The sequence below is a fragment of the Hippopotamus amphibius genome, chromosome 16 (assembly GCF_030028045.1).
Source record: "Hippopotamus amphibius kiboko isolate mHipAmp2 chromosome 16, mHipAmp2.hap2, whole genome shotgun sequence".
In the NCBI taxonomy this organism is placed as follows: Eukaryota; Metazoa; Chordata; class Mammalia; order Artiodactyla; family Hippopotamidae; genus Hippopotamus; species Hippopotamus amphibius.
The window spans coordinates 50,588,712-50,660,800 of record NC_080201.1 but is presented as its reverse complement, the minus strand read 5'-3'; the positions used below and the strand labels follow the sequence as shown (position 1 = coordinate 50,660,800).

The 72,089-nt window shown below is 42.9% G+C and overlaps 1 protein-coding gene and 2 pseudogenes across 1 annotated transcript; all 3 read left to right on the top strand.

The window, feature by feature from the left end:
- The first annotated feature begins 20,570 nt into the window (after positions 1 to 20,570).
- Positions 20,571 to 21,240, top strand: LOC130838540 (tropomyosin alpha-3 chain-like; annotated as a pseudogene).
- Positions 21,241 to 21,870: 630 nt separating this feature from the next.
- Positions 21,871 to 22,686, top strand: LOC130838093 (melanoma-associated antigen 9-like; annotated as a pseudogene).
- Positions 22,687 to 49,427: 26,741 nt separating this feature from the next.
- Positions 49,428 to 51,300, top strand: LOC130838092 (galactoside-binding soluble lectin 13-like). Its single transcript, XM_057710863.1, has 4 exons — positions 49,428 to 49,439; positions 49,817 to 49,896; positions 50,232 to 50,442; positions 51,187 to 51,300. Exons 1-4 carry the CDS (start codon positions 49,428 to 49,430, stop codon positions 51,298 to 51,300), a joined length of 417 nt encoding a protein of 138 aa, XP_057566846.1.
- Positions 51,301 to 72,089: the final 20,789 nt, after the last annotated feature.

Genomic DNA, 72,089 nt, shown 5'->3' with positions numbered 1-72,089 from the left:
GTTGTGGCAGTTTCCGCTGTATAACAAAGCGAATCAGCTGTATTTATACATATAACCCCCTATCCCCTCCCTCTTGAGCCTCCCTCCCACCCTCCCTATCCGACAACTCTAGGTCATCAGCAGTCATTGAGTTGATCTCCTAATTATTCTTAAAATGTTCACCCAAAAGCTTTTGTCCCATTTATCTCTATTTAATTACTTATGAAAATATGAACATACCAACTTAATTTTCCTGTTGATAAGTTTTATAACAGAAATACAGTAAACCAAGGTACAACTGATGTTGGGGGACCTTGGCCTGCAGTGGCTTGAAATCAGGATTTTGGTTCCTGGCCGGAGATTGAAGTCAGGCCGAGGCAGTGAGTGCTGAATTCTAGCCACTAGACCAGTGGCCAGTGACAAGGCCCTGGCCCATACAGCTTTGAAGAAAATGAATCTCCACACAGAAATGGAAAGTTGTAAAACAAGTAAAGTATTTATTAGGAGGAAAAAGAGTAGGTGTGGGTAGACACATGGGTGGGCTCAGAGACAGAGTCCCGCCCTCATGGTAGTTTGAATCACTTATATTGGGCATTTTTTCTGGGTTCCCTGGGCCAATCATCTTGCTTTGCCTGGTTCTGAGCCCATATTTGATTTGTCTTAGGATCCCCTCATGTGTGCATGCACATCTCTTAGCCAAGATGAATTCTAGCAAAGAGGCCAATGGGTAGGCTGACCTCACTTCCTGTGAGGTGACACCCTCTCTCTTTTGATGTCCAAGGGCATGTATAGTGGTGTGTGCATGCATAGTTGGGAAGGTCTCCCTAACCTTGAGAATGAGAAATATGTGGTCTCTATCTTTTATCTGGGCAGGGCCCATCTCCTCCTCCTCTTCATCTTGGAGTATCTATCCACAGGGGACAAATTCCAGCTGCTCAGCCCAGGGCCCATCTATCTCCTGCCTCACAATGAAAGGAGTATACTTAATGTTGATGACTCTAAAGACATGTCTGTATTAATTAAATCATCAATTTAAACTTGTTTTCATCATTAAAGAACATTAAAAACTTGGGATAATTTAACTTACATTTAGGAATTTTTTTTGTAAGGGCTTATGTTTAAGTCAAATAAAGCTCTTTTACAAATTAATTTTAACCACACCATCTGGAGGTAAGGACATGTCATATTTACAGTGTACAGAAAGACAGACATCCAGAAAGAAAAAGACACAGATCTTATTATTTTCCTGCCTCAGTTCAAACGTCTCATTTTCCCTTTTTTTCCTTTCAGTTTTAGGTTCTACTAATTCAGCCAAGCTGTAGTCCACGTGATGTGAGCTGTGTTTACATTTCAAGAACATGTAGAATTATAACTTCAAGTTTTCTCCTAGGAATACTTTTGTTCTCTCAGGCTCAAAATGTGAAAAAATGTTTTATCAAGCTGAGTTTCTGTACAGTTTTGGAATGTGAAAAGAGCTTCATCCTGGCCATTTAGGAGTTAAGTGCTTGCAAATATTGGCTTCTTTCCAATTGCACATGAAGGCAGCCAGACTTCCGCTGAATGACTGTCCATCAGGGAGCACTTTGGCCTTTGACGCAGAGTTTGCCAGTATTAATTTGGTAGCCTAATTCAGATATGATCAGAACAACTTTCTGAGGGCAATGTGATGCATCTAATGTGTGCTCTTTCTGAGTCTAGCTCCCCAAGGACTTACCCTTGGGTTAGTTGAAATTTCTGGCAGGTCTCAGTTTCTCCCTCTGACAGACTACAAATGCTGCGGTGCTTGGAGCAGTAGGTGATCAGCCCATTGTGCATCCCTGGCAAGTATAATATACTTAATGTTTGTAGTGGGATCCTTTGTAAGATGGCTGCATGTCATGAGGATTTATCCTCAGCCACTTCTGCTAAGTTCTCACTTGCCTGAGAACACCTTGTGGCTGGAAGGAGCAAATGTTGCTTTTCTTAGGAGCTGTGCAGACTCAGTCTCTAATTTTACTAGCAAGCTGTTTGATACAGACACACACACACACACACACACACACACACACACACACACAAATGTTTATAATTTGAGCCAAATTTTTAAACAGGCCAGCTAACCCAGTTCACTCCAAAGATCTCCCTGTGTCTCTACCTGGGAATTTCCACCTAAGCTCCTGCCTAGGACATGTACCAGTACCCATCAGGACTTAAGTCCCAAGAGAAATCGCTCAAATGAAATTCAGGAAATTACAGAACAGTGCTGTCCAGATATGAAGAAAACTTACAAAATCACCTGAGAAATTCCAAGTAGTGGTGGGGCTCAAAGGGTGCCATGCTGGTACCAAGCACAAATTTATGGTAGACTCTAGGTGTCCTGTAGTGGGAGGCTCTGATATCTTGCTGACTACACCAAAAGATGTCACCGAAAATTCAATTAGCACTTCAGTTAAGAAAAAAGAAGAAATTTCATTCAAGCCATACTGAGGCTTACAACCCAGGAGACTGCCGCTCAGAGAGCTCTGAGAAGTGTTCTGCCTGTTAGAAGCTGAAGTCACAGTCTTATACATTTTTGAGGCAAAGGATTGTGCATAAAAATGACATACTGCTCATTAGGAAAAAAAGAAGACGCAAATCAACACAATTAGAAGTGAAAAAGGAGAAGTAACAACTGACACCACAGAAATACAAAAGATCATGAGAGACTACTACAAACAACTATATGCCAGGAAATTGGATAACCTGCAAGAAATGGATAAATTCTTAGAAAAGTACACTCTTCCAAGACTGAACCCGGAAGAAATAGAAAATATGAATAGACCAATCACAAGGACGGAAATTGAGACTGTGATTAAAAATCTCCCAACAAACAAAAGCCCAGGGCCAGATGCCTTCACAGGAGAATTCTATCAAACATTTAGAGAAGAGCTAACACCTATCCTTCTCAAACTCTTCCAAAATATAGCAGAAGGAGGAACACTCCCAAACTCATTCCACGAGGCCACCATCACCCTGATACCAAAACCAGGCAAAGGTGTGACAGAAAAAAAGAACATTACAGGCCAATATCACTGATGAATATAAACGCAAAAATCCTCAACAAAATACTAGCAAACAGAATCCAGCAGCACATTAAAAATATCATACACCATGATCAAGTGGGGTTTATCCCTGGAATGCAAGGATTCTTCAATACATCCAAATCAATCAATGTGATACATCATATTAACAAATTGAAGGATAAAAACCATATGATCATTTCAATAGATGCAGAAAAAGCTTTTGACAAAATTTAACATGCATTTATGATAAAAACTCTTCAGAAAGTGGGCACAGAAGGAAGTTACCTCATCATAAGACAAGCCACATATGACAAACCAACAGTCAATATCATTCTTAATGGTGAAAAACTGAAAGCATTCCCTTTTAGTACAGGAACAAGACAAGGGTGCCCACTCTCACCATTATTCTTCAACATAGTTTTGGAAGTTTTAGCCGCAGCAATCAGAGAAGAAAATGAAATGAAAAGAATTCAAATTGGAAAAGAAGTAAAATTGTCACTCTGCAGATGACATGATGTTATACATCAAAAACTCTAAAGATTCTACAAGAAAACTGCTAGCACTAATCGATGAATTTAGTAAAGCAGCAGGATAAAAAAATGAATGTGCAGAAAACTCCTCCATTGCTATACACTAACAACGAAAAAGCAGAAAGAGAAATTAAGAAAACACTCCCATTTACCATCACAACAAAAAGAATAAAATACCTAGGAATAAATAAATCTGCCTAAGGAGGCAAAATACCTCTATGCAGAAAACTGTAAGTCACTGATGAAAGAAATCAAAGATGATACAACAGATGGAGGGACATGTGAAAATGACTATCCTACCCAAAGTAATTTACAAATTCAATGCAATCCTTATCAAATTACCAATGGCATTTTTCACAGAACTAGAACAAGAAATCTTATGATTTGTATGGAAAGGCAAAAGACCCCGAATAGCCAAAGCAACCTAGAGAAGGAAAGACGGAGTTGGTGGAATCAGGCTTCCTGACTTCAAAGTATACTACAAGGCTACAGTGAACAAGACACTATGGTACTGGCACAAAAACAGGAATATAGATCAATGGGACAGAACAGAAAACCCAGAGATAAACCAACACACACATGGGCACCTTATCTTTGACAAAGGAGGCACAAATATACAACGGGAAAAAGACAGCCTCTTCAATAAGTGGTGCTGGGAAAATTGGACAGCTACATGTAAAAGAATGAAATTTGAACCCTTCCTAACACCATACACAAAAATAAACTCCAAATGGATTAAAGACATAAATGTAAGCCAGACACTATAAAAGTGTTTGAGGAAAACACAGGCAGAACACTCTATGACATACACCAAAGCAAGATCCTTTTTGACCCACCTTCTAGAATAATGGAAATAAAATCAAGAATAAATACATGGGACCTGCAGAAACTTAAAAGCTTGTGCACAGCAAAAGAATCCACAAACCAGACAAGAAGACAACCCTCAGAATGGGAGAAAATATTTGCCAGCGAAGCAACTGACAAAGGATTAATCTCCAAAGTATACAAGCAGCTCATGCAGCTTAGTACCAAAAAAGCAAATAACCTAATCCACAAATGGGCAGAAGACCTAAATAGACATTTCTCCAAAGAAGACATGCAGATGGTTAAGAAACACATGAAAAGCTGCTCAACATCACTAATCATTAGAGAAATGCAAGTCAAAGCCTCACACTGGTCAGAATGGCCATCATTCAAAAATCTAGAAACAGTAAATGCTGGAGAGGGTAAGGAGAAATGGGGACCCTGCTGCACTGTTGATGGGAATGCAAGTTGGTACAGCCACTATGGAAAACAGTTTGGAGGTTCCTTAAAAAACTAAAAATGGAAGTACCATATGATGCAGCAATCCCACTGCTGGGCACATACGCAGACAAAACTATAACCAAAAAGAAATATGTACCACAATGTTCATTGCAGCACTATTTACAATAGCCAGGACATGGAAGCAAACTAAATGCCCATTGACAGATGAATGGATAAAGAAGATGTGGCACATATATACAATGGAATATTACTCAGCCATACAAAGGAATGAAATTGAGTTATTTGTCATGAGGTGGATGGACCTAGAGTCTGTCATACAGAGTGAAGTAAATCAGAAGGAGAAAAACAAATACAGTATGCTAACTCACATGTATGGAATCTTAAAAAAATGGCACTGATGAACCCAGTCACAGGCCAAGAATAAAGATGCAGATGTAGAGACGGGATGTGAGGACACAGGATGGGGGTGGCAACAGGGAAGCTGGGCCGAAGTGAGAGAGTAGAATTGACATATATACACTACCAAATGTACAATAGATAGCTGGTGGGAAGTTCCTGCATAACAGAGCAAGATCAACTCAATGTGTGATGACCTAGAGGGTTGGATTAGTGAGGGTGGGAGGGAGTCGCAGGAGGGAGGGGATATGGGGATATGTGCATAAATACTTTAGTGTATCTCAAAAACTGGCACAACAGTGCAAAGCAATTATATTCCAATAAAGAGCTTAAAAAACCCCTAACATCAAAGATAGCAGTAATATAAATAAAATGAATTAAAAATGTTAATAAATAAGTAATAGTTTAAGGCTGCTTTTGTAATTGGTTTGGCTTTCAATTTTTTGAAATTGGTTTAACGTAAAACTTTTTGGAAGTGTTTCAACTTTTCTTTTGTATGTGTGGGGTGTATATTTGTCTTAAATAAGGTGCACTGTCTTAATTGGCAGACATGGGAAACAACAGTTCAGTTCCTAAAAATAGTCCTTTAAAATACGTGCTACAAAATTGGACCACCCTTAGTTATGGCACCTTGGCTAAAGTCAAAATGATATTTTTTGTGTTGCATGGCCACAATACTCTTTAGACTCTGGAGAAAAATGCCCGAGATAAGGCCCATTTGACAATCCAAAACTGGTTTTGCGGACTCCATAAGACATCTTTTCAGAGCTCTGACCCCAAGGGAACGAGTCTCTGTAGGAGGAACTTGCTTTTCTCTCCCTGTGCCTTGAGATGTTAACATCTGACCAGGGTCCTCAGGAACTCCTGTCTTAACTCATCTCAACCATCTCCAATTCCTGAGACTGAAGGGGAAAAATGGGTAAAAGAGGTCTTTCTAAACCTAAATTATTTCAACTCTTATTTGTAAATGGGTGAATTTTATATAGTAATACCTGATTCATGACTACATTTTAAAATGAAGTTATGAGATCTCTGGATGTGTCTCTATACCTGTGTGTACATTATGCATATGATATGTCTTTACCTAGAGGCAGCATTAACAAAACTAATTTATAAATGAGTTCTATTTAACTGGCTTAAAGGAAAGTAAATGCTTATATAAATTCTTAGAAATATAAAAGAAACTAAGCAGAAGAATTTCAGAATCACATGACCTGGAAAGTACTCAGGATGAAATTAATATCTGATATTAAAGTTAGCTGATGCTAATTAGCATAATTAATTTAGGCAACTCTTCATAGTCATCACCATTAAGTATAATGCTGTGAATGTAACTAGGTTTACTAGAAGTCAAATAAGATCTTATTTTATTTGTTGCAAATGTGCCAGCAAGAAAAATAACTTGATATGATGGACAGTTAAATGTAAATAAGTTTGGGGGTGAACTCTTTAGGAATAATTATGTTTTATGGCTGTCTACTTAACAGTAGTCTCTCCAGATTTTGGTAACTTGAAACTTTAGAGTTTTGCTAACTTATGTTAAATGGTGGAAGTTTATTAAATGTCTAGATCATTCCCAAGTAAAATAAGATAATGGAACATTGATTATTGAGCATAGGCTTCCTTTTACAGAAAAACTAAAACTACTTGGGATTATTAATACATATATTTGGTGCCACATTGACACATTTTCTATTAAGAAACACACGGTTTTTGAAAGTACTTATAAGTTTGCCAATCTACAGAGTGCTAACGTAAGAAAATTTATATGTTCTTACTTGTTAGTTTTCAGTAGGATTTAAGGTTTTTAAGAGTTGAGAATGCAAATGTTAAGAAAAACATCTTTGTATACAAGGAAAAAGAAGGTATAAGGAATGGAAATGTGTTTTGTTAGGGAAAGAAAGTAGTTTGGTCCAAAACTGGTTATTTCTAAATGGGAAAGAAAGTAATATCGATAGAGAAAGTTGTAGAAGACTTGTGAGGGGAAAAAAACTTTAAAAAGGAATTCTATGTGTGGTCAGGATGAACTAGGATTAGAATTAATTTCATTGAACAAGTGAATTTTAATATTAAAGGTAAAGTAGTGTAAAACTTGAATTAGGTTTTCTCTCTCTATTGAGGGAACAAAGTTTTCTTGCAATATTCATCTGCCCTTGTTAACGGATTGTAAAATTTCTTGATCTCTAAAGTAATTTGTAAGTCTCTGTATTTGCTTTTTAAATCTTTTATTGTCACTTTGGTTAAGGGACTGAGTGTTGTTTCAGAATGATCTATGATCCTATTTGACCCAGTGTTTTGAAGTTTTTTGATATTTTTTACAAATTCCCCAATGCCAAATTCTAGTTGAATTCTTTTGACCTCCAGCTACCTCTGAGATTCTTCAGAGGGGGAATTCCCTGGCAGTCCAGTGGTTAGAACTCTGAGCTTCCACTGCAGGGGACACAGGTTCCATCCCTGGTTGGGGAACTAAGATCCTGCACACTGCAAAACACGGCCAGAAAAGGGGGGGGGGGGGGGGGGAAATGCTTCAGAGGAACCCTGAAGCATCTCAGAGAGATCTATCAAGCTAATTAGGATTATTTGGTATGTTAAATTACTTGGGAAACATTGGCAAGTGATTGGAGATAAACACTCTTGAGTTGTACTAAATGCCATTAGTACAGATACTCTGATTTGTCCTGATATGATGTTATCAGTTATATTTCAAGTTATTATTGTTTTTCCAAATTTATTTATTTATTTATTGGCTGCTTTGGGTCTTTGCTTTTTTGTTTGCTTGTTTTTTGGGGCTGCTTTGGGTCTTCATTGCTGTGCTCAGGCTTTCTCTAGTTGTGGCAAGCAGGGGCTACTCTTTGTTGCAAAGCACTGGCTTCTCTTTACAGTGGCCTCTCCTATTGCAGAGCACGGGCTCTAGTTGCTCCATGGCACGTGGGATCTTACTGGACCAGGGATCAAACCCGTGTTTCCTGCATTGGCAGGCAGATTCTTAACCACTACGCCACCATGGAAGTTATTATTATCTTTCAAATTAATTAATTAATTTATTGGCTGCGTTGGGTCCTCTTTGCTGTGCACGGGCTTTCTCTAGTTGCGGTGAGCAAGGGGCTACTGTTCCTTGTGGTGAGTGGGCTTCTCATTGCAGTGGCTTCTCTTGTTGTGGAGCATGGCTCTAAGCACTCCGGCATCAGTAGTTGTGGCACATGGGCTCAACAGTGGCTCTCGGGCTCTAGAGCACAGGCTCGGTAGTTGTGGTGCATGGGCTTAGTTGCTCCATGGCATGTGGGATCTTCCTGGCCCAGGGCTTGAACATGTGTCCCCTGCATTGGCAGGTGGATTCTTAACCACTGAGCCACCTGGGAAGCCCTCAAGTTATTATCTTAAAGTGTTTTGTGTCACTAGAGTAATCATTTCTGTATGTTAGTTGCACTGCAATCAGATCTTTAACCATACATTTTTAAGTTTGTGCTTCATAGACAGTTATTATTGTACTTATGCTTTTGCAAAAATACTTTATCTTAAAGAAGATTCATAGAAAGGATTTTTTCACAAGTACAGGTTTTTATAAACTTTGGTTCATACCATTGAACTGGGTAAGAAATTAAATAATTCTAATGGCAACCGTAATGGTTTCATAAAACCATTAACAAAAAGGAATTAGTTATATAGGACTGAGAGAACTGGCGAACATGGGCAAAAATTTTATGTTTTGTCTGCAATATTACTGGCTTTTAATCTGTGTTTTCCAGATATAAGGAAACACTTCCTCTCAAGTAAACTATCAATTACAGCAACTTGGCAAATTATGCCTTTGCAAGCAGAATTGAAACAGTTATCTTTTCTCTCTCTACTGATCCCTCCAAAAGTGGAAACTCTTAAGTTCTAAGCAGCCTTGTCAGGTGAGTAAGGAAGGTCACCTCCTGACAAGTGCAGAATTCTTAAGATACTTTGGGGACTTCGAGAAGACAGAAATTCACCTAAGTCTACAGATAGCATAGTTCAAATCTATGGCAAGCCCTGGGCATGGCAATGTGGCCTTAAGAGGCCTTTTCGAAGTTAATTGAGGGACTTCTCTTGTGGTGCAGTGGTTAAGAATCTGCCTGCCAATGCGGGGGACACGAGCTCGATCCCTGGTCTGGGAAAGATCTCACATGCTGTGAAGCAACCTAGCCGGTGCACCACAACTACTGAACCTGCGCTCTACAGCCTGTGAGCCACAACACGGAGGCCCGCATACTTTAGAGCCACATGCCACAACTACTGAGCCCACATGCCACAACTACTGAAGCCTGTGTGCCAAAACTAGTGAGCCTGTGTGCTGCAACGAGTGAAGCCTGAGCACCTAGAGCCCGTGCTCCACAACAAGAGAAGCCACTGCACTGAGAAGCCTCTGCACTGCAACAGAGTAGCCCCCACTCGCCACAACTAGAGAAATCCCAAGCACAGCAACAAAGACCCAACGCAGCTAAAAAAAAAAAAACAGTTAATTGAGATTCCTTATAAAAAGCTCCAGCACAGCTAACTTTAAAGAGCCTATGTGAACAATTAAACTTATGTAAAAAGCAGAACAAGTTTATTGAAGCCGAATTTATTTTGCAGTCTCAATTTGGCTATATTTGGTAGAAATGAGGGTAATTTTAGAGGGAAAAAGATTATGTTTCCGTGGGTATTCAGTTCTAGTTTTGTTGATTGAGGTCTGTATTTACTGTCTAAGACTCACCTCCCAGATAGCTCCTTCTTGTTATATTACATTATTGTAAAATTTAATTGAATTATTGAAGGGCACTTTAAGTTTACTTCCGAAGCTGATCACAGCAATCTATCTTTGGACAAAGATCGGATGCCCCAAGAACTGCAGCCAGCAGATTGTGCATACTAGAAAAGGCATCCTTTAAAGGACTGTCTCCAACCTAGATAAAAGGGTCTTCATTAGGCACCCTTAAATGGCTCACATGCAACAAAACTGAAGGGAAGTGACTCTTGAATTTATATTTCCCCCTTAAGAATGGCCTGCTGGCACCCACCTCAGGATGAGAAGAAGACCACAGCACTGGTAGGCAGCTGATCCAAGAATCTGGACCAGGCTTGTTAGACCCATCCAACTAATTTAATTGAACTCTTCACATGATGTGTGTCTTCCTACAACACTGAAAATTATTGTTATACTTCTAACCATACTGTTACCCCCAATATTTAAGATGGAAAGAAAATTCCCTAGTGAAGTTCTCCCAGAGTATAGCTACTCATGACAGGTCACTGCTTGAAGTCTATGCTAAACACACATGTACAGTGTTTATATGACAAATTGGCAGAATTGATAAAATGTATAACCTATGAAATACTTCCCCATTTTAGGACCTCTAGCTTGTTCACAATGTCTAATTAGTTTTCTCCCAATGTGGATAACTAGGCAAATATATATATATAAACAAAAAGTAGGCTTAGCACCAAAGGACATGATAGTCCCAGGACAGGTAGCAACCAACCACCCTGGCATCAAAGGACAAATATTTTGATACAGCAAAAGATTTGCAATCAAAAACAACAGAAGAAATTTTCATATATTGGGGAAGTCATTCTGGTTTATACATTATTTAACTAAAACTTTATGCTGACCAGAGTGGTCTGTTTTTTTGGACTATCAAACATGCATTGTAGGGACTTCCCTGGTGGTACAGTGGTTAAGAATCCACCTACCAATGCACGGGACCCGAGTTCGAGCCCTGGTCCAGGAAGATCCCACATGCCGTGGAGCAACTAAGCCCATGTGCCACAACTGCTGAGCCTGTGCTTTAGAGCTCATGAGCCACAGCTTCTGAGCCCGTGGGCCGGAAATACTGAAGCCCGCGTACCTAGAGCCTATGCTCTGCAACAAGAGAAGCCACCACACTGAGAAGCCCAGGCACTGCAACAAAGAGCAGCCCTGGCTCGCCACAACTAGAGAAAGCCTGCCCACAGCAACGAAGACCCAATGCAGCCAGAAATAAATAAATAAATAAAATAAAAAACAAATCTTTCTAAAAAAAACATGCATTGTACAATTTGCTTCAACCATTAAGGAAAGAATACATTTAGAAATCAAAATAGAGCTGGATGGCCATTGTGGACATGGTTTCAGGCACACGCCTATATTGCTGCGAACCTGAATTTTCTGAACTGTATCAGAATCAAGCCAACCATTCTCAAAACAACATCTGCCAGCAGCTGCCAAGTACAACATCAGTCTCAAGGTAATAATGAAATCCTTCTCTTACTTAAGAATAGGAAGAACAAATGAGGGAGCTCAAGCTACAGCCCCTCAGAGTAAAACACTAGATTCTTTATCCTGAATAGTAGTGGACAATAAAATTACTTTAGATTAGATTTTAGCAGAAAAAGAAGACATATGTATAGTGGCCAATAGCTCCTGTTTTGTATATGTTAATACCACATTACCAAATAAAACCTACGTAGATAAAATTAGGCAACTGGCTACGAGGCTAAAACAAGTCTCCCCAGAAGTGCCAGGTCCAGACTGATTTTCAGGATTATTCTCCTGAATTCCTTGGGGAACAAGATCTGTTTCCCAAGTGCTGTTAAATTTCTGGTTGGCGCTCCTCCACTTACTTTTAATTGGGTCTGTTGCACCAAAAGGGTGGACCCAGGGACTAAGGTCTTAATCATAAAAGACTCAGATCCAATACTCGGAACTCAGTATATTTCCAACTCAGTGTTGATTCCCCCAAATTGAGGCAGGACTCTGCCCTGTTACAGCAGGAATTAGCTAGAGCAACCCTTGCCTTGTTTCCTTAAAGATTTAGAGAAAGTTAAAACAGGAGTGGGGATTGAAACCGAATCCCCCTACAACCAAGTCTTCTTACCAAGTTTTTGACTAATCTCTCTATCCAAAAATTCTTTTTTGTCCCCTCATACCTCAATCCTGAACACTACTCAGCCACAGTCAGATGACTAAAACTGTTGTTTCTGATAACATCATTAATGTACTAAAATTGCTATTATAGATATAATTAATATACAAACTCAGGTTGTTTCTTCAGGGCAAAAATGAGCTAAGAAACCCTAGAGCCATGGACTACATGGCCGGAGAATCATAACCAGAGACATCCTGACTCCCGAAACTACATTAAGAAATGTCACAGAAATGTCACAAGATGATGATGAATCCCAGCCTCTTTGTTCTCCCCCTTTATAAAAACCCCTATAACTCAGAGACTAGGTTGGAGTGAATCTGAGGGCTTGTGCCCCACTCCCTTCCTGGATGCCCTGCATAAACCCTTACTTTGCTGCAAACACTCACTGACAGAGTTTGTTCTTCTTGGCCATGGGCACACGAATCCTTGCAGGTTACATAAGTGTCCTGGAAACTGACAAAAGTGGTATAACAAAGCAGAAGAATGTTCTAGATTAAAAGAGACTAAAGAGACATAACAACCCTATGGAATGCATGGCACTTGATTAGATTCTGGACTTAAAATCTGCTATAAAGGCCCCGTTTTGGGAAATTTAAATATGGACTCTATGTCAGTTTCCAATTCTTAAGCAGTAGCAGAGAACAACATCTATCACTCTTGTGGAAGGTACAAAAACTGGAGCTTAGTGCTTGCCAAGGGGGGAGGGGATCTGATAAGCACCTTAGGCTAAAGTTAAAGTTCTGAGAGGGATGCACCCTAGGGGAATAAGTGTATCAATCATCCCTCACAGCAAATAACGCTGAATCGAATCAGCTCTGTTCTTATTTGGATGAAAGAATGTGTCCCTACTCTCACTGCCTGAAAAGTTAATCCACTTAGAGAAAGACAACACAATTTAAATCCTTAAGAATGCCTGCATCTAAAAACGACACAAACACTCCCTTCATTAAAAATTTAGCAGGCATACCAGGAGATCTATTTGTACAAGTCTACTTGCACGAATTACATTTGTAAAATCTAATTGCACTGGATGACTCCAAGCTCTGAGACCAGCAACTGATGATTAATTTATCCACTTGAGAAGACAGCACTCTCCCAGTTCTATAATGAGAGTTAACATCAATTGGGTACTTTCTTTGTGCCACACACAGTTCTAAGGTGATTTCATCTATTTCCTTAATCTTCACAGAAACCGTGTGATGCAACAAGCCTATCTTGTTTAGGCTTTATAGATGAGGATCTTAAAGGACAGAGAACTTAAGTACCTTGTTACAATTCACAGGCTAACAAGTGGCAAAACTAGGTTTGTATCCAGTCAGTCTGAATCCAAAGTTTCCTGTCCTAATTGCAATGGTATTATTGTTATTAACCTCTCCTCTGAGCTTGAGACTTGTATAGCTTTACTTCTGAGTTCATCTTGAATGTCTCAAAGGATCTCTATATTTCCTAAGTCAAATCTCTGATTTTATTCTCCCAGGCTAACTTCCCGCACCCATCTTAGTAGCAACATCCATCCATGTTCAACAAGCCAGAAGATCAATCCCCTCCCATCAGTCCAAGTCAAGTTTTCCTCCCAAACATCTCTCCTATATGTCCTCTTTCCCATCTCTATCAAACCCTAGTCCCAGTTATCATTATCTCTCAGTTGGACAACTAGAAATTGGTTCAATTCCCTGCCCTTTGCACTCCACTCTCCGGGATGAAGTAAGAGGTATATTTTCAAATTCACATCCTATCATGCCACACTCCCTTATCACACATGCATGGTTTCTCCTGCTTTCAGGTGAAGTCCAAACCCCTCACAATAGCACTCAGCTTGTCATGAAACCCTGGCATACTTGAATGTCCTCATGTTTTTCTCTTACCCTTTTTACTCCTACCATGCTCTGTTCTTTAGGTCTGTCATGCCAATTACATCTTTGCACAAACTGTTTTTCCACCTGGAAATTCTTCTCTCCTCTTTTATCCTAGTTAACTCCTACTCCGTTCTCAGATTCTAGATATTCTTCATCAGCAAAATCTTTCCTGACCTCCCTGGCCAGGTCAAGTCATCCTAGCATTAGCCCTCAAAGCCTTGTACGCGCCCTTTGTAAAACTCATCACATTTGAAATTTTTTGGGGGGGATTGTTAGGCAAATATTTTCATCTGTAGAATAGGAGAACAATCATCAAATCTGCTTTCCCCAACTTTTTCTTTCTTTTTTTTTTTTGGCTCATCGGGTCTTAGTTGCAGTGTGCAGAGGCTTCTGTCTAGTTGTGGCATACAGGTGTTTTTGTCATCTCTAGTTGTGACTTGCAGGTTTTCTCTTCTCTAGTTGCGGTGCACGGGCTCCAGAGCACATGGGCTCTGTTGTTTGCGGCACATGCGCTCTCCAGTTGAGGCATGTGAGCTCAGTAGTTGTGCCATGTGATATTTTGGTTCCCTTGACAAGGGATCAAACTCGTGTCCCCTGCATTGCTGGACGGATTCCTAACCACTGGACCACCAGGGAAATCTTTTCCCCCACTTTTTAATGAAAAATTTCGTATATGCACCAAAGAAGAAGATTGTTAACCTAAAAACAATAAAACAGTTACTTATTTTACCTGCAAAACAGATTTATTCAGGAGCACCAAAGAAGTGCAGCTGATGAGGAGAAATTTGGACTTCATAGCTTTATGCCTGCTTGCCTTTGTTTGAAAACCCTTTGCATGTAACCTCTAGCAACTCCCATATGTAATCACCTGTAACCTATGAACACTAAGTAGCCAATCAATGAATCCAATCAATAAATGCCAACTGTAGCCAACCAATTACTACCAATTGTAGCTATGTGTTTTAACCTACATGAGGAGAGAATTTACCTAGAACGGGGCCCAGAATTTTGGAGCATTAGTTCATCTGGGTCTGCTGGCTCAATAAACCTGAGTTCTCCAACCCTCCAAGTGTGGTGCTTGGTTTCTCATGGGATCAATTTCTGCAACATTTTTGGAGGCCCCAAAGAGGTTCCAACCATGCCGGCCCCTTGAGCTGTGGACTGGTGGCTTGGCCGGGTCAGGGAGAAGGAGCTCCAAGACCAAAGAGGAGGCTCACCACCTGATGGTTTTCCAGGTTCTGTTTCAGACCTGGTGCTCTGACTCTCCGGATGGCTGGGCCCCAACCAGACTCATTGGAGGGACGGACCAACTCACCAGGCAGGACCAGGTAAGGCCCCAGGGCACTGAACCCAGTCAGGTCCTGTCTCTGGACAGAAGAGGAGCCTGATAACCTCCTAAGGTCTTCGGTAAGGAGACCACCAGTTAGGGACCTTCCCAGAGGCGGGAGCCACCCACCAGTTAGGGACTTACCCGGAGGGGAAAAGCACTGTGATAAGCTCTGGCCTGAATATGTTTGTGAGTGAGTGCCCTGGTTCATCCTCGTTCCAGGATGATTGTGTGGCTCCATGGCCTTCATGGCCACGGAGCCTGAGTGGGCCCAAACCTACGGTTCCGTGGTGGCCTCATACAGCTCAGGGCAGTATCTGCCTCTGGGGGACCCAGTCCCTCCCTGCGAGTCAGATTCAAGTCAGAATTCTATACCACCCACCAAAGCTAAGAGGTACCTAAGTTCCCCACGGGGATGCGGCCAGGTGGGCACCTGAGTGGTCTCCTCTTCAGAGGGGGCACCCACCCTTGTTTGTCTCTGCATCATCAACACAGGGTGGGATACACAGAGAGGAAAAGAATAATTGCCCTTTGCTTTAGAGCCCCTACAACTTTGGATTATCCTCCCCTTTCCTCAGCTAACCTTCTGAGCCAGTATATTCGGTTTTCCCTCCTCCATCCTGTTTCAGGAAGCAGACTGCACTTGTTAAGATGGGAGGAAATTCCTCTAAGCCAACTGTTTTGGATTGTATGATGAAAAACTTTGAGAAAGGTTTTTCCATAGATTATGGGGTTAAGATGGCCATGGGAAAGCTTCACATGCTGTGCAAGCTGGAGTGGTCCACCTTCAGGGTAGGATGGCCTATGGAGGGAAACCTGGATCTCCCTACTGTTAGAGCAGTGTACAGAGTGGTGAGAGGGACCCCTGATAACCGAGACCAGTTTCCATACATAGATTCCTGGTTACAAATTGCTGTTCAGCTGCCTCCCTGGGTTCGGTTCAGGGTGAATAAGCAGGGATGGTGTAGGATGTTTGTAGCCCAACCAGCTCCAAGAAAAAGTAAAGAAAAACTGGCCAAGGTTATCCACCAAGAGGACCCTGAAGAAGAGCTCCCTCTGCCTCGGCCCTATATACCAACAGCTCCACCAGCTCCCATTCAGCCTCCTTATCCTCTATCAGACAGCCCTCCACCCTCTGTGTCTCCACCACCTCCAAATCCAGAGCCCCCTCCAAGCCCATGGTGGCTTTGCTTGGCCAGCCAACCAGCATAGCAACCCATAGCCCTGCAGATGCCCTTGCAAGAGTCCTGAGGCCCTCCTCAGGTCAATGAGGATGGCTCCATCCAGCCAGGACACCCAGTCCTTTATTTTCAGCCCTTCAGTACTACCAACCTCCTCAACTGGAAACACCATACCCTGTCCTATTCAGAGAAGCCACAAGCAATGATTGACCTCCTTGAGTCCATTTTTCACACCCACCAACCTACCTGGGATGACTGTCAACATCTCCTCCTGACTCTCTTCAACACCGAGGAACACTGCCGGATTCTATCAGAGGCTCGGAGATGGCTCCAAGAGCAGCCACCAGCTGGTACAATAGATCCAGCAGCCTGGGCCCTGGGGGCCGCACCAGATGTCCGACTCAACTGGGACTTCAACACCACGGATGGGAAGGGCTCTCTTGACAAGTACCGACAAGCCCTGCTGCAGGGGCTGAGAGCAGGGGCTAGGAAACCAACCAACATGTCCAAGAAGATGAAGTGCACCAAAGGCCAGATGAATCACCTCTGGAGTTCTACGAGAGATTATGTGAAGTGTTCTGGGTGTATACCCCTTTTGATCCTGAGGCGTGAGACAATCAATGCATGATTAATGTGGCATTTGTGGCCCAGTCTGATGCTGACATCCACCATAAGCTTCAGAAACTTGAGGGCTTCGCTGCGATGAATGCCACCCAACTACTGGAAGTTGCAAACAAGGTGTTTGTGAATTGCGACTGAGAAGCCCAAAAGGTGGCTGATAAGCGCATGAAGCAAAAGGTGTCCCTGTTGTCCGTCACACTGGGGAACTCACATCCAGTGAAGCAGGCTGCTCCTCTGCGGAAAGGGGAAGCCAAGAGGAGACCACCGCTGTGTCATGACCAGTGCGCCTATTGCAAAGAAACCGGGCACTGGAAAAATGAATGCCCCCACCACAGAGGGGCAACTGAAGGGTCAAAGAAGTTCAACCCTACAATCAGAGGAAAGTACCAGCTTGAGCTAGTCGTCCAAGATCTTATTGGCCTGGCTGGAACAGAGTCAGAATAGGGGAGACCAGGCTCCCTGACCCTGGGCCCCTGGGAGCCAACTGTTGTGATGAAAATTGGTGGCCAATCAATGGCTTTCATGGTAGACACCAGAGCTGAACACTCTGTGGTGACCACACCTGTGGCTCCTTGTACAGGTCAGACAGCAACTATCATTGGGGTCACAGGAGATAAGACTGCTCGCTCATTCTGTAAAGCCCACTTGTGTCAACCTGGGGGCCACTTGGTAACTCACGGATTCTTGTATTTAAGCAGTTTCATCCAGGAAGGACAGCACAAAGCAGGCTGTGCCATAACAACAGGTGAAATAATAAAGGCAGAGCCCTTGCCCCCAGGGTGATCAGCACAACAGGCTGAACTACGGGCACTCATCCAGGTGCTAAGGCACGCCGAAGGGAAGCAAGCCAGCATCTACACAGACTCAAGACATGCCTTTGCTACTTTACATGTGCATGGAGCCATCTACAAAGAAAGGGGACTACTAACAGCAGAGGGAATTGGTTGGCTGACCAGGCGGCCAAGGAGGCAGCAACCCAACCGAATCCTACAGTGAGCCTTGAACAAACTTCCAAAATCCTCTTGGCACCAGAATTGCCTTCATCTCCGAGGTATACCATAGAAGAAGACCAATGGGCTTTAAATGAGGGAGGAACTAAGGGGCAGGAAGGCTGGTGGAAGCTTCCAGACCAAAGACTCTTTGTTCCTAGTACTATAGCTGTTCAGCTAGTAAAGTAACACCACGAGACAACTCACTTAGGGAAAACTGCGTTAGAAAGTCTACTGAGCCGCTACTATTTCGTTCATAAGCTCCCAACCCTGTGTGCCCAGATCAGTGCTAGCTGCATGACTTGTGCACAAAACAATGCCAGCCAAAGACCAAGACCCAGCCCAGGGGTACAGACAGTTGGAACTTTATGCTTTGAAGATTTAGAGGTGGACTTTACTGAAATTAAGCCTTGCCGGGGCTATAGGTATTCGCTAGTGATAGTCTGCACCTGCTCGGGATGGGCTGAGGCCTACCCCACGCACACTGAATAGGCACGAGAGGTAGCCAAGGCCCTAATAAGAGACATAATCCCCAGATATGGGCTACCTCTCTCCATAGGGTCTGACAACAGGCCAGCCTTTGTGTCTGAGATAGTCCAGACCTTGTCCAAGCCACTGGGAATCAAATGGAAGTTTCACGCCACTTACAGGCCACAAAGCTCAGGGAAAGTGGAGCGCATGAATCAGACCCTTAAGACTATGTTAGCTAAACTGTCAGGAGGCCCAATTACCCTGGATTGACATGCTGCCCCTAGCCTTGCTCTGCGCCCAGTGCACCACGAGGTCCTCAGCCTATTCTCCCTTTGAAATCTTATACGGGAGACCCCCCCCCCAGTGGTAGGGAGACTCAAGGGAGCCCCCCAACAAAGAGCTGACCTAGAGATGTCTCGACACCTCCAGGCCCTGGGAAAGTTCTTTCGCCATATTACCCAAGAAGCCCTAGAAAGGACTCCCATTCCTTTGGGCAATTAGGTTCATCCCTATCAGCCAGGAGATGAGGTATGGATAAAAGACTGGAGAAAGGAACCACTTCAGTTTGGATGGGCCCTCACACGGTCGTCCTGGTGACACCTACTACTGCTAAAGTTACAGGATCCACCACACCCGGGCGAAGAAAGAAGCACCTCTAGCAGAGCAAGAGACTGGGATTGCAAAAGTTCATCCGAACCAGCCACTTTGGGTCTTCCTATGGAGACAACCAAGTCCAGACTAAGGGCTTCAGCCCTGCTCCTGTCACTCCAGGGCGGACTGGTCTACACACGGCAGAAGCTTGAGGAATTCGACAAGGTATATCTGAAAATCAGGATTACGATAACATCCTGCCTTGTAGAGACTAGTTACACCTTCTGGTCCTGAGAGGTTATCAACCCATGGGTCTAGATGATCAAGAAGTTGACACCTTATAAAGACTTTTAGGGGCATCAAGAGGGGGGAATGATGAGGAGAAATTTGGAGTTCATAGCTTTATGCCTGCTCACCTTTGTTTGAAAACCCTTTGCAGGTAACCCCTAGCAACTCCCATGCTCTGTAATCACCTGTAACCTATGAAAACTGAGTAGCCAATCAATTAATGCCAACTGTAGCCAATCAATTAATGTCAATTGTAGCCAATCAATTAATGCCAAATGTAGCTATGTGTTTTAACCTATATAAGGAGAGAATTCACCTAGAATGGTGCCCAGAATTTTGGAGCGTTAGCTAGTCTGAGTCTGCTGGCTCAATAAACCTGAGTTCTCCAAACCTCCAAGTGTGGTGCTTGGTTTCTCATGGGATTGATTCCTGCAACACAGCCAGGAAATGCAACTATGGTGAACCACATGCAAGTCCAATAAAGAGAAGGAGAGGAAACTCTTTTATAGAGGAGAAGGGAAAGCTTTGAGAGACTGTTTGTTGTAAACAAAAAGTTCATTGGAGAAAACAGAATTTAAAGTATAGTGGATGTTCATTGGCTGAGCTGTTTCCAGGCAAAGAGAAGATCTTTCTTCCTCCTGCTGGCGGTCATAAAATAAGCTCACTGTTTGCCAGGGATGCAAGGTACATCTCTTCCTGTTGGGGTCTATAACAACCGCCAGTGGTTACATGCATGAGAGCTCCCTCTTCTGCCCCCCCCCCACTTCATTTTTGTGAAGTTTCTCTTTACTAATTTTCTCAAGGAAGAATAATATAAAGTACCCCTATGTACCTACTAGCCCACTTTAATTATGAATATTCTAACATTCTTGTTTCACTTCTCCTCCTACTTATTCTTTTGGAGGATTTTAAATGAAAACTCAGGCGTACTGTCATTTTTCTTATAAATACTTCAGGATGTGTCTCTAACAGGACTTTAAAAATATAATTACGGTGAGAAGTGGCTGCAGTGCCGAGTGGAGGAGGCAGGAACCCGCAGGCAAGCAGGAGCTGGGCAGGGACCATGGCCAGATCACCCCCATCCAGGCAGTGAAGCGCAAGATCCAGGTTCTGCAGCAGCAGGTGGATGATGCAGGGGAGACGGCTGGGTGCCTCCAGTGGGAAGGGCGGGGAGAAAGGTGGGCAGGGAGCAGGCGGAGGCTGAGGTGGCCTCCTTGAACCCCAGGATCCAGCTGGTTGAAAAGGAGCCGGACTGCGCTCAAGAGCACCTGGCCACTGCCCTGCAAAAGCTGGGGGAAGCCGAGAAAGCTGCTGATGAGAGTGAGAGAGGTATGAAGGGTATTGAAAACCGAGCCTTAAAAGATGAAGAAAAAAAAAGGAACTCCAGGAATCTACCCGGAGGAAGCTAACCACACTGCAGAAGAGGCAGAGAGCAAATATGCAGAGGTGGCTCGAAAGTTGGAGGTTGAGGGAGACGTGGAACGCACAGAGGATCGACTGAGCTGGCAGAGTCCCATTGCTGAGAGATGGGTGAGCAGATCAGACTGATGCACCAGAACCGGAAGTGCCTGAGTGCTGCTGAAGAAAAGCACTCTCAAAAAGAAGACAAATGTGAGGAAGAGATAAAGATTCTTACTGGTAAACTCAAGGAAGCAGAGACCCGTGCTGAGAGATTGGTAGCCGAGCTGGAACAGACAATTGACGATTTGGAAGATAAGCTGAAACGCACCAAAGAGGAGCACCTCTGTACACAAAGGACGCTGGACCAGACCATGCTTGACCTGAATGCGATGTAGAGCACCCCAGTCCCACCCTGCCACTGCTCCTCCCTCTGACCCCGACTCCGCTGAGGCCAGCCTGCCCGAAGCTGACCTTTAAACTGAGGGCTGATCTTTACCTGGAAGGCTGCTTTCTCCTTTCGCTACCTCTCCCACCCCCCACTCATCTGTCCTTTTCGCCAAACTGTCTCTGCCTCTCCCCAGAGATTCCAGTTGGGCTAGAGGCTGAGCACCTTCGGGAACAATGTTTCAGGGAATGCAAGCACAATGCAAAGTGTCTTTAAAAAGCATGTTGTGGTGTACACCTTTTGTTGTGGTTGTTGATGTAGCAACCATTTGTAAAATATTCCAGGTAATTCCATAGTTCTGAAGCAGCAGTGTAAGCCCTTTCTCACTTTTGGAAGGTAACGTTTCAGCTTAATGCATATTGTCCTCTCCATAGAGCAGGGAAAAAGATATAGGCCCACCTTATTGAAAGCTAAACAGCCCAGAGAAAGATTCCATTTTGGGAAACCCCATTGCTCTGTAAAAAGTACCCGCCAAGCCAGAAAGGTGACTCCAAGAGGAGTTAGCCCTCGTGCACCCCACCCACTCGAGAGCACCCCTCAAGAGGAGACCCGGAAGCCCGTGGTCCCCATCACTGTCATCATGCCCCTGTTCCAGGTGGGTGAGCTCCGTGAGACTGAGGCTGACCTTCAGGACCAGGTCCAGGCCCAGAGCCTGGGGGAGGAGCAGCTGCTTGGGTCTGAGGGGGAGGGGGCCGCAACCCCCTCAACCTCCTCCCCCCCAGCAGCCCCCTCCTCTGCTGTCCACGCCGAGTCCTTGCTGCAGGAGGCACTTAATGCGATGATGGCTGACCTGGTGGGGTTCCCGCTCCTCAAGTATCGTGCCAAGGAGCTGACCTCCAAGGCGGAAATCCTGAACATGGTCCTCAAAGACCAGTGGGACCACTTCCTCATGGTCTTTGGCCAAGCTTCCGAGTGCATGCAGCTGGTCTTTGGCAGGAACGTGAAAGAGGTGGACCCCAGAGAGCACACCTACATGCTGGTCGCAACCCTGGGCCTCATCCGTGATGCTATGCTGATTGATGGGCAGATCCTCCCCAAGGCTGGCCTCCTGGTGATGCTCCTGTGCGTGATCCTCCTGGAGGGCGAATGAGCCCCTGAGGAGGAGGTCTGGGGATCACTTAGCAACATGGCAGTATGTGCTGCGAAGGAGCATTGCATCCATGGGGAGCCCAGGGAGATGCTCACCACAGTGTGGGTGCAGGCGAGCTACCTGGAGTACCAGCAGCTGCCCCACAGCAACCCTGCCTGCTACGAGTTCCTGTGGGGGCCTCGGGCCCACACGGAGACCAGCAGGTGGCAAGTCCTAGAGTACCTGCTCATGGTCAATCGATGGGATCCCAGGTCCTTCCCATCCCTGTCTGCAGAGGCTGTGAGCGATGAGGAAGAGGGGGCCTGAGCCAGAGCAGCAGCCAGGCTCCTTCCAGCCCCACGTCCAGCAGCTTCTCCTGTGGGACAGGAAGGGAGGCTGTTCCTTCACCTGAGTTTGAAGAGGGAGCCGTCAGCCTTCTAAGTAGTGAGAGCTCAGTTGAGTTGGGGGAACATGCTGTGTAGCATCTTTGGGTTCCTGTTGTGTATGATCACATGGAGTTTCATTTCTATTTCCCTTAGGAATTTTTCTAATATTTTTCATTTTAGAAGACGGCTTAGTGTGCTTCAGAGTCTATGTTTGTGAATGATATTGATCACACATGTATTTGTACCAATTCAGTTCAAGAACAAGAGTTCTGCTGTTTTGTAAAACAAATTGGAAGGGTCCCATACGCTTTTGAGATCCTGAGGAAGATCACATGGCAGTGGAATAGGAATTTCTCGGAAATGAGAAAGAACTTTAGAATAAAATTGATGGGGTCAAGAAAAAGAGAAATAAAAGTTAATTCTTAAAAAAAAAAAAAAGCAAGACCCAACTACGTGCTACCTATAAGAAATACACTTTAAATATAGAGGTATTGGGAATTCCCTGGTGGTCTAGTGGTTGAGACTTCACTTTCCAATGCAGGGGATGAGGGTTCAATCCCTGGTTGGGGAGCTGGGATCCCACATGCCTCATGGCCAAGCAGCCAAGGCATAAAGCAGAAGCAATGTAACAAAATTCAATAAAGATTTTAAAAATGGTCCACACAGAAAAAAAATTAAAATAAATAAATACATATAAATCTGAAGTCTCACCCATGGAGTGGATGCACTGCCCAGGACCCTTCCCAACTGGGACTCCAGATTGCTGTTTCAGGGACTTCCCAGCGCTGCTTGGATCTGGATGTAGGTGCTTCCGCAGTTTGGTGATGTATCTAATTTTATTTCTTGCTGTGTTGCTTGTTCATATGCTGTAACATTGGGACTCCAGATTGTTGCTACTTGGCTCTGGATGTAGGTGCTTCTCTGATTCAGTGATGTATGAAGCTCTATCTTTACTATTCTTTCTTACCTAGTTATTCTCTTAATTAGCATACTGTGATCTTTGTTAGTTTAATAAATTCTCTCTAAACTCTTGTTTAACTGAGTGCAGGGTAGTTATTTTGCCGGTGAATCCTACGAACCTTCAAACCAAAAGTAAGGCTTTTGGCAAAACAGCCATTCCAGGAGATGTTTTGCAAGACTGATAACCCTTTTTACTTTACTTCCCTGCCTCTCCGTCTCTGATTCTATAAAAGTAACTGGCATCCAGACTCCAATAAGATGGTTTTTAGGAATCAGTAGTGTGCCATCTTCTCGGTCTCCTGGCTTTCCAAATAAAGTCTTATTCCTTGCCTCAACACCTCGTCTCTGATTCATTGGCCTGTCATGCGGTGAGCAGAGTGAGTTTGGACTTGGTAACAAATTTGGCAAGCCAGCTAGGAGCCTTGCTGCTCATGGCTAGCTGGCCCTGGTCAGGGAATATTGGGGCAAGGCCCTAGCAGCTGCCAGGACAATTTTTCCTGAAGATCTTCCCTTCAGAGTTCCCTGAAGCAGGAATGGCTATCCCAGTGCTTGGCAGTTGAAGCAAGGAACTGACATCTGCGAGTTCTTGGACTCTATTTTGTAGGGTAAGTCTACCCAACTCGGTAATCAGTTTGTCTTGGTCTTGTCTTGGTTTGGTTTTGTGTATCCTTTTGTGTTATGACTCAACACACTCGATTCAATTCTGGAACTTCAGTTCCATTGGGGGAATTCTGGTTCCATTTGGGGAACTTCGGTTCCATCTGGGGAACTTTGGTTCCATCTGGGGACTTCTGTTCCATTTGGAGAACTTTGGTTCCATTTGAGGCTACAAGTCGATGGACTCAATTCAGTTCTGGGTAAGTCACTCCAGTGTGCACGCCAGGAATGTATTCCCCCTCAATCTGGGCTTTTCCTTTATGGGATAAGCCAATCTGGTTGGGTACCCTACTGGAGGGGTGAATCGTTGTTGAACTCTACCTGATTTGGTGAACCAGTTTGTTGGGCGTTGTAGGGTAACTCTACCCGAGTTGGGAACTAGTTTGTTGGTTTTCGTCTTAGTTTTGTCTTGTTTTTGTGGGCATCAATGCTAGAGTTTGTGCCTTTTGTATTGGAATTAGTCTGCATCTTTTGTGTTCTGGTGTTATCAAACTTATAAAAATGGGAAATACTCCATCAATCCTGAAAGAGAGCCATTTGGGACATATATTAGACAAATGGGCAAAACATAGCCATGAGCCTATGACTAAAAAAGGCATGATATACTATTGTAATCAGGTGTGGACCCAATATATGTTAGGATCAGAAGAACAATGGCCCCTGAATGGCTCACTCAATTGTTATACCATCTTGCAGTTAGAAGTGTTTTGCAAAAGCGCAGGGAAAAAAGATGAGATTCCATAGGTAGGAGCATTTATGCTATTGCATCAGGAGGAAAAGGAATCAGAGGGCTGCCACCTTATAGTGCAGTGGTCTGAAAGGAATCCCAAGGAGAAGCCTGTTCTACAAGGGAAGGGGGAAAAATGACAGTGGGGACATGTTATTTCAAAACTTAACCCCTCTCCCCTTCAGCCTACCCAGCTCCCCCAGTGGCCAAGTAGGCTGCAATGGCACTTCCAACTGCCCCCTCCATGCCACCATCATGTTCCCCACCTCTTGTTTCCCCTACTCGTGGGGAACAAATAGAAGTTTCTATGTTAACCCCTGGAGCACAGGGACCTGGTTTAGTTTCACCAACTAAGACCTGACAGGGCACCCAATTTGGACCAGGAGCCACTTCTGCAGCAGAGCCATTTCCCTTGCCCCAATATCCTGGAAAAGGCCAGGAGACTCCCTTGGACTTGAGGTGTCCGATTCTGATTTCCCCACAGGAGCCCTGGGTGACACTGACAGTGGGGAACAAGTTGACTGACTTTCTAATAGATACAGGTGCCACAGAGTCTGTGGTAAACACCAAGGTGGCACAGAAAACATCTCAGTCTATCCTGGTCATGGGAGTTTCTGGAGAATTAGAAAACCATTCATTCTTACAACCTCTAGAAGGCCAACTAGGGGACCTCACCCTACAGGGCCATGGATCACGGACGAATGTGGGTCCCTCCTCCTCCAAGGTACAGGCCCTTTCAGCTAGGCATTTCATGGCCCAGTCTGCCCCAGACATCAGGCGCAAAATTCAGAAAGCAACTGCTGGTCCTCAGACTCCAATGTCCAATTGGCTTGTTTGGTTTTCAATAATAGGGATATGGCCAAAAAGGCTGAACACACTCAGAGAAATATGCAAAAGGCCCACGATTGCAATGGCTTTGTCTGCTCAGAAACCAACAAAGGGGAAACAAAGTCATCCTAGGAAAAACTTGCCTGTATCTTTGAGATGCAAATGTCCTACCTGGGCTTCTCAAAAACCCTTACCTCTGCCACCTTTTTAAAATACAAACTTTGAAAAAAGAGGGTACAGTTATTTAGAATTGGACTTGTTTTCCATAAATATTAGTTAAATAGGGTTTAGCCAGCTAGACAAGTGAGCTTGATTTGTTCCATCTGCCAGAAATCCAATCTTAATCCAACCTTTTGTAAACGGATGGGTTTTGACATTGCTGTACCTGACTCAGGGCTGAAATTCTGAAATGAGAACTATGATGCCTCTCTGTTTATCTGTGTGTTTGTATGTGTCTTATCTTTGGATAACATTGCTGAGAGTAATCTATAAATGAACTCTATTCAATTGGCTTAAAGAAAAGGAAGTGCTTACCAACCAAACAATTCTAAATACAGGGACATTAAGCTAAATGAGTTTCAGATTAATGTGAACTGGGAAATATTTACTATTAAATTAATACCTGGTATTAATGTTTAAGTTTGTTGATCTAAGTAATATAGATATATATTAGAGCCATCAACATTAAGTATACTATTTTCACTGCACCTAGGTTTAACAGAAGTTAAAGGAAATCTTGTTCTATCTTTTGCAAAGTTGTCGACAAGAAAAATAACTTGATATGATGAAACTTTAAACTAAAAATGTAAATGAGATAAGAGCTTTTAGGTAAATGATAAGAATTATTATGTTCTAAAAAATTCACCAAAATAGTTTCCTCAGATTTTGGTAACTATTACTTGTCTCTTGGCTTTCACTAGAAATTAAGGTTTTTAAGAAGGGATTCTAACTTAAATACATAATTAAAGCTACTGAAAAGAATAAAATGTTTCACTATGGCAGAATATGTGTTTTCAGTGAAGAAGGTATGAGAAATGGAATTACACTTTACTGAGAAAGTTTTGTACATGGTTAGGATTAACTAAATTCAGATGGAAGGTAACTAAGTAAATGGATTTTGTTAAGCAAGCTAATACAAGATTGGAAATTGATCTGTTAGAAGTGCCCCTTTTTTGATAACAGATTCTATGAGTTTCTGTGCCCTTAGGTGATCCGTGTTTGTTTTCTTTCAGTCATGTTGTGACTTTGGTTAAATGAATAAGTATTGTTTCACAGTGACCTATGATCCTGTTGTGTTTTAAAACCTTTTTGACATTTTTAACAAACTTCCCAAATATCAAAATCTCACTGAAGCTTTTTAGCCTCCAGCTGACTCTGGGATACTTCGAAAGAGCATCTCTGAATCATCTCAGAGAGAAATGTCAAACTAGTTTCTTTGGTATGTTGAATTACTTCAGAAACATTGTCAAGTGATTGGAGATGAAGCTTGGGCTAGTGTATGGATAAATGTCATTTATAGAGAGATCCCAAAATTTCTATGGAATCCCTAACATATGATATATCCTGATATATTCTCAATCATACTACTACTTATTCTAAAATGTTATATCCAAGTTTCTTGCTAACTGCATTGTACTCACATCTTTAACCATGCTATTTTGTTTTGTCCTGATGCTTTTACAAAGTGAAGACTTTCACGAAGACTGACAGGAACTTTTGAACAAATATGTTTCTGATAGCCTTTAGATAATATCACTGGACTGGGTAACAAATGACAGAACTAATAGAAAACGTGATTATTTCATCTAGATCAATGGGACTTAATGGGACTCAATAAACTGGTAAATATGATTCATAACTTTATGACTTTGGGAAATATACTGGCTCTGATCCTCGTTTTTCGGGGGAAAAAACCCAAAACACCTTTTTCTTATGCTATGACCTACAACAAGTTGATAAACTATGCCTCTGTAAATAAAGATGAAACATTTTTGCTCTCTACTTGATCCAGCCAGAATTTGGTGTTTCCAGCTGCCTCTCCTGTGGACTTGATATTATGCTACTCATGGTTTCAATTTGTTCTTTGTTTCCAAAATGTTTGTGCTTTGTGTCTCCTTGCTGCACTATGCCCTTGTCAATGTCACTAGCTGTATTACTTATATCCCATCTCTTTTATAGGATTGTTGTCTCTTACAGCACCCAGTATGTAACCAGGCCTCCAACAAAACTCCTATGGCTAAACATCTTCGGCAAATAGATCAAAATAATTGTAGTGATGTAATTCTAGGTATGGGAAGAAGCAACAAGGGACAATGTCTCCTGGATCATAATGGGAAAGAGGATCCAGAGAATCTTTAATTACCAACAGAGCCTACTCCACAAACTAGCACCTAGAGTGGCATATCAGGGATTTTCACCTGACCTGGGATGAGCCTCCCAGAACCGTGGCACAAAATCTGATCATGAAAATGTCTTCCAAATATTGGTCAAATTCCTGACCAAGAGAAGAGGATCAGTCAGCAGCATCTGCAGCCCTCCAACGTGAGCCGGTGAACCCTGAGGAAACTCAGGATATAAAAACACAGGATATAGGCCCCAGAGAGCTGTGGTACATAACAAACAAACAATGATTTCAGTGAGCCCAGACCCTTGCATCTTCCCTTATATGGAAAAATGCTAAATTCCTTACCTTGAGATGCAGCCTCCTGGGCTGAAAGCCCTCAAAATTCCTGACAACCCTGAACTTTTAGGTTGTGAATATTTTTAAATCTGCAGATGATGAGGAAAATCTGGAGTTCATACACAGCTAGAAAATAGCTTCAAGCCTGCTCTGCTTCTGTAAAACCTGCTTGCTGCACTAGAGTGAGGACAAAATACTTTAACAATCAACTGGAACCTAAAAGATGATCAGATAAGTATGGAATGTTCTCTTCCTGCCCCTGCTCGCCTTTGTTTGAAAACCCTTTGCATGTAACCCCTAGCAACTCCTACGCTCTGTAATCACCTGTAACCTATGGAAACTGAGTAGCCAATCAATTAATGCCAACTGTAGCCAATCAATTAATGCCAACTATAGCCAATGAATTAATGCCAACTGTAGCTGTGTGTCTTAACCTATATAAGGAGACAATTCACCTGGAATGGGGCCCAGAATTTTGGGGCATTAGCTTGTCTGGGTCTGCCAGCTCAATAAACCTGAGCTCTCCAACCCTCCAAGTGTGGTGCTTGGTTTCTCATGGGATCAATTTCTGCAACATTTTTGGAGGCTCCAGTGAGATTCCAACCATGCCAGCCCCTTAAGCCGCCAAACTGGTGGCTCGGCTGCATCAGGGCGAAGGAGCTCCAAGACGAAAGAGGAGGTGCGCCACCTGAAGGTTTTCCAGGTTCTTTTTCAGACCAGTGCTACGACTCTCCAGATGGCTGGGTCCAACCGGACTCATTGGAGGGACAGACCAACACACCAGGAGCAGTCACAGGATAAGGTAAGGCCCAGGGGCACTGAACCCAGTAGGTTCCCGTCTCTGGACAGAAGACGAGCTTGATCACCTCCTAAGGTCTTCGGGAAGAAGACCACTAGTTAGGGACCTTCCCAGAGGGGGGAGGCACTGTGATAAACTCTGGTCTGAATATGTGTGTGAGTGAGTGCCCTGGTTCATCCTCGTTCCAGGACGATTGTGTGGCTCCACGGCCTTCGTGGCCATGGAGTCTGAGTGGGCCCAAACCTGCAGTTCCGTGGTGAACTCATACGGCTCAAGGTGATGTCTGTCGCTGGGGGACCCAGTCCCTCACTGTGAGTCAGATCTAGGCCAGGAGTCTACACTGGCCCGCCAAAGCTGAGGCACCTAAGCTGCCCACAGGGATGCGGCCAGGTGGGCACCTGAGTGGTCTCCTCTTCGGAGGGGGCACCCACCCTTGTTTGTCTCTGCACCATCAACACGGTGGGATACACAAGGAGGAAGAGCCTAATTGCAAATTGTGCCCTTTGCTTTAGAGCCCTTCATCAAAACCAAATACTCCCCTTTCCTCAGCTAACCTTCAGAGCCAGTATATTGGGTTTAAAGAAGCAGGTTGCACTTGTTAAGATGGGAGGAAATTCCTCTAAGCCAACTGTTTTGGATTGTATGATGAAAAACTTTAAGAAAGGTTTCTCTGGAGACTGTGGGGTTAAGATGACCATGGGAAAGCTCTGCACACTGTGCGAGCTGGAGTGGCCCACCTTCGGGGTTGGACGGCCTACGGAGGGTACCCTGGATCTTCCTATGGTTAGAGCAGTGTACTGAGTACTGACAGGGACCCCCGGGCACCGAGACCAGTTTCCATACATAGATTCTTGGTTACAAATTGCTGTTCAGCTGCCTCCCTGGGTTCGGTTCTGCACGAATAAGCAGGGAGAGTGTAGGATCTTTGTAGCCCAACCAGCTTCGAGAAAAAGTAAAGAAAAAACAGCCAAGGTTATCCACCAAGGGGACCCCGAAGAAGAGCACCCTCCAAATCCGTGGCAGCTTCCCTTGGCCAGCCAACCAGAGCAGCAGCCCACAACCCTGCAGATGCCTTTGCGAGAGGCCCAAGGCCCCCTCAGGTCAATGAGGACAGCTCCTTCCAGCCAGGATGCTCAATCCTTTATTATCAGCCCTTCAGCACCACCGATCTCAACTGGAAACACCATACCCTGTCCTATTCAGAGAAGTCACAAGCAATGATTGACCTCCTTGAGTCCATTTTTCACACCCACCAACCTACCTGGGATGACTGTCAACATCTCCTCCTGACTCTCTTCAACACCGAGGAACACTGCCGGATTCTATCAGAGGCTCGGAGATGGCTCCAAGAGCAGCCACCAGCTGGTACAATAGATCCAGCAGCCTGGGCCCTGGGGGCCGCACCAGATGTCCGACTCAACTGGGACTTCAACACCCTGGATGGGAAGGGCTCTCTTGACAAGTACTGACAAGCCCTGCTGCAGGGGCTGAGAGCAGGGGCTAGGAAACCAACCAACATGTCCAAGACGATGGAAGTGCACAAAAAGACAGATGAATCACCTCTGGAGTTCTACGAGAGATTATGTGAAGTGTTCCGGGTGTATACCCACTTTGACCCGAAGGCGCGAGACAATCAACACATGGTTAATGTGGCATTCATGGCCCAGTCTCAAGCTGACATTTGCCGTAAGCTTCAGAAACTTGAGGGCTTCTCTGGGATGAATGCCACCCAACTGCTGGAAGTCACAAACAAGGTGTTTGTGAATTGCGACCATGAAGCCCAAAAGATGGCTGACAAGTGCACGAAGCAAAAGGTGTCCCTGTTGGCCGCTGCACTGGGAACCCAGGTCTGGTGGAAAGGGGACACCAAGAAGAGACCACTGCTCCATTGCAACCAGTGTGCCTATTGCAAAGAAACCAGGCACTGGAAAAATGAATGCCCCCACCGCAGAGGGGCAACTGAAGGGTCAAAGAAGTTCAATCAACCCAGCAGAGGAAGGTACCAGCTTGAGCCAGTCATCCAAGACCTCACTGGCCTGGCTGGAACAGAGTCAGAATAGGGGAGACCGGGCTCCCTGACCCCAGGCCCCCAGGAGCCAACAGTTGTGATGAAAATTGGGAGCCAATCAAGGACTTTCACAGTGGACACCAGAGCTGAACGCTCTGTGGTGACCACATCTGTGGCTCCCCTTACAGGTCAGACAGCAACTATCATTGGGCCCACAGGAGACAAGACTGCTCGCTCATTCCATAAAGCCCTCTCGTGTCCACTTGGTGACTCACGAATTCTTGTACTTACCAGTGTGCCCCATTCCTTTGCTGGGTAGAGATTTGCTAACAAAGCTGGGGGCACAAATCACTTTTGCCCCTGGGAAACCTGCATGTCTCACCCTAGGGAGCCAACCAACTCTGATAATGGCTGTCACTGAGCCCAGGGAAGATGAATAGCGTCTCTATTCTTCAAAAAGAGAACAAAAACATCCAACTAGCCTGCTAAGAGAATTCCCAGCTGTCTGGGCAGAAAAGGGGCCCCCAGGTTTGGCCAAAACCCATGCACCCACTGTGGTGGACCTAAGGCCAGGGTCCACTCCTGTCAGGCAGAGGCAGTATCCAGTACTGTGAAAAGCATGCCTGGGAATCCAGGACCACATTCAACGCCTGCGTGACGCCAGAATTCTGATCGAATGTCAGTCTCCTTGGAACACGCTGCTCTTACCAGTCAAGAAGCCTGGAGGAAATGACTACCATCCTGTCCAGGACCTCTGCGCCATCAATAACATAGCAGTCACCATCCATCCAGTGGTCTTGAACACTTACACCCTCCTGAGCTTCTTGCCCGCCCAAGCAACCTGGTGCACTTGCCTTGATCTCAAGGATGCCTTCCTTTGCCTCCAGCTATCACCAGCAAGCCAGCCCTTATTCGCCTTTGAGTGGGAAGACCCACACAATGGGAGGCAGACACACCTGACTTGGACCTGACTGCCACAAGGCTTCAAAAACTCACCTACCTTGTTTGGTGAAGCACTGGCCGCACGTCTTGCTGGCTTCTCCAGAGAGGATCTGAACTGCACCCTACTCCATGACCTGTTGCTAGCCAGTCTCATCCAAGAAAACTGCTGGAAAGGCACCAAAGCCCTATTGGCCCTACTCTCCAACACAGGGTACATGGTGTCATGGAGAAAGGCTCAGATCTGCAGACAGGAGGTCAGATACCTTGGGTTCGTCATCTCAAGGGGACATCGGGCGCTCGGACATGAAAGGAAGCAAACCATCTGCTCAATACCCCGACCAAGCACTAAGAAAGAGGTCCAAGAATTCCTTGGGGCTGCCAGATTCTGCCGGATCGGGATACCGTGTTTTTATACGAGGCCACAGCAGGATCTTGTAGGGACCCCCTAGAGTGGGGACCTAAACAAGAAAAAGCTTTCAAAGAAATAGAAAGACATTTAACCAGCACTCCAGCGTTAGAGCTGCCAGATGTGACATGGGACTTTAACCTCTTCATGCATGAGAAAAATCATACTGCATTGGGGGTCCTCACGCAAACAGTTGGGCCATGGCAGCACCCGGTCACATATTTATCCAAACGACTGGGTTCTGTGGCCGTGCGATGGCCACCATGTCTCTGGGCGTTGGCTGCTACAGTAGCCCTGGTCAGGGGAGCAGTCAAGCTTACACTGGGGCAACATATAAAGGTAAAGGCTCCCCACGCTGTTACTATGCTGATGAATAGCCAGGGGCATAAATGGCTGACCAACGCCAATGCACTATCAAGGACTGCTCTGCGAAAACCCACGGGTCCACCTTGAGACTGTGCAGACACTGAATCCTGCCACCTTCTTACCTAAGGTGGCAGGGACCCCCAATCACAACTGTGAAGAGGTTTTAGATGAAATCTATTCGAGCAGGCCAGACCTAATGGACACTCCCCTTCAGAACTCAGAATTGGAACTGTTTACTGATGGAAGCAGTTTCGTCCAGGAAGGACGACGCAAAGCAGGCTATGCCATAAGAACAACAGATGAAATAATAAAAGTTGAGCCCTTACCCCAGGGATGGTCAGCACAACGAGCTGAGCTGTGGGCGCTCATCCAGGCGCTAAAGCATGCCAAAGGGAAGCGAGCCAACATCTACACAGACTCAAGATATGCCTTTGCTACTCTACATGTACATGGAGCCATCTACAAAGAAAGGGGACTACTAACAGCAGGGGGAAAAGAGATCAAAAACAAAGAAGAAATCCTTCAGGTGTTAGAGGCAATTTGGAAGCCCTCCCAGGTGGCAGTCATCCATTGCAAAGGCCAACAGAAAGGAACTGATCCAGTCAGCAAAGGAAATCGGTTGGCTGACCAGGCAGCCAAGGAGACGGCGACCCAACCGAGTTCCACATTGGGCCCTGAGTCAATCTCTAAGGTCCTCTTGGCACCAGAATTGTCCCTGTCCCCAACATATACCAAAGATCAATGCGCTTTAGGTGAGGTAGAAACTAAAGGAAAAGAGGGCTGGTGGAAGCTTCCAGACCAAAGACTCTTCATCTCCAGTGCTATAGCAGTCCAGCAGTCCATCCTAGGATGTCATCTTGGGAAAGCCAACCGGAAGCGACCTTGTGCGACTTGGCTTGGACACATTCAACTGGTGGAAATGCAACACACGGCTCGGCTCCGCCCTCAGAGAATCTGGGGAAAGTTTCAGGTGTGCCAGCACTTCCCGCCGCTAGGTGGCACCTGGAAGCTCGCAGGCGCGCGGGGAGGACGCATGCGCCGTGCTCTTACGTTGAGCCGCGGCCCCTTTGGTCCTGCACGTGGGTTTCCACACGCAGCGTGGACCCGCGGGCACAGCGCTGACGCACGCGCATTTCCGTGCACACCACTAATCGCGCCGTACCGGTTTGCCAGGTTTTGTGAGGGCGGCCGAGCTGACCCTGCGGTCCGAGATGTCCGAGCTGCCCGCAGACAGCAGTGTCCCACCGGCGGGCGCGGCGAATGACCACGGCGACGTCCCGCAGGCGGAGGTAGGCGGCGGGCGGCGGGCGGCGGCCCCGGCGCAGCCTGTGGAGGCCAGCGACCGTGCGACGGCGGCGGCCAGGGAAGGTCCGATGGCGGCACCTCGGGAAGGTCCAGTGGCGGCGGCCAGGGAAGCCCGCGTGGCAGCGGTCGCCAGAGTGTTGGTGGAGCCCGCGGAGGGAGAGGGTGCTGAGGCCAGACCCCGGCCCAGGCCCGGCAACGGCCCAGGCCTGGCTTTCGTGCCGAATCTCCTCCTCCCTCAGCATTTTGAGGCCATGAGAGTTTACCAGCAGGGCGTGCGCCGCTTCCTGGAGCACTTCGCGCTTGCTCCTGGCCGAATTCCGGAGCTGGAAGGACGCCGCAGGGGGTTTGTGGAACCCTGGGGAGCAAGGGAGGCGGCGTTTGATGCGGAATATTGGCGGGATCCTCAGAGGATGGATGCTGATATGTTAACATTGAGTATAACTCTGACTGCGTCTGCAGTTATCAACCCTCTGATACGAGAACTTGGTTGTGATAAGTGTATCAGTAGAGAATAGTTTCGTGAAGAAAGTACTTCAAGAAGAACCTCTGCGTTGGAGACAGCCTTGTCGCAATCCTGTAACCTGATTTGAAGAAGTCCGAGTATGTGAGAATAAGTGAAGGCACAGTTCGGGGGAAAAAAGAAGAAGACTGTGGGGCTTGGGGGTCCAGGTCACCCCCACCTTTAAATGCTTTATTTTTCTTCCTTGTTCATACAACGGAATAAACTCCTGTGTATCCAGCATGCAGTTAAAACAATACCTTTGTGTTTTGTTTTCTTCTCTGTCTTAAAAGTTTTGCGATAACTGACATATTGGTTTAGGTGTTCAATATAATACTTTGGAAATTGCATATGTTACAAAATGACCACTGTACCAGGTCTAGTTCATATCCATCACCATACCCAGGTATACATTTTTTTCTTGGGATGAGAATTTTAAAGATGTTCTCATAGCAACTGTCAAATATACAATATATTCTTATCAACTATAGTCTCCATGCTGTACGTTCTATCCCCCAGGGCTTATTTTATACCTGGAAGTTTGGACCTTTTGACCACCTTCAGCCATTGCGCCTCCTACCCCACTCACCACCTCTGGCAACCACCAATCTACTCTCTAGAAATACTTTTGTTGTTCAATTTCAGAAGTAATCTACGCTTACTCCTGAAAAAGTGTTTTATATTACAGCTGTATAAAACACACCTCCTGCCTGTGGGCTTACACTCCAGCCATTGAGCACAGGGTAGTGTGTTCCTGTGTCTGCAAACCTGTACTCACTTAGAGGCTGGCTAGAAGGCAGGTTACGCAGACAAGACCACCCTGTCCACGCGTCCTGCAGCTGCTCCTATCCTGGTCGATGGCTATGCCTTGGGGCCTCCTTAGGTCAGCATCTGCAGCTTTACAGCTGTCCTTTTTATAGTTGCATAGGTTTAGATGTTCAGACAATTTTTCACCTTCTCTTTTTTCATCCACCTTTAGTGTCTAAGCATTGCTTCCTTTCACTCACGTATATACTGTTATTATTGAAGGGTTATTGTACCTCCTTCCAGAAATTAGACAGGAGGTCCCTGACCAAGCTGGTTTTTGCAATGAACAATGAAGTGAGACGTTATTTTTACAGCCAGTTTCAGGGATTGGTCAGCAGGTTCCAGGGCCACTGCGTTCACTAAGCTCTCTTCGTAAACATTCATTCCATGGTAATCAAGCTGCACACTTCTGTTTTTAGTAGATATTCTTAGAGCAGTTTTAGGTTTACAGATAACTGAGCAGATAGCACAAAGTTCCCATGTATCCTTCACCCACCCCCTAAAAGTTTCTCCTATTATTTTACATTGCATTAGTGGGGTACACTTGTTATGACACTATTTACTCACTTAACCAAAGTGACAATAGAAGATTTTGAAGGCAAATGCAGAACATTGCAACAGATTTCTTAAGAGGTGAAGAAACTTTGCAATCTGTTCTCAAAAGCATCACTATTTCAAGAAACCTTTGTCCTTTTACCAGAGAAGAAAACCAAATTCTAGTTTTGCACCGTTTCACCTTTACTATTAACACACATTTATTTAATTAAATTTAATCTAATCTGAGTCCTGAGTGAGGCAGAAGAATGATGGGCCCCACAGTGAGCAGCTGGAGTTTGTCCCCTGTGGACGGGCACTCCAAGATGAAGATAATAGCAGGAGGGAGGAGAAGCTGAACCCTGCCCAGATGAGAGAGAAAGAGACCATCTCTTTCTCATTATCAAGGTCAAGGAGACCTTGCCGACTACACGTGTGCAGAAAGGCTCTTCAGAGGTCAAAAGGGAGGAGGTGTTACCTATAGTAAGTGATGCCATCTGACCCATAGGCCTCTTGGCTAGAGTCTGTCTTGGCCAAGAGACCCCCCTACACACCGGGGAGGCCCATGAGATACACCAAATATGGACTCAGAACCAGGCAAACCAAGATGATCGGCCAAAGGAAACCCAGAAGAAATACCCCATGTGAGTGATTCAAATTACCATGAGGGCGTGATTCTCTCTGAGCTTGCCAGTGTGAGTCTATTCACATGTACCCTTTTGCTTCCTAATAAACGCTTTACTTGTTTCACTCCTTTTTGTCTCTTTGGGGGAATTCCTGCTTCAAGCCGCTGCAGACCGAGGCCACCCGAAATCCTGACCATGCATGAAGCTCTTTTCTCAGGGTTCCATTTTAATAATTAATTTCTAGAAATATATGCCATTTCATATACAAATTTTCAGTAAAACACAAAATATATTTATCTGTAGTCCTAAACTAATTTGGTCTCTCTATAATAAGAGATCAAAAGTAGATAAATTTAGACTTGTTTGCCAAGTAATGGTTCAGTATAATGTAGACATTCAATGAATTTCATAATATAACTTATTTTAGGGATTTCCCTGGCAGTCCCGTGCTGAGGACACCATGCTCCCAAGGCAAGGAGCACGGTTTGATCCCTGCTCGGGGAACTAAGATCCTGCAAGCTGGGCTGTAGGGCCAAAATTTTTTAAAATTTTTTAAATGAAAAAAACAGAAGATTTCAAGTTACTAAAATTCTAGGCTGTTTTTAGGTAGGCACCATAAAACCTAATTATTGTTTTTCTTATTCTTTTTTTTCTGATCTTTATTGGAGTATAATAGCTTTACACTGTTGTGCCCGTTTCCACTGTACAACAAAGTGAATCAGCTGTATTTATTCATATATCCCCTATCCCCTCCCTCTTGAGCCTCCCTCCCTATCCCACGCCTCTATGTCATCAGCAATCGAGTTGATCTCCTAATTATTCTTAAAATGTTTACCCAAAAGCTTTTGTCCCATTTACCTCCATTTCATTATGAAAATGTGAAAATATTAACATACCAACTTAATTTTCCTGTTGATAAGTTTTATAACAGACATACAGTAAACCTAGGTACAATTGATGTTGGCGGGGCTTGGCCTGCAGTGGCTTGAAAACAGGATTTTGGTTCCCAGCCAGAGACTGAAGTCAGGCCGAGGCAGTGAGTGTGCTGAACTCTAGCCACTAGACCAGTGGCCAGTGATAAGGCCCTGGCCCATACAACTTTGCAGAAAATGAATGTCCACACAGAAATGGAAAGATGTGAAACAAGTAAAGTGTTTATTAGGAGGAAAAAGAGTAGGTGTGGGTAGACACACAGGTGGGCTCAGAGACAGAGTCCTGCCCTCATGGTAGTTTGAATCACTTATATGGGGCGTTTCTTCTGGGTTTCCTGGGCCAATCATCTTGCTTTGCCTGGTTCTGAGTCCATATTTGATTTGTCTCAGGGTCCCCTCTTGTGTGCGTGCACATCTCTTAGCCAAGATTAATTCTAGCAAAGAGGCCTATGGGTAGGTTGACCTCACTTCCTCTGAGGTGACACCCTCTCTCTTTTGATGTCCAAGGTCATGTGTAGTGGTGTGTGCATATATAGTCGGAAAGGTCTCCTTGACCTTGAGAATGAGAAATATGTGGTCTTTATGTATTATCTGGGCAGGGCCCAGCTCCTCCTCCTCTTCATCTTGGAGTATCTATCCACAGGGGACAAACTCCAGCTGCTCAGCCTGGGGCCCATCTATCTCCTGCCTCACAATGAAAGGATTATACTTGATGATTCTAAAGACATGTCTGTATTAAATAAGCCATCAATTTAAACCTGTTTTCATCATTAAAGATTAATCCCAGATCAATGTCTCCTTCAAAAACTTGGGATAGTTTAAGTTACGTTTATGAATTTTTTTTGTAAGGGCTTATGTTTACATCAAATAAAGCTCTTTTACAAATTATTTTTAATCGCACCATCTGGATGTAGGGACATGTCATATTGATAATGTACAGACAGACAGACAGACAGACATCCAGATAGAAACAGGCAGAGATCTTATCATTTTCCTGCCTGAGATTAAAAGTCTTCTTTTCCCTTTTTTTCCTTTCAGTTGTAGGTTCTACTAATTCAGCCAAGCTGTAGTCTCAGGTGATGTGGGCTGTGTTTACATTTCCAGAACATGGCAAGTGTTATAACTTCAAGTTTTCTCCTAGGTATACTTTTGTTCTCTCAGGCTCAAAATTTGAAAAAAAGGTGAAGTTGAGTTTCTCTATAGTTTTGGAATGTCAAAAGAGCTCCATCCTGGCCATTTGAGAGTTAAGCATTGGCTTCCTTCGAATTGTACATGAAGCCAGCCAGGGTGGTTGTTCATCAGGGAGCACTTTGACCTTTGAAGCAGAGTTTCCCAGTATTAATTTGGTAGCCTAATTCAGACAAGATCTGAACAACTTTCTGAGGGCAATGTGATGGATCGAATGTGTGCTTTTTCGGAGTCTAGCTCCCAAAGAACTTACCCTTGGGTTAGTTAAAATTTCTGGCAGGTCTCACTTTCTCCCTCTGATAGAGTAAAACTGCCTTGGGTGCTTGGAGCAGTAGGTGATCAGCCCATTGTGCATCCCTGGCAAGTATAACATGCTTATTGGTTGTAGCTGGATCCTTTGTAGGATGGCCTCACGTCATGAGGATTTATCATCAGCCACTTCTGCTAGGTTCTCAGTTGCCTGAGAAAGCCTTGTGGCTGAAAGGAATAAATGTTGCTTTTCTTTGTAGCTGTGCAGACTCAGTCTCTAATTTCACTAGCAAGAAGTTTGATACACACACACACACACACACACACACACACACACACACACACAGAGAGAGAGAGAGAGAGAGAGTTTCTAATTTGAGCCAAATTTTTAAATAGGCCCGCTAACCCAGTTCACTCCAAAGTTCCCCGTATGTCTCTGCCTAGGAAGTGTACCGGTACCCCCTTAGGACTCCAAGTCCCAAGAAGAATTGTTCAAATGAAATTCAGGACATTATACAGCAGTGCTGTCCAGATGTCAAGAGAATTTACCAAAGCACCTGAGAAATTCCAAGAAGTGGTGGGGCTCAAAGGGTACCATGCTGATATGAAATACAAATTTAGGGTAGACTCTAGGTGTCCCGTAATGGGAGGCTCTGATATCTTGCTGACTACACCAAAAAATGTCATCAAAAATTCAATGAACAATTAAGTTTAAAAAAAAAAAGGAAATTTTGTTCACACCAAGCTGAGGATTACAGCCCAGGCAACAGACTCTCAGCGAGCTCTGAGAAGTGTTCCTTCCTCCTATTAGAAGTTGAAGGCACAGTCTTGTACATTTTTGAGACAAAGGATTGTATATAAAAATGACATATTGATATTTTACATAAAGTTCCCCAAGTATACATAGTGCAGGTAATCACTTAAAAAGCAAGCAGCAAATCACCAGGACCTGCTGCAGAGCTGGGAAAGAATGCTGTTCTTTTAAGAAGTTACATTGCCAGCTTCCCAAGGAAGGAAAAGATAATTATCTTTACCATCCAGGAGACAATCCCATTTTTGAGAAAATATGGTTAATGTGTAATGCAGACACACACTGAACATCGGGGAGAGAGGGAGGAGGCCCACATGGACACCTTTCATGTTTAAATTTTCTTATCCTTCCTGAAAATATAAACTTTATTTCCTCAGGGTCCCGAGTTTGACCCTCATTAGGCAGTCCTGTTTTGAGTCTTGTTGTTGGATCCTGGTTTTTGACCCTCCTTAGAATGTCCTGGATTGGGGGGAGCCCCTCCTGGTAGCACAGCAAGGAAGTGAAAGGATTAATCTTTGTCAGAGACACTCCTGGTATTGATCCTCATTAGAGGAGCCTGGTTTTGGCCTTCATTAGAGGGTCCTGGTCATTTGAATGTAGTCCAGATACTCCTGGAAACTGATAGGTTACGTGTGGTCTTGGGTGTGATGCAGAGCTGGCAGGTCCGTGTGGAGATGAGGCCTGTGGATATGGATGAGTGATATCTGCCGGTATCACTGTGTCTGTTACTGTTATTTGTTTATACTAAGCTGGATACTTGTGATCTGAAGAAATACTGCCCTGAAAATGGCCAAGATGGCGGTCCTTTTGACATTCTAAAACTCTTTTTTTTCCATATGGAGTTAGAGGAAGTTGGCTTTCTTGGAGGAACCTGCATTCCTCTTCCTGTGCATCTAAGGTGCAAATGTTCTACAGGGCTCTCGGGAGCTCATCTTATCTGACCATCTCTAATTTCTGAGAATGAAGAAAAAATGGGAAAAGAGGCTTTTTAAAAACTGAAGCAGAAAAATTGTGAGAGTGTCTATATAAAAATATGTATGTCTGTGTACATTATAGATGTGACATGTCTTTACCTTCAGATGATACTATATCAAAATTAGTTTGTAAAAGAGTACTGTTTTATTGTCTTCAAGGTAATTAAGCACTTGTATAAAGTCTCAACATATAAAAGAAACTAACCCCAATGAATTTCAAGTACACATAATCCGGGAAATATTTAGTATTAAATTAATATCTGATATTGAAGTTAATTTAAGCTTATTGGTTGAATTAATACAGACAAGTCTTTAGAGTCCTCACCATTATGACACTTTCATTGTATTAGGTTTACTGAGAGTAAATAAGATCTTACTATTTCTGTTAACAATATTTGGCAGCAAGGAAAGTGACTGAATCTAATGAAAGTTTTAAATTAGTTAAATATAAATGAGATAAGGGTTTTGAGGTGAACTCTTTGGGAATACTTATCTTTTAGGAATTCCTCCTCAGAAATAGTCTCTGAAGACATTTTTTTTTTTGTAATTTGAAATTTTAGAGTTTTGTAAAATTAAGTTATATCATGGGAATTTACTGAATATCCAGATCATTTTAAATAAGATAACATGCTGAAACATTTCTTGATAACCAGTCTAAGTTTACCTACTTTTGTCTACTTATGAGAGAAAACCTAAAGATGTTTGGGTTTATTACACACATGTCTTGTACCACATTGAGGAAAGAAATTATGCTATGGGAAGATGTATATTTCTAGAGGTTATAGAATATGTTCATAAGTTTGCCAAACAAGAAATGCTAGCATGTTCATAGTTGCTTGCTTTTTGGCTTTTGCTAGACATTAAGGTTTTTAAGAGTTAAAACCTGTAATGTTTCATTGACGTTACTGGAAATAACAAGGGAATCATTTCAGTGCACGAGAAAGTAAGGGTGAGGAAGGAAGATATGAGGAGTGGAAATGCATTTTGTTAAGGGGAAAAAATAGTAATTTTGTCCTAAAGCTGGTTATTTCTAAATGGGAAAGAAAATAAGGGACAGACCACTATGGATACAGAAAGTTGTGGAAGGTTTGTAAAAAAGGAACCCTGAAGCATCACTGAGAGAGATATTAAACTCACTAGGATTATTTTTTATGTTAAATTACATTGGAAGCATTTTCCTATGAGGGACAAGCGTTCTTAGGTTCTACGGTATGGCAGATGTGATTAATGTAGATGTTTTAGAAATTATATGGAATTTCTTTAAAAATCTGGTATGTCCTGGTATAATGTTATCAGTTGTAATTCTAGTTAAAATGTTGTGTCACAGCAGTAACCAAGTTTCTTTGTCAGTTGCATTGTAATCAGATCTTTAACCATACCTTTTAAAGATTTTTGTCACTTATAGACAATTATTGTTGTACTCATGTTTTTGTGAAACAATGCTGTGTTTTTTTAGTAGCTAGTATTCTCTTATTAATTAATTAATTAACTAATTGAATTATATTGGCTGTGTTGGGCCTTTGTTGCTGCCTTCAGGCCTTCTCTAGGTGCAGAGAGCAGGGCCTACTCTTCGTTGCAGTGCTCCTCTCATTGTGATGGTTTCTCTTGTTGCAGAGTACCAGCTCTAGGCACGTGGGTTTCAGTAGTTGCAGCACGCAGGCTCAGTAGTTGCAGCTCGCAGGCTCTAGAACGCAGGCTCAGTTGTTGTGGCGCATGGGCTTAGTTGCTCCCTGGCATGTGGGATCTTCCTGGACCAGGGCTCCAACCTGTGTCCCCTGCTTTGGCCAGTGGATTCTTAACCACTGCATCACCAGGGAAGCCCCAATGCATTTTTTTAGGAATACTCATAGAAGGACTTTTTCACAAGGACAAGTTTCTGATAAGTTTCAGATCACATTTTTGAACTGGGTAAGGAACTAAAGAATTCTAACAGAAATCCTGCTGTCTTCATAAAAGTGTTAGGAAAAAGGAATTAATTACATAGGACTGAGGGGAGTGGTGAGTACGCTTATAATGTTTATGGGTTTTGTCTTAAATATTACTGGTTTTTAACTGTGCTTTCCAGATATAAGGAAACCTTACCCCTTGCGCTAATTATGATTTATAGCAACTTGGTAAATTATACCCTGTAGGCAGAATTGGAACATTTATCATTTCTCTCTGTTGATCCCTCCAAAGTTGGAAACTCTTGGATTCCCAGCAATCTTTTCAGGTGAATAAGGAAGGTTACCTCCTGACAGGTATAGGAATCTCAAGATATCCTGATGTCCAAGCCCTTGGCGTGGCTTTCCTGGCCTTGCGAGTCCTTTTAAGAGGTCACTCTCAGATTCCTTATAAAGAGTTAAAGCATAGCTAACTTGAAAAAGCCTATATCATCAATCACACATATATGAAAATCAGGCCGATTTTATTGAAACCAGAGTTATTTTACACACAAATTAGTCTTGATTTTGCTCTATTTGGTAGAAATGTGGGTAATTTTAGAGAAAAAAAGATTGATTCAGTGGATGTTAAATTTTGATTTGGTTAATTGAGGTCTGTATTGACTGTCTAAGACTCACTTCCCAGATAGCTCCTTCTTGTTATGTTACCTTATTGTAAAGTTTAATTGAAGTATTGAAAAGACAATATAAGTTTATTTTAAGCTTATCACAGCATTCTGTCTTTGGATGAAGATCAGATATCCTGTGACCTGCACTCAGAAGATTGTGCATACTGGAAAAGGCATCATTTAAAGGACTGTCTGCAACCTAGACAAAAGAACCCACATCAGGTACTCTTAACTAGCTCATGGGCACCCAAAATGAAGGGAATTGACTCGTGAAGTCATATCTCCCAAGTAAGAAGGGCCCCCGCATTGAACTGGTCTATAGAAAGAACTGCTGACCCCACTGATACCCACACCAGGACAAGAAGTAGACTACAGCAGTGATAGGCAGCTGACCAAGAATCTGGACCCAGCCTGTAAGAGCCATTTTACTAATTTAACTGAACTGTTTACCAAACGTGTATCTCCTGACAACACTGAAAGTTACTGTTTTACCTGTAACCATACTGCTGCTCCCAGTGTCTAAGATGGAAAGAAAATTCTCTAGTGGAGTTGTCACAGACTGTAACTACTCATGACAGGTATCACTGCTGGCTTTAAGTCTACTGTTTAAAGCACTGTGACAATTCAGTATATTAATAAAATGTATAGGATATGAAATACTTCCCCATTCGAATGCCTCTGAGCTTGTTCACTATGTCTGATTAGTTTCCCCCCCAATGTGGATAACTAGGCAAATATATATATATATAGAGAGAGAGAGAAAGGAGGCCTAGCACTGAAGGACATGATGGACCCAGGGCCAGCATCAAGCAACCTGGCATTGAGGGACAAATATTTTGATGTATCAAAAGATTTGCAGCAAAAAGGGAAAATGGTAGAGGAGCTTTTCACATATTGAGGTATGGCAAAGTCATTCTGGCTTATCCGTGATATAACTTGAAGTGTATGCTGCCCAGAGCAGCCTGTGTTGTGGCCTATTGAACATTCATTGTACATCTGCTTTGGCCATTGAACATGAGAATGCATTTAAAAGTCAAAGTGGAGTGACTGTGGTTCAGGCACCCAAGATGCAGCTGGATAGCCATTGTGGACATGATTTTAGACACAAACCTGTTTTGCTGAGTACTTGAATTTCCTGAACTGTGTCAGACTAAGGATGACACCAGTTGTTCTCAAAGCAGTGTCTGCCTAGCTGCCAGCTGCAGCCTTGTGGTTTCAAGCTCTCCTCTTAGAGCTATTAATTTTTCTCTTACTTAGGGAATCGTGTAAAACAAGAAGGTGCAAGACATAGCCTTCCAGCAGAGGGCACTGGAGTCTTTTGTCAGAATAGTAATATACAATTACTTTAAATTAGATTTGAGCAGAAAAACGAGACGTGTATTGGCCAGTAGTTCTTATTATGTGTATACTAATACCACACCTGAAGTTAAAATCTGTTTAGATAAAAGTAGGCAGGTGGTGGCAGGCTATAACAGAAGTGCCCGTTTCCGAGTGCTTTTCAGACTTATTTCCCTGAATTCCTCGAGGAATGAGATCTATTTCCTAGGTTTATTAAAGTCTTGCTTGTCAGTCCTTCTCTTACTTCCCAAGGGGTCTGCTGCACTACAGGGTTGGCCAAGGGAATAAGGTCTTAATCACACAAGAGTCAGATCCAAGACTTGGAACCTGGGAGTATTTCCAACTCATTGTCCGTTCCCTAAATTGAGACAGGATTGTGCAGGTTTAGCAGGGAGTAGCTTAGAGCAGTCACTGCCACATTCCCTCAGAGTCTGCGGAAAGTTAAGACAAGAGTGGGGGTTGAAGTTGAGTCTGTTACCGAGTCCAAGCTCGCTCTGGTCACCACATGACAGGCCAATGAATTGGAGACGAAGTGTTGAGGCAAGGAATACGACTTTATTAGGAAAGCCCACAGGCTGAGAAGATGGCAGACTAGTGTCTCCTAAAAACCACCTTATCGGGGTCTGGATGCCAGTTTGTTTTATAGAATCAGAGAGGGAGTGGCTGTGAGGAATTAAAGTTAAAGGGCCATCAGTCTTGCAAAAGGTCTCCGGGAATGACCAGCCCTGGGTGAGGGGATACGTTCATTTCAGCCGTTCACACAGGTGGGCAGGGTAGACAGTCTGCCTGTGAGCTGAACAGTCATATACCAGCAGGGGGGCGGTATTCCCTGAGGCAGGGCATCACGTATGAGTATAATAACAACAGCAACAAAAAGCAAAGGTTAAACTCAAAAAAGCAGATCTAACATGGAGTCCGATTTAGCTCTACCCGGTTACAAGTCCCCCTGAAACCTACTTTCCCTGTCGAGTTTATGATTAACCTCTCTACCAAAAACTTTATTCCCTTTCTTGTCCCATTCCTGTCCCTCTCAGGATTGAGGGTTATCAAAGAAAAGGGGGAGCTGAAATCCAGTAGGACCCTGCAGGGTCCTCTCATGTACAAAACCCACTCATTGTCCCCTGTTTCTTCTTATAGGAAAAGGGTTTAGTCTCCTAGGCCTTTCTCTGAGCAGACAAAGCAGTTGCTAATTGGGGAAGTGAGGGAATGCAGAAACAAAGGAGGAGCAGTTGAGCAAGAAAAGTAATGTTGCCTAAAACAACAGGTCAGCGATAAAACAGAGTCCTAGTTCCTCCTCATGATACACAGAACAACCTGATGCGTATCTCTGAGTTGTTCTGCAGAAACTAAGACCCTGACTCAGGTGGAGGGTGGTGACTACCTGCTGACCACAAGCATGTAGACCCCAGACTGCTTGGAACCAGAAGGTTGATGATTAAGAGTCCTGAAACATCACCCTGTTACCTCACTACCAACCAATCAGAAGAAAATCATACACTCTGCAGCCCTCACCCCAAATGTTGCCTTTAAAAACCCTTCCTTGGAAGTCATCGGGGAGTTTCATGTCTTTTTTTTTCTTAAATAAATGCATAAATTTATTTATGTATTTATTTAATTGGCTGTGTTGGGTCTTTTTTGCTGCGCACCGGCTTTCTTTATTTGTGGTGAGTGGGGGCTACTCTTTGTTATGGTGTGCGGGCTCCTCACTGCCGTGGCTTCTCTTGTTGTGGAGCATGGGCTCTAGGCACGTGGGCTTCAGTAGTTGCAGCACATGGGCTCAATAGTTGTGGCTCATGGGCTCTGAAGCACCAGCTCAATAATTGTGGTGCACAGGCTTAGTTGCTCCGCTGCATGTGGGACCTTCCTGGAGAAGGGATCAAACCCAGGTTCCCTGCATTGGCAGGAGGATTCTTAACCACTGTGCCCCTCATGTCTTTTCAGTATGAACTTCCTGTTCTTCTTGCTTGGCACCTGCAAGAAACTCTGTACTTTCCTTCATCACAAGCCAGTATCAGTAGGTTGGCTTTGCTGCAAGGCAGGCAAGTGGACCCAAGTTCGGTTGTGTAACACCAGGATCACCAATTCTTTGCCATTGTGCAAATTAGAAAAATGGGCAACTTTTGCATGGATGTTGCCTGTGGGGTAAAGTTTTAGTGAGAGGCATGTAGGCTAGATTTTAGACCCACTCACCTCCTCACTCCATCACCTCTATTCGTACATCTCCCCTGCTACTCCTTCCTCCCTGGGCATTTCTCTCACTGAAGTTCCTGCTGTATCACAGACACACCCTGCTCAAGGATGGGTCCACAGGCATAGCTGGATTGAATCTATTTTTGACCACCACCCATCCGCCCCGCCGAAACTTTGAGGCCTTGAAACAGGAAGAAAGCCAGAGGGTGGGGCTGGCAGGCATCATTTATATTCTGCAACTCCAAGAGATTCACACACACAGCTATTCACAGATTGGAAGAGGTGCCCTGAGGAAGACACAACAATGTCAGAGGAAAAGCTGGGAAGTTACGTAAGATGAAAATATGTGCATTGCTCTTTGGAATGTTTTACTGAGAGTTGTGAGTGTGTGAAAGAGAGAGACCCTGGGGATATACGAGGGTGAGTCAAAAATGATCCACACTCCAGTTATGTTAAAACCTCTATAAATTCTACAGCCTCTAGAGTGCGGATCCCTTTTGACTCACCCTCGTACTATGTGGAATCCTGTGGGGAATCATGTGTTGAGCCTGGACCAGTGTCAGCATTTGACAGTCTCTGACTGAGAGGGAACTCCACTGAGACACTGTGACTGGGTGCAGGGGGTGGACCGCTGACTGGGGTGAGGGAGTGCGTGCATGAGTGCCAGAGGGTGAGGCAGTGCATTTATCTTCCTGGCTCTGTGTGTGTGTGAGCGGAGCTCACCTGCGCATGTGCAGTTGAGTAGGCGTGTGCACAGGTTCCTTAGGGATGCAAATGAGCATCATGAGGAAGGGAGAGAAAACTTAGTGTTTTCCTTGGGATCAGAATTAAGGCAATAATGTGCGTGCAAGTGTAGCATGCGCATAGAACACACTTATATAAAACTCTGTGACAGGGAGTGTCTCAAATGCTTTATTATAGGAATTTCTCTTATCTTATGCCAAATGAACACCATAGCAATGTTTATGTGTTGAGAGGACAGCACAGAGGTGTTAGGCAGTGATACGCTCAAGGTCACACGGCCTCTGGGGAGTGGAGACGAGGACCACACAGGTGGCCTCCCCAGCCTGACGCTCATGCTGTGCTGCCTCCCTCACAGGCTTGAGGCACATGGAATCCAATACCTCCCTTTCCTGAAAATCCCTCAGTTACTTGCCTTCCAGGGGTTCAGCTGAGGCTTTCAGTCAAAACTGAATGTCGATGTAGGAAGGAAGGACTATTTCATGTTTTCAAAGCCCACATCTCCCTCTCTATGCAACACAGCAATGGAACCCTGGCCATCACGGCTTCTAGGAGTCATGCCAAGAGCAGAAGGACAGTCACTTTCTAGAGAAGCTCAAATCATGTGCCTGTTACAAAGTTTGTAGGACCAGTTGGGGAGCAAGGCACTTTCTCGAAAATTTGGTCCACTTGAGTCTGCATAAAACTGTTACGCTTCAGGGAGAATGGTGTAGACATTGTTGCCCTTAGCCAGTCTGCTAAGTAAGTACAGCCACCAATCCCAGTGTTATATATATCAGACAAACATGAGAAGACTCATACCCCCTTCTCATACATGATATATTTTGCTTATGTATTACAGTTTTAAAATTACTGCATGTCCTTTCCAACTGGAATGTAAGCTCCGTGGACTAGGATTATTGTCTCTTTTCCACTTATTACTCAGTAAGCAATTGTCAAATGAATGGACAGATGGACGGATACACAGATGGAAGGATCCCTCTGATTGCTTTACTAACAACCCTTTGATCTGGGATTACGTTCACCAGATATTTTATATATAAGAAGCCTGGGTTTAGCAGAGGTTAAATTTCTGTAATAAGTTCCCACAGCACAGCTACGATTCTTATCCAGGTGCTGTGTTCCTCCAAAGCTAGGGTGAATAGGAAAATTGTCAGTAAAGATTCTGGCATCGATTTGATGTCAGAGAAAAAGTTAGCTGCATGGGATGGGCACCAATTCTATGAGGCAGCATAGCCAGGGAGCTCTTTTGTTAAAATTGCATCATTGTGGCTTATCAGCAGATTGTTACAGTGACTCTGCCACCTAGAAATGCACTTAGATAAAGCCTATCAGCATCTCCAGTACAATTAGAAGCTGCTTCTTGTTATCACAGTGGACTTTGGGTAGTGCAGACTGAACACACTTTTGAAGTCACAAATTCCAAAAGACTAGAGGGCAGGGCTCTATAAGGTAAGTGACACGGTCAGGGGTGACCCACCGCCTAACAGCATTTATAGGGCCCCTTCTCCAGACAGATTCACATAATCGGTTTCAATAGGGAAGAAAGTCTGAACTGGAGACTATGGAATCCTTGGTATGAAGGATGGGAAGAAGGAATCTGATCACCTCAGCTTCTGGAGCCAGGTCCCCTGGGCACAAATCACTGAATGAATATTGGCAGAGAATGGGAAAGAGAATGTGTATGTGTGTCATGAGAATGATTGGATTTGCACAACTGTAGGTCTTTTTGCCTATGTTTCCCTCTGGATATGGAAGTGTTTGTATATACTATGTGCATGTGTGCCTCTGAGTGCATGCCTGGACTCAGATTAATGTCTCCTTGTCAGGGGTGTGCGTACATCTCTTGGCTGCAAGAGAAAACCATGTGTTATGTCCTGATTCTGCCTGGGCAACAGTGTGGGAGAGGAAACACTGGCCTTTCACTCAGTGATGCATCCATCTCTTCCACAGCCAATCCCCTACCAAAAGTCTGTTTGCCTGACCGTGGGTTCTTTGGTGAAGATCAAAGGAAATTTTCAGCCACATTTTGCGTGAGTAGAGCCCATTTCATGTGTGATGGAGGGTGAAGCAGAAGGGGAGAGCATTAGCATGTCTTGGGGACACGCATTGGAAACAGTTTGGTTTTCTTTAATCACCAGAATGAGCTGAGGTGGCTCATGCAAAAGTGTGAGATTGCACTGCAGGCAGGATTTCCCGTGTGTGTGTGTGTGTGGGGGGGTGTGATGTCAAAGTGAGAAAGAAAGGTAGATGTTTCTGACATGGAGGTGGGAGGGGAAGGGAGAGAGAGAGAAGCACTTTTGTCCCCGAGGAGATTGTTTTCTGCAGTAGAGGCCTGACTGAGGGAGCCAGCCTCTTGTCTTTGCAGAAAGAACCCAGAACTTGTGGTGGATTTCTGTGTGAGTCCTGTGGAAGGCAGTGACATCGCATTCCATTTCCAAGTCTACACGAACAACAAGGTGGAGATGAACAGCTTCCAGGACAGGACATGGAGGGAGAAAGTGACGGCTTCTTCCGCCCCTTTTGTGATAGAGCAGCCATTTGAGCTTCGATTTTTGGTGCAGGAGAAGGAATATGAGGTGTGTGGGCCCTAAGGGGTGACGGGCGCAGCACCATGGCTGTGGGGGGGCTGCTGTGGAGACACATACAGAGAGTCCAACTCTGATCTGATCCCAACAGACCAGTTTGATTCCATGTCCTACCACGTCCTTTCCTCCTCATAGGGCTCAACCGCAAAAGCTTACTTCCTGGTCTGATGCTTGTCTTGTCTTCTCAACAAAAATGTGCCACACTTGTAGATGCAGCTCAAACATCAAGTCTCTCAAACCCTATTGGCCACCCTCTCTTCCTCAGTGAGGACACTCATGTCACAGGCCAATTCTCCCCCGGTCCTCCATGCTGCAGCACTGAGATCACATCTCCTATGCATGGCAGAAGTCCTATCCCTGAGGAAAATTATTGAACACAACTTTTGAAAATTACTGAACGAAACTTTTTGAGCACTACCCTGTGTGCTGTGCAAGCAGAGGTTCAGAGTTGAATCCCACACATCTCTTACTCTCATGGACAATCAGGAATGTGGAGGGAGAAGTGCAGCCCCACTGCCATCAGGGTAAAGCTGGATTGGGGAACTCTGGAGGCAAGAAGTGGCCCCTGGAGGATGATTCCCTACAGCAGTGTCATGGCAGGATTTCCTGGGGAAGGAGATACTTGAACTGCTTTGCTTTTATGGACTAAAGAATCTTACAGGCCATGAAAAGAGGAAAGGGGAGGAGGAGGCCTAATTGTTCTGAGCTCACAAGCAATGTTATCTCTTTCCTTAGGTGTTTGTGAATAATAAGTCCACCTACCTCTTTGCCCACCGCATGCCAGCACACTCTGTGAAAATGCTGGAGGTGAGGGGAGATATTGTGCTGACTTCAGTGGATGTTTGTTGAGGGCAGACGATCTTGCAATGAAAATACCCACCCCATTGCAGTCTTTTATAATGTGCAGGGTCAGAGCACCTCCCAGAAGATGCCAAGATATCCCCCTGCCCCCACACTTATGCTAATGGGAATAAAATCTTCCTGGTGTGAACCCAGACTTGGCTCTTGCTCACGGGGAAGACATCAAGGGCAGATTTGGTGCAAAGGGAAAGTCGTCCCAGGTATGGAATGAGGAGTGGGGTCTGCGAAGGGCCCAGGCAGCCAAAGTCTCAAGGGTGGTCCCTGAAATAGAGACAGAGTGAGAGTGTCTCAGGATGTTATGAAGAAAATGGATAGGTTTGGGGCTGTGTAAGGAAGGCATACAGCTTTGTGTATGTGAGCTTCTTTTCACTTATTTATTGATGCAGAAATATGTACTGGTCCCTGTATTTGTCAGGGTTTTCTACAGAAACACATGTGTGTGTGTGTGTGTGTGTGTGTGTGTGTGTGTGTGTGTGTATACACCCACGTACACACCCACATATAATTATATATGTAAAGAGACTTATTACAAATAATTGGTTTATATGATTATGGAGGGTGACAAGTCCCAAGATCTTCAGGGTGAGTCAGCAAGCTGCAGACCCAGGAGGGTCGATAATGTTATTCCACTCTGAGCATGAGACCCAGGAAAAGCCAGTGTTTCAGTTCCATTCTGAAAGCAGGAAAAATTCTCCCTTACCTAGGCGAGGTCAGCTTTTGTGTTCTATTCAGGTCTTCAGGTGATTGGATGAAGCCCACTCACATTAGGGAGGGCCATCTGCTTTACTCAGTCTATGGATTCAAATGTCAATCTTGTCCAGAAACAGTCTCCAGACACACTGAAAATAATATATGACCAAAGACCTGGGCACCCAACAGCGCACTCAAGTTGACACTTAAATTTAACCATTACAGCCCCTTTCTGTAATATACCTTTATACATGCCAGACATTCCAATATGAACCCTATGTGTTGCTGAGAGGACCAGAGATTGATGTTATTGGAGAAAGGAACTTGAGACTGATGAGTCAGGAATGAAGTCAGCCCTAGAGGGATGTTTGAACTCAGCAGCTGAATGTCAGGTGTTCAGGAAGATATGACTTAAACCCTGGTGCATGGCTTTCCTGGTTTCTGTCTCCTCTCACTTAGGAACACCTAGAGGCTTTCAGGGGTTATGAGGTGTGGCCTAGGAGGCTGGGCCCACATCCTTCCAGACCCCTCCAGACTGAGGTCCTCTGGAGACAGACAGATAAACCAGAATCTCTGGACCCGATGAGTCCCTAAGTTCCTGGAGACCCTGATTTCCCACAATTTCCCAGACCCTCCATACATAAAGGAAGAGTGGTTGCTTTTGTCATCTTCAGGCCCTCCGAGCATTCTTCCCGATTTCTGTGCCTTGGCAATGAGCAATCTGTAAAGGAAATTAAGAAATCAATTTTTTTACAATAACATAACAAAACATACAATCCTTAGGAGTAAATCTAACCAAGGAGGGGCAAGACTTCTACATTGAAAATGACAAAACACTGTTGAAAGAAAATATAGATGACCTCAATAAATGGAAATATATTCCATGATTATGGGTTGGAAGACTTAATGTTGTTAATACTATTAATGATTATAAATATTGTTAAGGTAACAATACTTTCCAATGCGATTTGAAGATTCGGTGCAACCCCTATCAGAATGCCAACGGCCTTTGTATGCAGATATGCAGAACTGATGCTAAAATTCATATGGAATTGAAAGGGACACCGAATAACCAAAATAGTCTGGACAAAGAACAAAGTTGGAGGATTCACGCCATCTCAATTTTAAAATTTATTACAAAGCTATGTTAAGGACTCTAAGGCAGAAAGTAGAACATACAAGAGCAGATGGACAATATAAGCAGAGAAATGGAAATTCTAAGAAAGAATCAAAAAGAAATCCTACAGATTAAAATATTTACCTAAATGAAGAATGCATTTTGAGCCCATTAGTAGATTAGATAGAGCTAGGAAAGAATCTCTGAGCTTGAGGATATGTCAGTAGAAACTTTCAAAACTGAAAAAGAGAAAAAAGGCTGAAAAAAGAAAACCCAGAACAGAATATCCAAAACCTGTGGGACAAGTGCAAAAGGTGTAGCATATGCTTACTGGGAACACTGAATGCAGAAGAGAGGAACAGAAGAAATATTTGAAATGTCTGAGAATTTCCCAAATTAATGCCAGACACTAAAATAAACCACAGAAAAAATAAGCCAGAGGAAAAAATATACTTGCCCACATAGGAGCAAAACTAAGAACTGTATCAAACTTCTCCTTGGAAACCATGAAAACAAGAGGAGAGTGGAGTGAACACTGAGAGAAATTCAATGCAACAACTATGGAAAACAGTATGGAGATTTCTCTAAAAATTGAAAATAGAACTGCCATATGATCCAGCAGTTCTACTTCGACTTCTGGATATTCCTCAAAGGAAATGAAAACCCTAACTCAGAAAGATATGCAGTAGTGCCCCCTTAGCAACAGAGGTTATGTTCCAAGGTCCCCAGTGGATGCCTGAAATCCTGGAAAAAACCAAATCCTATATATAAGTATATGTTGTAGGTAATCCTTCAGCAGAGCAAGGCTGCTGGGGGACTTGGTTTCAGAGATTCACATCACCTGAAGCTGATTCAGCTCCAGACAGTTTACAGTAGATATCAGTCAACAGCCTGTAGATTCTTCCAATTACTTTCCTGTCCCACACGCTTTGTACAAGTACTGACTGTGTTCTCAACAGTGTTGTACAAATTCTTTTTTCTTTTTTGTATCTTTATTGGAGTATAATTGTTTTACAGTATTGTCTCAGTTTCTGCTGTACAACAAAGTGAATCAGCCACACATATGCATATGTTCCCCTATCCCCTCCCTCTTGAGCCTCCCTCACAGCCTTGCCAGCCCACCCCTTTAGGCCTTCACAAAGCATCAAGCTGGTCTCCCTGTGCTCTGTATTGGCTTCCCACTAGCCATCTATTTGACATTTGGTGGTGTGTATATGTCCATGCTACTCTCTCACTACGTCCCAGCTTCCCCTCTCCCTGGTGTCTTCAAGTCCATTCTCCATGTCTGCATCTCTATTCCTACCCTGCCACTAGGGTCATCAGTACCATTTTTCCAGATTCCATGTATATGTGTTAGCACATGGTATTTGTTTTTCTCTTTCTGATTTACCTCACTCTGTATGACAGACTCTAGGTCCATCCACCTCACTACGAATAGCTCAATTTCATTCCTTTTTATGGATGAGTAATATTCCATTGCATATATGTGCCACATCTTCTTTATCCACTCATCCGTTGATGGACATTTAGGTTGCTTCCAAGTCCTGGCTATTGTAAATAATGCTGCAATGAACACTGTGGCACATGTATCTTATTAAATTACGGTTTTCTCTGGGTATATGCCCAGTAGTGGGGATTGCTGGTTCATATGGTAGTTCTATTTCTAGGTTTTTAAGGCACCTCCATACTGTTCTCTGTAGTAGCTGTATCAATTTACATTCCCACCAACAGTGCAGGAGGCTTCCCTTTTCTCCACACTCTTTCCAGCGTTTATTGTTTCTAGATTTTTTGATGATGGCCATTCTGACCGGTGTGAAGTGATACCTCATTGTGGCTTTGACTTGCATTTCTCTAATGATTAGTGATGTTGATCATCTTTTCATGTGTCTGTTGGCCATCTGCATGTCTTCCTTGGAGAAATGTCTATTTAGGTCTTGCACCCATTTTTGGAATGGGTTGTTTGTTTTTTTCATATTGAGCTGCATGAGCTACTTGTGTATCTTGGACATTAATCCTTTGTTAGTTGCTTCATTTACAAATATTTTCTCCCATTCTGAGGGTTGTCTTCTTGACTTGTTTATGGTTTCCTTTGCTGTGCAAAAGCGTTTACATTTCATTAGGCCCCATTTGTTTATTTTTGTTTTTATTTCCATTATTCTGGGTGGTGAGTCAAGAAGGATCTTGCTATGATTTATGTCACAGAGTATTCTGCCTATATTTTCCTCTAAGAGTTTTATAGTGTCCGGTCTTACATTTAGGTCTTTAATCCATTTTGAGTTTATTTTTGTACACATTCTTGAAAGGACACGTGTTCCCCTTGATAATCTTCATGCATATACATCCCACTCACAGGGATTTCCTTTTCCATTATTATGTCCCTCTCTCTTTAAACAAATGTTTTTCACTGGAGTGGATTTTTAGTAGTTTTATATTTTTGCATCCTCAAGTCTTGTTTTCAGAGTTTCAGATGGTAGAAAATAATCCAAGCGTGAAATTCCTGAAAGGGTCCTCCCCCTTCTGACAGGGCGCCCCTCTACGGACCCTGCATTTGCCAGTGATTAGGATAAAGGCTCATCTATTCCTGAGAACACCCTAGGAAGTAGGAATTTCTGATACTCCTCCTTGTACTGAGGAAACTGAGACAGGGAGAGTTCAAGTAATGGATCTAAGATCTCACTGCTAGTAAGGGGCAGATTCAGGATTTGAATGCAGGCAGCCTGGCTCTGGAGCTCTTCCTCTTAACTGTGACCCTCGCACCTCTTCAAGGACACAGGGACCTGCCTGTGGTGAGGTGGGGAGATGGGGGTCCTCAGAGTTTATCCTTTGATGTGTAACCTGCTGCACCCCTGGGGACCGCTGTAGGAGGGGAGCCCACCCATGGCCTTGCCCCTCATCCACTCTCCTCTTCCCATGGCAGGTCCCGTACACACGGCAGGTGTCCTTGTCTGTCCATTTGTTAGTGACAATTAGAGGGAAACCAGCCATCTCTTTTAGGTGGGTACTCTATAGTCCATGGGTGGGGAGGTGAAGGGGGAGTGAGAATATTAGAGTATGGGGGGGTGTCACTTCATGTATGTGTGTTAAAACGTGTAAACAGCATAATAGAAGCACATGCAGATGCAGGTCCTGGAGACCCCTATAGTACCAGGCATTAAGCCTGCAGATGCAGGACTGTTGCCAGGTCTTGGGGTCTGGGACAAGGTCATGGCCTTGGCTCTTTATCAAGGGGCATAGGGCTTCCAGGGGATGAACAACCAGTAGGCCCAGGCCAGGACTGCTGCTCAGTTTGAGTCTTGCACCAAGGAACACCGCATCCCGCCACCCTGGGCAGGATGAGCAGCCCCCACAGGAGCAAGGGTTACAGTGTCCCCCAGGAAGGCCTTCCTTCCACCCGGGAGGAACTGGGAAAAGATGTGTATGTGTGTGTCAAATGTGGGTTGCCACACAGCTATTATTCTTTTTGGGGGGCAAGAAATTTTATAATTTGAGTAAATCAGGTGAAATTTCTTACTTTTTCCTTGATTCTAAGCATGTTTAGGGTATATCAGCCCATTGCCTGGCTTTGTGCAAGATGCACAAGAGAAATTAAAGAAAGAAAATGACAAAGTTAGCATTTGAAATTTTTATTCAAGAAAAAGTTGGAGAATCACAGAAAATAGCTCTCAGTCTTTTTTTTTTTTCTTTTATCCAAAACAGTTGCAAGAATGTTTTTCAATTTATGTGGGCACAAACCTGGGGCTTATGTTTGGAAATGAATCGTCAGTGTTTCAGACCAGGGAGGACAGAATATATTGTTGGAAGAAGCATAATTTATACACATGGATTCAGTGACCATACTCTGGTTTTGATGTTGTTCCAGTTAATCACTGCAGAATAATAAATCTCCCCAAAATATATTGGTTTAAAACAATGATTTATTATGTCTCCCAGTTTTGCAGGTTTACTACACTCATATGGGTACCATATCATTGCAGCTTTAATCCGATTGTGGTGGAAAGCTTTCTGCAGGATCTCCTGGTCTGGTTTAGCAGATGGATGCTTTCCTCATGCCTGATGCTTCACTTGGGCTGGCTAAAACAGCCGGGGGCTTGCTGGTTTTTTTGTTCCTACACAACCTTCATGGCTACCTTAAATCTCCTCAAATCATGGAAGTCACATGGGTTTTGGACTTAATGCATAGTGACTGGGGTCCACTGTAATGGGCTCTCAGAAAGGCTGAAGCAGATGGTACGAGATATAATAGCTCTGGGAGTCAGGGCAGTGTCACTCCCGTCACATCCTGCTGTTCAAAAGCAAGTCAGAGAAACAGCCAAAATCACGGGGAGGAGGCTACATAGGGCATGGGTCTTCTGACTTATGGTTCTTGGGAAGTCACCCTTGGAGGATAGCTACTGTTCCACCCTCAGACCTCAGTGACTTCACACTTCCTATGTAACAAAACACTAATGTCTCTAAAGAATTCCCAAATGTAGTACAATTACAAAAAACAGGCTCAGGACTGACATCCAGCATCTCATCATCTAAACCAGGACCTGGTGCTCATGCAGTCAACTGAGTATATAATTTTCAGGTGTGTTCCTTTCAATGGGAGCACTAAAGGGTCAAATTATCTGCCTCATACACGCTAAGCACACAGTGCTGAAACAGACATAGGGGAAAAATGCCATCAACACCTCCATTTTAAGAGGAGGCAGCAGGAGATGTATAGCAGTCCCTGGTCTCTATCATTTCCCCAAACCTGCCTCAAATCTGTCATTCTCCATGGGAATCTTTCTCTTTCTCTGCAGGATTGACACCACCATCTACTCTCAGCTTCTTTGAGTTTGCTTGATGGTAAAATGACAATTCCTTCTTTCTAGAGGCTCTGATCATGTGCTCCTTAGTAAGTCTGGAGAACCACTTATGAGACACAAGATAGTGCCCAAAAATAAAGACCAAGATGGGTTCTAAAAAGTCCTCTTTGTCACAGGGACTATCTCAGGCATCAGGTTTTTTTTAAATTTATTTTATATTGGAGTATCATTGATTAACAATGTTGTGTTAGTTTCAGGTGTACAGAAAAGTGATTCAGTTGTATATAAAGATGTATTTATTCTTTTGCAAATTCTTTTCTCATTTTGGTTGTAACAGAATATTGAGCAGAGTTACCTGTGCTGTACAGTAGGTCCTTTTTGGTTAACTGTTTTAAATATAGCGGTGTGTACATGTCAATCCCAAATTCCCAGTCTGTTCCTCCCGCCCACCCTTCCCCAGAGTAACCATAAGTTCATTCTCTATGTGAGTCTGTTTCTGTTTTGTAAATAAGTTCATTTGCATCATTTTTTTAGGTTCTGCATAGAAGTGATCATATGATATTTGTCTTTCTCTGTCTGACTTACTTCACTTAGGATGATAACCTCCAGATCTATCCATGTTGCTGCAAATGCCTTTATTTCACTCTTTTTAATGGCTGAATAATATTCCTTTGTATATATGTACCACATCTTCTTCATCCATTTATCTGTCATGGACATTTAGATAGCTTCCATGTCTTGGCTATTGTAAACAGTGCTGTGGTGAATATTGGGGTGCATGTATCCTTTTGAACCATGTTGTTTTTTGGATAGATGCCCAGGGATGGGATTGCTGGATCATATAGTAGCTCTATTTTTATTTTTTATTTTTATTTTTATTTTTTAAAATTAATTAATTTATTTTATTTATTGGCTGTGTTGGGTCTTCGTTGCTGCACACGGACTTTCTCTAGTTGCTGTGAGCGGGGGCTACTCTTCATTGTGGTGCACAGGCTCCTCATTGTAGTGGCTTCTCTTGTTGTGGAGCACGGGCCCTAGGCGCGTGGGCTTCAATAGTTGCGGCACATGGGCTCAGTAATTGTGGCTCACGGGCTCTAGAGCACAGGCTCAATAGTTGTGGCGCACGGGCTTAGTTGCTCCGTGGCATGTGGAATCTTCCCAGGGCAGGGATCGAACCTGTGTCCCCTGCAATGGCAGGCAGATTCTTTACCACTGTGCCACCTAGGAAGTCCAGTAGCTCTATTTTTAGATTTTAAGGAACCTCCATACTGTTCCCCATAGTGGCTTACCAATTTACATTTCCACCAACAGTGTAGGAGGGTTCCCTTTTCTCCACACCCTCTCCAGCATTTATTGTTTGTAAACATCTTGATGGTGCCCATTCTGATTGGTGTGAGGTGATATCTCATTGTATTCTTTTTTAAGATTTTTTAAATTACTTATTTATTTATTTATTTATTTACTTTTGGCTGCGTTGGGTCTTTGTTGCTGTGCATGGGCTTTCTCTGCTTGTGGCGAGTGTGGGCTACTCTTTGTTGAGATGTGTGAGCTTCTTATCACACTGGCTTTTCTTGTTGCAGAGCACAGGCTCTAGGTGCGCAGGCTTCAGTAGCTGTGGCAGGTGGGCTCAATAGTTGGGCAGGGTTCAGCTTCTCCTCCCTCCTGCTATTATCTTCATCTTGGAGTATCTGTCCACAGGCGACAAACTCCAGCTGCTCAGCCTGGGGCCCATCTATCTCCTGCCTCAGTCAGGACTAAGAGTAGATTAAATTTAATCTTAAAAATCTATGTTAATATTAAAGGTGAAATGGGGAAAAACTAGAGTTTGGTTTTTTTCTCTGTTAAAAGGACAAAGTTTCCTGAAATACTGATGCTTTTGATAACAGATTGCAAAGTTTCGTAACCTCTTAAGAAATCTGTTGCAGCATTCTGCATTTGCCTTCAACATCTTCTGCTGTCCTTTTGGTTAAGTGAGTGAGTATTGTTTCACAGTGAGTTGTGATCCTGCTTGGCCAAACATTTAGAACCTTTTGATATCTTTGACAAACTCTCCAATCAAACTCTAAATGAAGTTCTTTTCACTTCTAGATAACTTTGAGATGCTTCAAGTGGGCCCCTGAACAGCTCCAAGAGAGATGTTAAACTAATTAGGCTTCTTTGGTATGTTAAATTGCATGAGAAACATTGTTGGGACTTTCCTGGTGGTCCAGTGGGTAGGACTCTGCACTCCCCATGCAGAGGGCCTGGGTACATCCCCTGGTCAGAGAATTAGACCCCGCATGCATGCTGCAACTAAGAGTTCACATGCCACAAGAAGTCCACATGCTGCAGCTAAAATATCTCGCATGCCACAGCTAAGATCCTGAGTGCTGCAACTAAGACCTGGTGCAGCCTAAATAAATAAATAAATAAATAAAGCTAAATTTAAAAAAAGAAACATTGTTAAATGAATAATAATAAACTTTCTTAAGTTATATTGTATGGGTAAATATTATTAGTATAAATGTTCTCGAAATTACATAAAGTTTCTGAATTTTGAGATGTTCTGGTTTGTTGTCAGTCATAATTCTAGTTATTATCTTAAAATATTGTATGTCACAGAAATCGCCAAATTTCCTTGACAATTACATTGTTATCAGGTCGTTAACCATGCTTTTATGTGTTTTCTCATTTCTAAACAGTTAATGTCTTATTCTAAAGCTTTTACAAAAATGCTTGGAGAAGACTTGCGTTAGACTTGATAGCAAAAGGACTTCCACCTTGCTTGAGGGCTATTTCAGCAAAAGCTCTCATATGAAGAAAGAGAAGCTACTGAAGAAATAGTAATAGGGTCTCCTTTAACTATTTATGTCCCACACTCTGTTGAGTCTCTTCTAAACCCTCACCATACTCAGCACTACTCTGTAAGCTAACTTCTCATGAAGTATTGTTGCTTTATGCACCTACTATTACCTTGTTTTGATATAATAACCTTAACACTGAAACTTCAAGCCCTACAGGAAGAAAGCAATCACAGCTGCATTTTGTTAACAGATTATCTTCTTGCTCCCAGGAATGACTCCCTATTGATAAGGTTGATGAAATTAGATTTACAGATGGGTCCTACTTAAGGGATGAACAGGGATATTACCAAGCTGGATATGCCATAGCACCCACAGTGGACATAACTGAAAGCTCGTATTGACCAGAAACAAAGTCATCACAATAAACTGAATTAATTGCCTTATCCTGAGCTACTCAACTACCTAAAGACCAGGTAACAAATATTTACAGTGGCAGTCACTATGCTTTTGGAGTGGCACCAATTTGGGGGATGATATGAAAATAATGACGTTTTTAACCTCCTGAAGACAACCTACTAAAAATGGAAAACAGGTTGCAGAGTCATTAATTGTTATACAGCTGCCCAAAGAGTTAGCAGTTACTAAAACACCAGGACATTCCAAATCTGACACTAGAGAAGCTAAAAGAAATCAGCTTGTTGATCCTGCAGCCAAACAGGCCGCTTTAAATATTCATCCTGTCTAGCCTTGAGAACGTCCATTGCTCTCCATTAACCCTGCTAATTCAGTAAAAGATTTCTTTCTACAGGCTCAAGAAATTTCCACCAAAGGAGGGAAACAAATATGGCAACAAAAAGGGAGAATTTTGACCCCACCACGCAAGTATGATTTAGACTTGATAAAAGCAACAAACAAAAGACTCTATAGTGTCTATTGGAGCACAGTGGCCATTACTCCAGCATATTTATTCTTTAACTCTGAGAATCTCTGGGCACCTGAGAAAATGGTTTTATGGGAAAAACACTAGGTTTGGAAGCTTTTACCCATGGTGGTTCAAAGGAAACATATGACGTTATTGTCAGGATCTTATTGAGACACTCTAAAAAACTGGTAACTAAATCCTTTTATGGTGAGCCCCCAGGAGCTGAAAACTTTCCACATCATGGATTACAACCTAGAGATTTTGCTTATTGGGAGAAATAGCAAATAAAAGTTTCCTTACAGCCACAATTGAAAGAACTTTTCAGGTGTTATCAAGTAATCCATGCACAGCCAAGATGACAGCCAATAATTCATAGATTGAAATCTCTCATTTTAAAAAAGCCCCCTTCTCCTGAATGGCCTTGACCCCTGTTTCTAACCCCCAACTTCAATTAACTAAGACAAGTATCACCAAGCTTGGATGAGAAGAAAATGAGAACAGCAGCAGACAGCTCACCCAAAGTCCAGCCCAGGCCTGTAAGACCCAGCCTACTAGTTCAATTGCACTGTTTACCAAATGTCTATCTCTCCGTTAAAATCGAAAGTTATGGTTTTAATCTTAGCTATGCCTTTGCCCCACTGTTTAAGATGAAGGGAAAAAAAAACTTTTTTTGGCCACATCAGGTGGCATGCAGGATATTAATTCCCTGACCAGGGATCCAACCCGGGCGCCTTTCAGTGGAACCATGGGGTCTTAAGCAATGGACCACCAGGGCAGTTGAAAATACTTTAGTAAACTTATTACAAACTATAGCTACTTAAGGTAATTTAACTATTTGTTTGATCTCTCATCAAATTCCTTGTTTACTACAAGGCCAATATAGACCGCTCATAATTTTAGTCACTGACTTTCAGAACATCTCAAAATTTAGAAAATTTATGTAATTTCTAGAACATTTATATTAATAATATTTACCCATATAATATAACTTAAGAAGGTTTATCATGATTCATTTGACAATGTTTGTTTTTTTAAATTTAGCTTGATTGATTGATTGATTTTGGCTGTGCCAGGTCTTAGTTGTGGCACTCAGGATCTTTGCTGTGGCATGCGGACTTCTTACTTGTGGCATGTGAACTCTTAGTTGTGGCATGCTTGTAGGATCTAATTCTCCGACCAGGGGTTGAACCTGGGCTGGGTCCTCTACATTGGGAGCTCGGAGTCCTACGCACTGGACCACCAGGAAAGTCCCAACAATGTTTCTTATGTAATTTAACATACCAAAGAAGCCTAAGTAGTTTAACGTCTCTCTTTGAGCTGTTCAGGGGCCCACTTGAAGCATCTCAAAGTTATCTAGAAGTGAAAAGAACTTCATTTAGAGTTTGATTGGAGAAAGTTTGTCAAAGATATCAAAAGGTTCTAAATGTTTGGCCAAGAAGGATCACAACTCACTGTGAAACAATACTCACTCACTTAACCAAAGGGACAGCAGAAGATGTCGAAGGCAAATGCAGAACGCTGCAACAGATTTCTTAAGAGGTTACGAAACTTTGCAATCTGTTATCAAAAGCATCAGTATTTCAGGAAACTTTGTCCTTCTAACAGAGAAAAAAACCAAACTCTAGTTTTGCCCCATTTCACCTTTAATACTAACATACATTTTTAAAACTAAATTTAATCTACTCTTAGTCCTGACTGAGGCAGGAGATGGATGGGCCCCAGGCTGAGCAGCTGGAGTTTGTCGCCTGTGGACAGATACTCCAAGATGAGGATAATAGCAGGAGGGAGAAGAAGCTGAACCCGTCCCAGATGAGAGAGAAAGAGACCATCTCTTTCTCATTATCAAGGTCAAGGAGTCTGTTCCAACTATATGTGTGCAGAAATGCTCTTCAGAGGTCAAAGGGGAGGAGGTGTTACCCATAGTAAGTGATGTAACCTGACCCATAGGCCTCTTGGCTAGAATCCATGTTGGCTAAGAGACTCCCCCACACACAGGGGAGGACCATGAGATAAACCAAATATGGACTCAGAACCAGGCAAAGCAAGATGATTGGCCAAAGGAAACCCAGAAGAAATGCCCCATGTAAGTGATTCAAACTACCACAAGGGCGTGATTCTCCCTCTGAGTCCACCAGTGCGAGTCTATTCACACATACCCTTTCTCCTCCTAATAAACACTTTACTTGTTTTACTACTTTCCGTCTCTTTGTGGGAATTTCTTCTTCAAGCCACTGCAGGCCCGAGATTGTGACCATGCATAAAACTCTTTTCTCAGGGTTCCACTTTTTATTAATTTCTAGAAATTAATTCATATACTTTCACATACAAATTTTCAGTAAAACACAAAATATATTTATCAGTAGTCCCAAACATATTTGGTCTCCCTATAATGAGAGATCAAAAGTAGGTAAACATAGACTTCTTTAGCAACTAATGATTCAGTATAATGTAGACATTCAATGAATTTCCATAATGTAACTTATTTTAGGCATTTCCCAATGGTTAGGACTCCATACTTCCACAGCAGGGGCCACAGGTTTGATCTCTGGTCAGAGAAGTAAGATCTTGCAAGCTGGGCAGTGTGGCCAAAATTTTTTTTTAAGTTTTAATATAAAAAAAAAAAAAGAAATTTTCAAGTTACCAAAAATCTGGACTGTTTTTAGGTAGACTTACCATAAAACATAATAATTCTTTTTCTTATTCTTTTTTTTTTTCATCTTTCTCGGAATATAATAGCTTTACACTGTTGTGGCAGTTTCCGCTGTATAACAAAGCGAATCAGCTGTATTTATACATATAACCCCCTATCCCCTCCCTCTTGAGCCTCCCTCCCACCCTCCCTATCCGACAACTCTAGGTCATCAGCAGTCATTGAGTTGATCTCCTAATTATTCTTAAAATGTTCACCCAAAAGCTTTTGTCCCATTTATCTCTATTTAATTACTTATGAAAATATGAACATACCAACTTAATTTTCCTGTTGATAAGTTTTATAACAGAAATACAGTAAACCAAGGTACAACTGATGTTGGGGGACCTTGGCCTGCAGTGGCTTGAAATCAGGATTTTGGTTCCTGGCCGGAGATTGAAGTCAGGCCGAGGCAGTGAGTGCTGAATTCTAGCCACTAGACCAGTGGCCAGTGACAAGGCCCTGGCCCATACAGCTTTGAAGAAAATGAATCTCCACACAGAAATGGAAAGTTGTAAAACAAGTAAAGTATTTATTAGGAGGAAAAAGAGTAGGTGTGGGTAGACACATGGGTGGGCTCAGAGACAGAGTCCTGCCCTCATGGTAGTTTGAATCACTTATATTGGGCATTTTTTCTGGGTTCCCTGGGCCAATCATCTTGCTTTGCCTGGTTCTGAGCCCATATTTGATTTGTCTTAGGATCCCCTCATGTGTGCATGCACATCTCTTAGCCAAGATGAATTCTAGCAAAGAGGCCAATGGGTAGGCTGACCTCACTTCCTGTGAGGTGACACCCTCTCTCTTTTGATGTCCAAGGGCATGTATAGTGGTGTGTGCATGCATAGTTGGGAAGGTCTCCCTAACCTTGAGAATGAGAAATATGTGGTCTCTATCTTTTATCTGGGCAGGGCCCATCTCCTCCTCCTCTTCATCTTGGAGTATCTATCCACAGGGGACAAATTCCAGCTGCTCAGCCCAGGGCCCATCTATCTCCTGCCTCACAATGAAAGGAGTATACTTAATGTTGATGACTCTAAAGACATGTCTGTATTAATTAAATCATCAATTTAAACTTGTTTTCATCATTAAAGAACATTAAAAACTTGGGATAATTTAACTTACATTTAGGAATTTTTTTTGTAAGGGCTTATGTTTAAGTCAAATAAAGCTCTTTTACAAATTAATTTTAACCACACCATCTGGAGGTAAGGACATGTCATATTTACAGTGTACAGAAAGACAGACATCCAGAAAGAAAAAGACACAGATCTTATTATTTTCCTGCCTCAGTTCAAACGTCTCATTTTCCCTTTTTTTCCTTTCAGTTTTAGGTTCTACTAATTCAGCCAAGCTGTAGTCCACGTGATGTGAGCTGTGTTTACATTTCAAGAACATGTAGAATTATAACTTCAAGTTTTCTCCTAGGAATACTTTTGTTCTCTCAGGCTCAAAATGTGAAAAAATGTTTTATCAAGCTGAGTTTCTGTACAGTTTTGGAATGTGAAAAGAGCTTCATCCTGGCCATTTAGGAGTTAAGTGCTTGCAAATATTGGCTTCTTTCCAATTGCACATGAAGGCAGCCAGACTTCCGCTGAATGACTGTCCATCAGGGAGCACTTTGGCCTTTGACGCAGAGTTTGCCAGTATTAATTTGGTAGCCTAATTCAGATATGATCAGAACAACTTTCTGAGGGCAATGTGATGCATCTAATGTGTGCTCTTTCTGAGTCTAGCTCCCCAAGGACTTACCCTTGGGTTAGTTGAAATTTCTGGCAGGTCTCAGTTTCTCCCTCTGACAGACTACAAATGCTGCGGTGCTTGGAGCAGTAGGTGATCAGCCCATTGTGCATCCCTGGCAAGTATAATATACTTAATGTTTGTAGTGGGATCCTTTGTAAGATGGCTGCATGTCATGAGGATTTATCCTCAGCCACTTCTGCTAAGTTCTCACTTGCCTGAGAACACCTTGTGGCTGGAAGGAGCAAATGTTGCTTTTCTTAGGAGCTGTGCAGACTCAGTCTCTAATTTTACTAGCAAGCTGTTTGATACAGACACACACACACACACACACACACACACACACACAAATGTTTATAATTTGAGCCAAATTTTTAAACAGGCCAGCTAACCCAGTTCACTCCAAAGATCTCCCTGTGTCTCTACCTGGGAATTTCCACCTAAGCTCCTGCCTAGGACATGTACCAGTACCCATCAGGACTTAAGTCCCAAGAGAAATCGCTCAAATGAAATTCAGGAAATTACAGAACAGTGCTGTCCAGATATGAAGAAAACTTACAAAATCACCTGAGAAATTCCAAGTAGTGGTGGGGCTCAAAGGGTGCCATGCTGGTACCAAGCACAAATTTATGGTAGACTCTAGGTGTCCTGTAGTGGGAGGCTCTGATATCTTGCTGACTACACCAAAAGATGTCACCGAAAATTCAATTAGCACTTCAGTTAAGAAAAAAGAAGAAATTTCATTCAAGCCATACTGAGGCTTACAACCCAGGAGACTGCCGCTCAGAGAGCTCTGAGAAGTGTTCTGCCTGTTAGAAGCTGAAGTCACAGTCTTATACATTTTTGAGGCAAAGGATTGTGCATAAAAATGACATACTGCTCATTAGGAAAAAAAGAAGACGCAAATCAACACAATTAGAAGTGAAAAAGGAGAAGTAACAACTGACACCACAGAAATACAAAAGATCATGAGAGACTACTACAAACAACTATATGCCAGGAAATTGGATAACCTGCAAGAAATGGATAAATTCTTAGAAAAGTACACTCTTCCAAGACTGAACCCGGAAGAAATAGAAAATATGAATAGACCAATCACAAGGACGGAAATTGAGACTGTGATTAAAAATCTCCCAACAAACAAAAGCCCAGGGCCAGATGCCTTCACAGGAGAATTCTATCAAACATTTAGAGAAGAGCTAACACCTATCCTTCTCAAACTCTTCCAAAATATAGCAGAAGGAGGAACACTCCCAAACTCATTCCACGAGGCCACCATCACCCTGATACCAAAACCAGGCAAAGGTGTGACAGAAAAAAAGAACATTACAGGCCAATATCACTGATGAATATAAACGCAAAAATCCTCAACAAAATACTAGCAAACAGAATCCAGCAGCACATTAAAAATATCATACACCATGATCAAGTGGGGTTTATCCCTGGAATGCAAGGATTCTTCAATACATCCAAATCAATCAATGTGATACATCATATTAACAAATTGAAGGATAAAAACCATATGATCATTTCAATAGATGCAGAAAAAGCTTTTGACAAAATTTAACATGCATTTATGATAAAAACTCTTCAGAAAGTGGGCACAGAAGGAAGTTACCTCATCATAAGACAAGCCACATATGACAAACCAACAGTCAATATCATTCTTAATGGTGAAAAACTGAAAGCATTCCCTTTTAGTACAGGAACAAGACAAGGGTGCCCACTCTCACCATTATTCTTCAACATAGTTTTGGAAGTTTTAGCCGCAGCAATCAGAGAAGAAAATGAAATGAAAAGAATTCAAATTGGAAAAGAAGTAAAATTGTCACTCTGCAGATGACATGATGTTATACATCAAAAACTCTAAAGATTCTACAAGAAAACTGCTAGCACTAATCGATGAATTTAGTAAAGCAGCAGGATAAAAAAATGAATGTGCAGAAAACTCCTCCATTGCTATACACTAACAACGAAAAAGCAGAAAGAGAAATTAAGAAAACACTCCCATTTACCATCACAACAAAAAGAATAAAATACCTAGGAATAAATAAATCTGCCTAAGGAGGCAAAATACCTCTATGCAGAAAACTGTAAGTCACTGATGAAAGAAATCAAAGATGATACAACAGATGGAGGGACATGTGAAAATGACTATCCTACCCAAAGTAATTTACAAATTCAATGCAATCCTTATCAAATTACCAATGGCATTTTTCACAGAACTAGAACAAGAAATCTTATGATTTGTATGGAAAGGCAAAAGACCCCGAATAGCCAAAGCAACCTAGAGAAGGAAAGACGGAGTTGGTGGAATCAGGCTTCCTGACTTCAAAGTATACTACAAGGCTACAGTGAACAAGACACTATGGTACTGGCACAAAAACAGGAATATAGATCAATGGGACAGAACAGAAAACCCAGAGATAAACCAACACACACATGGGCACCTTATCTTTGACAAAGGAGGCACAAATATACAACGGGAAAAAGACAGCCTCTTCAATAAGTGGTGCTGGGAAAATTGGACAGCTACATGTAAAAGAATGAAATTTGAACCCTTCCTAACACCATACACAAAAATAAACTCCAAATGGATTAAAGACATAAATGTAAGCCAGACACTATAAAAGTGTTTGAGGAAAACACAGGCAGAACACTCTATGACATACACCAAAGCAAGATCCTTTTTGACCCACCTTCTAGAATAATGGAAATAAAATCAAGAATAAATACATGGGACCTGCAGAAACTTAAAAGCTTGTGCACAGCAAAAGAATCCACAAACCAGACAAGAAGACAACCCTCAGAATGGGAGAAAATATTTGCCAGCGAAGCAACTGACAAAGGATTAATCTCCAAAGTATACAAGCAGCTCATGCAGCTTAGTACCAAAAAAGCAAATAACCTAATCCACAAATGGGCAGAAGACCTAAATAGACATTTCTCCAAAGAAGACATGCAGATGGTTAAGAAACACATGAAAAGCTGCTCAACATCACTAATCATTAGAGAAATGCAAGTCAAAGCCTCACACTGGTCAGAATGGCCATCATTCAAAAATCTAGAAACAGTAAATGCTGGAGAGGGTAAGGAGAAATGGGGACCCTGCTGCACTGTTGATGGGAATGCAAGTTGGTACAGCCACTATGGAAAACAGTTTGGAGGTTCCTTAAAAAACTAAAAATGGAAGTACCATATGATGCAGCAATCCCACTGCTGGGCACATACGCAGACAAAACTATAACCAAAAAGAAATATGTACCACAATGTTCATTGCAGCACTATTTACAATAGCCAGGACATGGAAGCAAACTAAATGCCCATTGACAGATGAATGGATAAAGAAGATGTGGCACATATATACAATGGAATATTACTCAGCCATACAAAGGAATGAAATTGAGTTATTTGTCATGAGGTGGATGGACCTAGAGTCTGTCATACAGAGTGAAGTAAATCAGAAGGAGAAAAACAAATACAGTATGCTAACTCACATGTATGGAATCTTTAAAAAATGGCACTGATGAACCCAGTCACAGGCCAAGAATAAAGATGCAGATGTAGAGACGGGATGTGAGGACACAGGATGGGGGTGGCAACAGGGAAGCTGGGCCGAAGTGAGAGAGTAGAATTGACATATATACACTACCAAATGTACAATAGATAGCTGGTGGGAAGTTCCTGCATAACAGAGCAAGATCAACTCAATGTGTGATGACCTAGAGGGTTGGATTAGTGAGGGTGGGAGGGAGTCGCAGGAGGGAGGGGATATGGGGATATGTGCATAAATACTTTAGTGTATCTCAAAAACTGGCACAACAGTGCAAAGCAATTATATTCCAATAAAGAGCTTAAAAAACCCCTAACATCAAAGATAGCAGTAATATAAATAAAATGAATTAAAAATGTTAATAAATAAGTAATAGTTTAAGGCTGCTTTTGTAATTGGTTTGGCTTTCAATTTTTTGAAATTGGTTTAACGTAAAACTTTTTGGAAGTGTTTCAACTTTTCTTTTGTATGTGTGGGGTGTATATTTGTCTTAAATAAGGTGCACTGTCTTAATTGGCAGACATGGGAAACAACAGTTCAGTTCCTAAAAATAGTCCTTTAAAATACGTGCTACAAAATTGGACCACCCTTAGTTATGGCACCTTGGCTAAAGTCAAAATGATATTTTTTGTGTTGCATGGCCACAATACTCTTTAGACTCTGGAGAAAAATGCCCGAGATAAGGCCCATTTGACAATCCAAAACTGGTTTTGCGGACTCCATAAGACATCTTTTCAGAGCTCTGACCCCAAGGGAACGAGTCTCTGTAGGAGGAACTTGCTTTTCTCTCCCTGTGCCTTGAGATGTTAACATCTGACCAGGGTCCTCAGGAACTCCTGTCTTAACTCATCTCAACCATCTCCAATTCCTGAGACTGAAGGGGAAAAATGGGTAAAAGAGGTCTTTCTAAACCTAAATTATTTCAACTCTTATTTGTAAATGGGTGAATTTTATATAGTAATACCTGATTCATGACTACATTTTAAAATGAAGTTATGAGATCTCTGGATGTGTCTCTATACCTGTGTGTACATTATGCATATGATATGTCTTTACCTAGAGGCAGCATTAACAAAACTAATTTATAAATGAGTTCTATTTAACTGGCTTAAAGGAAAGTAAATGCTTATATAAATTCTTAGAAATATAAAAGAAACTAAGCAGAAGAATTTCAGAATCACATGACCTGGAAAGTACTCAGGATGAAATTAATATCTGATATTAAAGTTAGCTGATGCTAATTAGCATAATTAATTTAGGCAACTCTTCATAGTCATCACCATTAAGTATAATGCTGTGAATGTAACTAGGTTTACTAGAAGTCAAATAAGATCTTATTTTATTTGTTGCAAATGTGCCAGCAAGAAAAATAACTTGATATGATGGACAGTTAAATGTAAATAAGTTTGGGGGTGAACTCTTTAGGAATAATTATGTTTTATGGCTGTCTACTTAACAGTAGTCTCTCCAGATTTTGGTAACTTGAAACTTTAGAGTTTTGCTAACTTATGTTAAATGGTGGAAGTTTATTAAATGTCTAGATCATTCCCAAGTAAAATAAGATAATGGAACATTGATTATTGAGCATAGGCTTCCTTTTACAGAAAAACTAAAACTACTTGGGATTATTAATACATATATTTGGTGCCACATTGACACATTTTCTATTAAGAAACACACGGTTTTTGAAAGTACTTATAAGTTTGCCAATCTACAGAGTGCTAACGTAAGAAAATTTATATGTTCTTACTTGTTAGTTTTCAGTAGGATTTAAGGTTTTTAAGAGTTGAGAATGCAAATGTTAAGAAAAACATCTTTGTATACAAGGAAAAAGAAGGTATAAGGAATGGAAATGTGTTTTGTTAGGGAAAGAAAGTAGTTTGGTCCAAAACTGGTTATTTCTAAATGGGAAAGAAAGTAATATCGATAGAGAAAGTTGTAGAAGACTTGTGAGGGGAAAAAAACTTTAAAAAGGAATTCTATGTGTGGTCAGGATGAACTAGGATTAGAATTAATTTCATTGAACAAGTGAATTTTAATATTAAAGGTAAAGTAGTGTAAAACTTGAATTAGGTTTTCTCTCTCTATTGAGGGAACAAAGTTTTCTTGCAATATTCATCTGCCCTTGTTAACGGATTGTAAAATTTCTTGATCTCTAAAGTAATTTGTAAGTCTCTGTATTTGCTTTTTAAATCTTTTATTGTCACTTTGGTTAAGGGACTGAGTGTTGTTTCAGAATGATCTATGATCCTATTTGACCCAGTGTTTTGAAGTTTTTTGATATTTTTTACAAATTCCCCAATGCCAAATTCTAGTTGAATTCTTTTGACCTCCAGCTACCTCTGAGATTCTTCAGAGGGGGAATTCCCTGGCAGTCCAGTGGTTAGAACTCTGAGCTTCCACTGCAGGGGACACAGGTTCCATCCCTGGTTGGGGAACTAAGATCCTGCACGCTGCAAAACACGGCCAGAAAAGGGGGGGGGGGGAAATGCT

Bases quoted from the DNA above. Each gene is read 5' to 3' on its own strand.
- LOC130838092 (XM_057710863.1), top strand. The intron at 49,897-50,231 runs GTGAGTAGAGCC...TTGTCTTTGCAG, and splicing joins AATTTTCAGCCACATTTTGC to AAAGAACCCAGAACTTGTGG. The intron at 50,443-51,186 runs GTGTGTGGGCCC...CTCTTTCCTTAG, and splicing joins TGCAGGAGAAGGAATATGAG to GTGTTTGTGAATAATAAGTC.